This window comes from Aegilops tauschii, chromosome 4, assembly GCF_002575655.3.
Source record: "Aegilops tauschii subsp. strangulata cultivar AL8/78 chromosome 4, Aet v6.0, whole genome shotgun sequence".
In the NCBI taxonomy this organism is placed as follows: Eukaryota; Viridiplantae; Streptophyta; class Magnoliopsida; order Poales; family Poaceae; genus Aegilops; species Aegilops tauschii.
In genome coordinates, this window is record NC_053038.3 from 69,745,108 (window position 1) to 69,817,196 (window position 72,089).

Consider the following 72,089-nt stretch of genomic DNA (forward strand, 5'->3'; position numbering starts at 1 on the left):
ATTCTAAGATATTTAGCTCACACCGCAACTTGCTAAATCTCTTCTCATCCAAGGGCTTTGTGAATATATCGGCTAGCTGTTCTTCAGTCTTCACATGCTCAATAGAAATGTCGCCCTTCAACACATGATCACGAAGAAAATGATGACGAATCTGAATGTGCTTTGTCTTCGAGTGCTGAACTGGGTTGTGAGCAATCTTGATGGCACTCTCATTGTCACAGTAGAGAGGCACATTCTTCATGTTGACGTCGTAGTCCTTGAGAGTTTGCTTCATCCACAGCAATTGAGCACAGCAAGAATCAGCAGCAATGTACTCAGCTTCAGCAGTAGACAGTGATACGCAGTTCTGTTTCTTCGAGGACCAACAGACCAAAGATCGTCCGAGGAAATGACATGTACCAGATGTTGACTTGCGGTCCACACGATCACCAGCATAGTCAGAGTCAGAATATCCAATGAGATCAAAAGCCGAGCCTTTGGGGTACCATAATCCAAGTGTTGGTGTGTGAGCTAGATATCGAAGAATATGCTTCACATCCTTATGGTGTGATTCCTTCGGTGTAGCTTGAAATTGGGCACACATGCAAACACTAAGCATTATATCTGGCCTAGATGCACATAAGTACAATAAAGAACCAATCATGGAGCGGTATACCTTATGATCGAAGTTAATACCATTTTCATCAATGCATAGATGGCCATTTGTGGGCATAGGAATTTTGACGCCTTTGCAATCTTGCATGCCGAATTTCCTCAGTACATCCTTGAGGTATTTCTCCTGAGATATGAATATGCCATTGTGTTGTTGACGAATTTGAAGACCTAAGAAGAATTTCAATTCTCCCATCATAGACATTTGATATTCTTCACTCATCATATAGGCAAATTCATCACTATAACGTTGGTCAGTACAACCGAAGATAATATCATCAACATATATTTGGCACACACAAAATTCATCATCATAAGATTTAGTGAAAAGAGTAGGGTCGAGTGAACCGGGTTTGAAGCCTTTCTTCGTGAGGAATTCCTTCAAAGTATCATACCACGCCCGAGGGGCCTGCTTGAGGCCATAGAGGGCCTTATTGAGTCTGAAGACTTTGTCAGGATGCTTTGGATCTTCAAAACATGTGTGTAGCCTTGAGCTACAAGCCGTGCCTTATTCCTCACAACAAGGCCATTTTCATCTTGCTTGTTGTGGTAGATCCACTTTGTGCCAATGATATTGTGCTTGCGGGGATCTGGACGTTTAACCAGTTCCCAGACGTTGTTGAGATCGAATTGATGTAATTCTTCTTGCATGGCCTGAATCCACTCAGGCTCCAGAAATGCTTCATCTTCCTTAGTGGGCTTTGTGATAGAGACAAAAGCATAGTGCCCACAAAAGTTAGATAAATGTGAAGCTTTTGAGCATGTGAGAGGACCTGGTGCTTCAATGTCATCGATGATCTTTTCAACTTGCACTTCTTTTGCAACGCGAGGATGAACTGGTTGTCGTCGAGGAATTTGATCAGCATTTTCTTCAGCACCATTTTCTTCAACATTTTCTTCAGGTGCATTAGCTCGACGTTCTTCACGTTCTGGAATGAATTCTTCAGCAGATTCTTCGGTAGGAATGACATCCTCAGTAGCCTTGAACTTGATAGTTTCCTCAGGTGCTGGTTCATCTATCACAGAGGGTAGGTGCTCTCTTTGCGAGCCATTAGTTTCATCGAACCGCACATCTACAGTTTCAACAACCTTGTGAAGAACGTTGTTGAAGACTCTGTAGGTGTGCGAGTCCTTTCCGTAACCAGGCATAAAACCTTCATGTGCTTTTGGTGCAAATTTAGCATTGTGATGAGGATCTCTAATCCAACATTTAGCACCGAAGACTTTGAAATAACTCACATTGGGTTTATTGTCAGTGAGGAGTTCATAGGCAGTCTTCTTGAAGAATTTGTGAAGATATACCCTGTTGATGATGTGGCATGCAGTATAAATTGCCTCAATCCAGAAGTGACGAGGCGTCTTGTACTCATCAAGCATAGTGCGAGCCATCTCAACAAGAGTCCTGTTCTTGCGCTCCACGACGCCATTCTGCTGAGGAGTGTAAGGAGCAGATAACTCATGAGTAATACCAAGTTCATCAAGATAGTCATCAAGACCAGAATTCTTGAACTCAGTTCCATTGTCACTTCTGATGTGCTTGATTTTCACACCGAAGTTGGTTCAAGCCCTCGAGGAAAATCGTTTGAAAACTTCCTGCACTTCATGTTTGTAAGTGACAATATGTACCCAAGTGTAACGAGAGTAATCATCAACAATAACAAATCCATAGAGAGATGCATCATTTGTGACTGCTAAGTAATGGTTAGGACCGAAGAGATCCATATGGAGCAATTCAAATGGTCGAGTAGTGGTCATGATAGTCTTTGCTGGATGCTTAGCCTTGGTCATCTTTCCAGCTTCATAGGCTCCGCATAAGTGATCCTTGAGGAATTTGACATTCTCAATGCCAATGACGTGCTTCTTCTTCGCAAGCGTGTGCAAATTCCTCATGCCTGCATGACCAAGTCGTCGATGCCATAGCCAGGCTTCTGAAGCTTTTGCAAGTAGGCACACGGCTGGTTGCGGTCCTGTAGGGAAATCAACAATATACAAGTCTCCTCTCCTAAAGCCTTCGAAGACTTTGGAATTGTCAGCTTCCATAACCACAACACAACGATACTTGCCAAAGACAACAACCATATGAAGATCACAAAGCATTGAGACAGACATAAGGTTGTATCCTAAGGACTCGACAAGCATGACTTTGTCCATGTGTCAATCCTTTGTGATCGCAACCTTACCTAGACCCAATAACTGACTTTTGCCTTTGTCAGCGAAGATGGTATGCTTCAGATGCGATGGTGATAAGGGAGCATCCATCAATAGATTCTTGTCACCAGTCGTGTGATTTGTACATCCACTATCGAGGACCCACTTAGTGGCTTTGGGTTGATCATCCTACAGATGAATTAGTGCAGCTTACGAACTTCATATACTTCATCAGTGAAGAATATGACATCACAATTCATCAGACCAATTTCATCAAGCAATGCAACAGTTAAAACAGTATGAGGACGTGAGAAATGAAAGTTCATTTCTTCATGATTAGCCTGCGTCCTTTCAGGCACTTTCAGGTCTCCAGCAAATTCTTCAGACGTTTGAGCACGTCTGGAGACCTGACCCTGCATAAGAGATTAGTCATTTTTCTTCACCACCCACATCTGAAGGGGTGGCAAAGAGTTCATCACTCTGCAAGCTCCATACGAGAAAGGTGGCATAGAAGCCAATCCATTTCGTTTCACATAAGAGGAGTTAGGGTAAGCATATGAATAAGCAGAGAAATTCTTCGAGGACTTATGAACATAATGATTAGAAGAATAATGCTCATATTCATAGCCCTTAGCTCTTCCCTGTGAAACAGAGTTGTTAGCACGATGATGTTCATATGAGGACTTTGATCCTTTTGAGGAATATGATCCACGTGAGGAATTCGATCCGTATGAGGACTTGGATCCATAAGAAGAATTTGGTCCATATGAAGACTTTGATCTGGGGTTCCTATTCTTCACAGGTGGTGTCATGAGGACATTCACCTAAAGACTTTCAAGGCACCTTTTGGGAACCCAGATTTTCTTCATAGGAGAACCGTTCCTGCAGTTAGTGCCAACATATCTAGCAAATACTTCACCATTCTGATTTTTGAACAGTTTATAGTTGGAGTCAAATGACTCATCAGAAGAATGAGAAGATTCACATGTAAAGCCAGATAAATTAGATGGATCAACTGGAGGTCCCTTTGCAGCAACCCATGAGGTTTTGGGGTACTGCTCAGGCTTCCAATATGTACCATCAGCATTGAGTTTTCTCTCAAAGGCAATACCCTCTTTCTTAGGGTTCCTGTTGAGGATCTGCTTTTTAAGCACATCACAAAGAGTCTGATGCCCTTTGAGGCTTTTGTACATGCATGTCATGTACAATTCCTTCAGCCCTGCATCGCCAGTGATACTAGCAATGTCCTCAGATGAGGAATTAGTGATAGCAGAGACAGTTGAAGAATTTGTAGCATTAGAAGCATTTGAACATTCAGGTGAAGAATTAGCAGATTCATGTTCACTGCATTTCAAAGATGGAGGAACAAATTCTTCCTGAGCAGAGCTGATTTGTTGAGCAAGTAATGAATCGAGCTCCTTCTGAAGATCTTCATAACTCACTCTTAGCTTCTCAAGATCTTGCTTTCTTTGAAGAAATTCATAAGAAAGCTTCTCATGATCAGATAAGAGAGTGTTATGACAACCTTGAAGGTTGTCAAATCTATACTGAAGTCTTTGAAGATTTTCAGTCAAGGTTTTAGTGCGAGCCATTTCTTCACCCAACATATCATCACTTTTATCTAGCATGTTTTGAACCTTTTCAAAAGCCCTTTGTTGTTTCACATCAATCTTAGCAAGTTTAGAGTAGCTGGGCTTGAGGTTTTCATCAGATTCATTCTCACTAGATTCAGAGGAGGTATATTTGAGTACCTTGGCAACCTTTGCCATGAAGCAATAGGTGGGAGCGTAGTCATCATTGCCTTCATCAGCCTTGTTGGTGAAGCCATTTTCTTCACAGTTGAAGATAGACTTGCTGACGAATGCAGTAGCGAGAGCTAGACTCGCTACTCCAGACTCGGACTCCTCAGATGCCATGCCTCCTCTTCCTCATGTTCCTCAGGTTCAGCTTCAGAGTCCATTTCCTTGCCAATGAATGCCCGAGCCTTCTTGGAGCTGCTCTTCTTGTGAGATGAAGACTTTGAGGATTTTGATGATGAAGATTTTGAGGATTTCTTCTTTTTCTACGCATCATCCGAACTGCAATCCTTTTATTTCTTCTTCTTTGATTCCTTTTCCCACTGAGGACAATCTTGAATGTAGTGTCCAGGTTTCTTGCATTTGTGACAAAGCCTCTTCTTGTAGTCACTGGATGAGGAATCATTGCTCCTTGAGGATCTTCCAAAGCAACCACGTCTTGAGAACTTTTGAAATTTCTTCACGAGCAATGCTAGTTCCTGGCTCAGTTCTTCAGGATCACCAAGGCTGCTGCCAGAGTCTTCATCTTCAGACTCAGAAACTACCTTGGCCTTCAGTGCACGTGATCTGCCATAGCTCAAACCATAGAGGTCTCTCTTTTCAGCAAGCTGGAACTCATGAGTATTTAGCCTTTCGAGGATATCAGCGGGATCAAGTGACTTTTAATCAGCACGTTCTTGTATCATCAATGCCAGAGTATCAAATGAGGAATCAAGCGATCTCAACAATTTCTTCACCAACTCATGGTTGGTGATGTCAGTGGCACCAAGCGCTTGAAGCTCATTTGAGATGTCAGTGAGGCGATCGAAGGTTTGTTGAACATTTTCATTGTCGAGTCTTTTGAAGCAGTGGAAGAGATTGCGAAGAACATCAACTCGAGAGTCACGCTGAGTTGAGACTCCTTCATTCACTTTGACAGCCTATCCCAGAAAAGCTTAGCAGTTTCCAAAGCACTCACTCTTCCATACTGTCCTTTGCTCAGATGGCCACATATGATATTCTTTGCTTGAGAATCGAGTTGCTTGAATCTCTTCACATCGGTAGCGTTCAGTGAGGGTGAGACAGTGGGAACACCATTTTCCACAACATACTAGAGATCGTTATCAATTGCCTCAAGATGCATTCGCATCTTATTCTTCCAGTAGGGGTAGTCCGTCCCATCGAAGGTAGGACACCCAGCAGAGACCTTGATCATACCTGCGGTCGACATAACTAAAACTCCAGGCGGTTAAACCAAAATCACACAGAACAAGGGAGTACCTTGCTCTGATACCAATTGAAAGTGCGTTATATCGACTAGAGGGGATTTTTATGAATTCTTCACTGAGGAATTTGCGGGTGAGGAAATTCCTTAGCGAAGAACTACTTGCAGTGGAATAAGTACTCAAGAGTAAGCATAGCAGAACATAGGCATGGTCATCATGATGAAATGAAAACAAGCACAGAGTACAGAAAGCATAAACACAGGATAACACAGGATGAAGACAAACATACTGAAGAAATTGAACTGAGGAAATTGAGAAAGTCTTCTGTCAAAGTCTTCAAACACAGGTATGACAAGCACACAACACAGTAATGAGGAAATGAAAGAGTTGAGGAAATAGAACCAGTAAGCTTGGTGAAGACAATGATTTGGTAGACCAGTTCCAACTGCTATCTCAGTTGTACATCTGGTTGGAGCGGCTAGGTATTTAAACCTGAGGACACACAGTCCCGGACACACAGTCCTCACCGTATTCTCCTTGAACTAAGGTCACACAGACCTCATCCAATCACTCGTGGTAAGTCTTCAGGTGACTTCCGAACCTTCACAAACTCGGTCACTCGGCGATCCACAATTCCTCTTGGATGCTCTAGATCATGACGCCTAACCGTCTGGAAGAAGCACAGTCTTCAAAGGTAACAAGCGTCGGATCCATGCAGGATCAATCTCTTCAGTGATGCTCAACCACTTTGGGTTTGTAGGTGTTTGGGTTTTCCTCACTCGATGATTTTCGCGCAGAGTCCTCGGAGGATGGGATGCTCTCGAATGACAAGTGTCAGTTTCTCTCGGAGCAGCCAACCAGCTAGTGGTTGTAGGGGGGGCTATTTATAGCCTAGGGAGCAGCCCGACATGATAAGACATAAATGCCCTTCAATGATATGACCGTTAGGTGGGTAGATATTTTGGGACAGCTGGCACGTAGCACAGCAATGGTCGGAAATTTGAGTATCAAATTCCTCAGGGCTATCATGTTCCTCACTGTGTAGGCAATCCGCACTGGCAAATTCCTAACTCCTCAGCCAGAACAAATTCCTCAGAGACCAGACGAACTTCGTCTCTGTCACTGAAGAATATGACTGAACTGTATGAGATTTCCAATGGCTTCACTCGAAGGGATTGGTAGGTGTAGGATTTTGAGTTGAGCATCACTTGGAAATTTTTCCTTAGTATTTCCTCGACCCCCTTTAACAGTACGGTGTTTCCTATGACTCAAGAAAGAGAAAATGAAACTACAAAAACAAAAGTCTTCACGCTTCATGTTCCTCAAATGAATACCAAGTCTTCAAGGTCACACCAATTTCTTCACTTTCAAAGTCTTCAGAAATCCAAAGTCTTCAGTCGAAGAACTTCATTTTTAGGGGTCGACTTTCTCTGTAAATATCAAACTCCTCATAGACTTATAGACCTGTGTACACTCATAAACGCATTAGTCCCTTAACCTATAAGTCTTCAATACACCAAAATCACTAAGGGGCACTAGATGCACTTACACTCATTTTTTTATTTTATTTTATTTTTTTATTTGGGCCTTTCTCTTTTTTTTATGGCCTCTTTTTTCTTTTTCTTTTTTTTTGTCCGGAGCCTCATCCCGACTTGTGGGGGAATCATAGTCTCCATCATCCTTTCCTCACTGGGACAATGCTCTAATAATGGTGATCATCACACTTTTATTTTTTTACAACTCAAGAATTACAACTCGATACTTAGAACAAAATATGACTCTATATGAATGCCTCCGGCGGTGTACCGGGATGTGCAATGACTCATGAGTGACATGTATGAAAGAATTATGAACGGTGGATTTGCCACAAATACGATGTCAACTACATGATCATGCAAAGCAATATGACAATGATGGAGCGTGTCATAGTAACCGGAACGGTGGTAAGTTGCATGGCAATATATCTCGGAATGGCTATGGAAATGCCATGATAGGTAGGTATGGTGGCTGTTTTGAGGAAGGTAAATGGTGGGTGTATGATACCGGTGAAAAGTGCGCGGTATTAGAGAGGCTAGCAATGGTGGAAGGAAGAAGAGTGCGTATAATCCATGGACTCAACATTAGTCATAAAGAACTCATATACTTATTGCAAAAATCTACAAGTTATCAAAGCAAAGTATTACGCGCATGCTCCTAGGGGGATAGATTGGTAGGAAAAGACCATCGCTCGTCCCCGACCGCCACTCATAAGGAAGACAATCAATAAATAAATCATGCTCCGACTTCATCACATAACGGTTCACCATACGTGCATGCTACCGGAATCACAAACTTTAGAACAAGTATTTCTCAAATTCACAACTACTCAACTAGCATGACTCTAATATCACCATCTTTATATCTCTAAACAATCATAAAGAATCAAACTTATCATAGTATTAAATGCACTTTATATGATAGTTTTTACTACTCTTGAATACCTAGCATATTAGGATTAAGCAAATTACCATGCTGTTTAAGACTCTCAAAATAATATAAGTGAAGCACTAGAGCAAACAACAAACTACTCCAAAAGATATGACTGAAGATCAATGAGTAGTCGAATAATTATGCAACTATGTGAAGACTCTCTAACATTTAAGGATTTCAGATCTGAGTATTTTATTCAAACAGCAAACAAAGCTAAAGAAAATAAAATGACGCTCCAAGCAAAACACATATCATGTGGTGAATAAAAATATAGCTCCAAGTAAAGTTACCGATGAACGAAGACGAAAGAGGGGATGCCATCCGGGGCATCCCCAAGCTTAGGCTTTTGGTTGTACTTGAATATTACCTTGGGGTGCCTTGGGCATCCCCAAGCTTAGGCTCTTGCCACTCCTTATTCCATAGTCCATCGAATCTTTACCCAAAACTTGAAAACTTCACAACACAAAACTTAACAGAAAGCTCGTAAGCTCCGTTAGTGAAAGAAAACAAAACACCACTTCAAGGTACTGTATTGAACTCATTCTTTATTTATATTTGTGTTAAATCTACTGTATTCCAACTTCTCTATGGTTTATAAACTACTTTACTAGCCATAGATTCATCAAAATAAACAAACAACACACGAAAAACAGAATCTGTCAAAAACAGAACCGTCTGTAGTAATCTGTAACTAACGCAAACTTCTGGAACTTCAAAAATTCTACCAAAATAGGAAGTCCTAGATAATTTTATTATTGATCTTCTGCAATTGGAATCAGTATTTTATCACGTTCTGGTGATTTTTAACAATTGTTTTTGTGAACAGAAAGTTTCTGGAATTTTCAGCAAGATCAAATAACTATCATCCAAGAAGATCCTATAGGTCTTACTTGGCACAAACACTAACTAAAACATAAAAACACATCTATCCAGAGGCTAGATGATTTATTTATTACTAAACAGAACCAAAAATCAAGAAACTAAAATAAAATTGAGTTGCCTCCCAACAAGCGCTATCGTTTAATGCCCCTAGCTAGGCATGATGATTTCAATGATGCTCACATAAAAGATAAGAATTGAAACATAAAGAGAGCATCATGAAGAATATGACTAGCACATTTAAGTCTAACCCACTTCCTATGCATAGGGATTTTGTGAGAAAACAACTTATGGGAACAATAATCAACTAGCATAGGAAGGGAAAACAAGCATAACTTCAAAACTTTAAGCACATAGAGAGGAAACTTGATATTATTGCAATTCTTACAAGCATATATTCCTCCCTCATAATAATTTTCAGTAGCATCATGAATTAATTCAAACATATAACCAGCACCTAAAGCATTCTTTTCATGATCTACTTGCATAGAAATTTTACTACTCTCCACATAAGCAAAATTCTTCTCATTCGGAATAGTGGGAGTATCATAAGAGACTTGAATACTATAAATTGTTTCCACATTAAAAAAGTAACGTTCAGAGAAAGGGTACTCATAATCATGACAAGTTTTATAAATATAATCATCCCTACTCTTTATAGCATAAGTTTCATCACAATAATCATCATAAGTAGCAACTTTGTTCTCATCATAATCAATTGAAACCTCTTCTGAAATAGTGGATACATCACTAAATAAAGTCATGACCTCTCCAAATCCACTTTCATAAATATTATAAGATTCAACATCCTCCAAAATAGTGGGATCATTACTTCCTAAAGTTGACACTCTTCCAAACCCACTTTCATCAATATAATCATCATAAGTAGGAGGCATGCTATCATCATTATAAACTTGCATATCGAAACTTGAGAGGCAAAAAATATCATCTTCATTAGACATAGCATCCCCAAGCTTGGGACAAACATTAATTGCAGCAAATATATTCTCAAAAACATCATCTTCTCCAAACATAGCATCCCCAAGCTTGGGCCTTCTCATATCATAAGCATAATCACTCTCATCATTAATAGTATGGATAGCACCAATAGTATAGCAATTGTCATATTCCAAGCAAGTGCCAAAAAGATTTTAAAGATCATAAGAAGTATCATTATCTTCCCAATCATAATCATCACAACAAGCAATAGGCATAACGAGATCATCATCAAGTGCATCATCTTCCACAATTCTTTTTGATTCATTTTCATGAGGCACAACAATAATAGGAGCAACATTATTTGGGAGAGATAACTTTTTACCTCTCTTCCTTTTTCTTTTCTTCTTCACCACCTCATGTGTGGGTTCAATCCTCTTTTTGGAGCTCCTTATTAATGAGATAGGTTGAATAGAAGGCTCCTCCTCGTTACCTGATTCATCATAAGAAATAATAGGAGGATATTGGGAAGTCTCTTCCCTTTCATTAGTATTCTCTTCATCTTCTATTTGTTTTATTTTCTTTATGTAATTGGCAATATAAGGATTTTCAATGCAATTCACCGCACAATACATGTAAATTTCCTCTAGATCAAAGCCAAGAAGTTTGTAACGGGCAACTTCTGGAAGATGATTAGTTAAACGTTTCATTTCTTCATAACCCATAAGCAAACTAAGTTCATTATAATTTGCAAGGGAAATCAACTCATCACAATTTTTGGACACTATTAGATCATGAAACAATTTGCATCGGATAGCTAAATGACCACTTTCATTGCAAAGTCCACAAGTACGGCCAAGAAAATTTAAATTTTCAGCACAAACATCTAGCCTTTCTTGCAACAATTTAGTTTATAAGTGCTTATGCTCTTGCAATATCTATCTTCCCTATTTGGTGTGTACTTGCAAACCCAATGCACTCCACAAAAATTGACATGTTTATAGGAGACATTTTCATCATAACTAGTGCAATCATCATTAGTACCATGGATATTCAAGGAGTTCATACTAACAATATTGCAATCATGCTCATCATTCAAAGATTTAGTGCCAAACATTTTAATGCATTCTTCTTCTAACACTTTGGCACAATTTTCCTTTCCATCATACTCACGAAAGATATTAAAAAGGTGAAGTATGAGACAAACTCAATTCCATTTTTTTGGTAGTTTTCTTTTATAAACTAAACTAGTGCTAAAACAAGAAACAAAAAGATTCGATTGCAAGATCTAAAGATATACCTTCAAGCACTCACCTCCCCGGCAACGGCGCTAGAAAAGAGCTTGTTGTCTACTACGCAACCTTCTCCTTGTAGACGTTGTTGGGCCTCCAAGTGCAGAGGTTTGTAGGACAGTAGCAAATTTCTCTCAAGTGGATGACCTAAGGTTTATCAATCTGTGGGAGGCGTAGGATGAAGATGGTCTCTCTCAAACAACCCTGCAACCAAATAACAAAGAGTCTCTTGTGTCCCCAACACACCCAATACAATGGTAAAAACAGCAAGGTAACTAATGATAAAAGTGAGCGTAAACGGTATTGCAATGCTAGGAAACAAGGCCTAGGGTTCATACTTTCACTAGTGCAAGTTCTCTCAACAATAATAACATAATTGGATCATATAACTATCCCTCAACATGCAACAAAGAGTCACTCCAAAGTCACTAATAGTGGAGAACAAACGAAGAGATTATGGTAGGGTACGAAACCACCTCAAAGTTATTCTTTCCAATCAATCCGTTGGGCTATTCCTATAAGTGTCACAAACAGCCCTAGAGTTCGTACTAGAATAACACCTTAAGACACAAATCAACCAAAACCCTAATGTCACCTAGATACTCCAATGTCACCTCAAGTATCCGTGGGTATGATTATACGATATGCATCACACAATCTCTGATTCATCTATTCAACCAACACATAGAACCTCAAAGAGTGCCCCAAAGTTTCTACCAGAGAATCAAGACGAAAACGTGTGCCAACCCCTATGCATAGGTTCATGGGCAGAACCCGCAAGTTGATCACCAAAACATACATCAAGTGAATCACGTGATATCCCATTGTCACCACAGATACGCACGGCAAGACATACATCAAGTGTTCTCAAATCATTAAAGACTCAATCCGATAAGATTACTTCAAAGGGAAAACGCAATCCATTACAAGAGAGTAGAGGGGAAGAAGAAACATAAGATCCAACTATAATAGGAAAGCTCGCGATACATCAAGATCGTGCCAAATCAAGAACACGAGAGAGAGAGATCAAACACATAGCTACTGGTACATACCCTCAGCCCCGAGGGTGAACTACTCCCTCCTCGTCATGGAGAGCGCCGGGATGATGAAGATGGCCACCGGTGAGGGTTCCCCCCCTCCGGCAGGGTGCCGGAACAGGGTCCCGATTGGGTTTTGGTGGCTACAGAGGCTTGCGGCGGTGGAACTCCAGATCTATTCTGTTCCCCGAAGTTTTTAGGGTATATTGGTATATATAGGTGAAAGAAGTACGTCAGGGGAGCCACGAGGGGCCCACGAGGGTGGAGGGCGCGCCCCCTGCCTCGTGCCTCCTCGTTTGTTTCCTGACGTGCACTCCAAGTCTATCGGGTTGCTTTCCTTCCAAAAATAACTTCTCCAGAAGGTTTCATTCCGTTTCGACTCCGTTTGATATTCCTTTTCTTCGAAACACTGAAACAAGGGAAAAAACATAAACTGGCACTGGGCTCTGGGTCAATAGGTTAGTCCCAAAAGTAATATAAAAGTGTTTAATAAAGCCCATAAACATCCAAAACAGATAATATAATAGCATGGAACAATAAAAAAATTATAGATACGTTGGAGACGTATCAGTGGACTACTCCCTCCTCCTCGTGGTGGCCGCCGGGATGATGAAGATGGCCACTGGTGATGATTCCCCCCTCCGGCGGAGTGCCAGAATGGGGTCTAGATTGGTTTCTCATGGGTACAGAGCCTTGCAGCGGTGGAACTTCTGATCTAGGGTCTCCCCGAGGTTTTTTTTTTGAATATTTGGGAATTTATAGGGCGAAGAGGGGGTGCGGGAGGCCACTGAGGTGGGCACAACCCACCTGGGCGCGCCTGGGCCCAGGCGCGCCCTGGTGGGTTGTGCCCCCCTCGGGGCACCCCAGGTGCTTCTCTGCCCACTGGATGTCTTCTGGTCCATAAAAAATCCACAAAAAGTTTTGCGGTGTTTGGACTCCATTTGATATTGATTTCCTGCGATGTAAAAAACATGCAAAAAACAGCAACTGGCACTTGGCACTATGTCAATAGGTTAGTACCAAAAAATGATATAAAATGATTATAAAACATCCAAAAATGATAATATAATAGCATGGAACAATCAAAAATTATAGATGCGTTGGAGACGTATCGGCATCCCCAAGTTTAATTCCTGCTCGTCCTCGAGTACGTAAATGATAAAAACAAATTTTTTTATGTGGAATGCTGCCTAACATGTTATCTCATATTCTTTTCTTTGTAGCATGGATATTTGGACTTTTATATGGTTCAAAGCAATAGTCTAGTTTTGACATGAGGACTTAAATACTCAAGCATATCAACAAGCAACCATGTCTTCCAAAATATCAACGCTAAAATAAGTTATTCCTAGCCCATCACGCTCAATCATTGATCCATTCATGAAACACACTCGCATATTAGCTACACCAATGCTCAAGTACGATCATAGTGCCCCCTAGTTGGTGCTTTTATAAGAGAAGATGGAGACTCAAATTAAAAATAAAAATTGCATAAAGTAAAAGAAAACCCTTCGTGGAGGAAAGTAGGGATTTGTAGAGGTGCCAGAGATCAAAGCAAAAATTGAGAGATAAAAACATTTTGAGAGGCACACTTTTCCTACCCACGAAAACGATTTAGTTCTCCCAACACTTTCCATGCTAGATATATCATAGGCGGTCCCCAAACAGAAAATAAAGTTTATTCCTTTTTCCACCATACTTTCACTTTCCATGGCTAACCGTATCCACGGGTGCCTTCCATACCAACACTTTCCAAGGAATTTATTATTTGACAACATAAAGTAAATTCAGTTTTCATTTCGGGACTAGCCATCCCTAATACCTTTTCCTTACTCTCGTGCAATGACAAGTGAATAAACACTCATCATGAGAATAACACATCTAGCATGGAAAATATCGACCACCCCTCACCGCCTCATGAGCGGTATGAGCACACGAAAGAGAAATTTATTTTGAAACTTAGAGATAGCACATACAAATTTGCTTAGAACGGCAAAAGAATACTGGATATAGGTAGGTATGGTGGACTCATGTGGCAAAATTGGTTTAAAGGATTTTGGATGCACAAGTAGTGATCATACTTAGTGCAAAATGAAGGCTGAGAAGCGACCAACCAAGAAACGAATAATCTCATAAGCGAGCATTGAGCATAATTAACACCGAATAATGCACCACAAGCAGGATGTAATTTCATTGCACAACTATTGACTTTCGTGCTTGCATAGGGAATCACAAACCTTAACACCAATATTCTTACCAAAGCATAATTACTCATCAACATGACTCACATATCACATCATCATATCTCAAAACTATTATAAGGAATCAAGTTTATTTTGTCTAATGATCTTCATGAAGGTTTTTATTATATCCTTCTTGGATATCTATCACTTTGGAACTAATTTTCATATGTTGCTTTTGATAAGCCCAAACAAATATAAGTGAAGATCATGAGCATAATATTTCTTTCTCTCAAATTAATTTAAGTGAAGCAAGAGAGAATTTATTCAAAAATACTAAAGCACACCGTGCTCAAAAAGATATAAGTGAAGCACTAGAGCAATTCCACAGCTCATAAAAAATTAAGTGAAGCTCAAGCGAGTAGTTATGTAAATAGGTAGCTAATTGTGGACTCTCTCTTATTTAAAACTTTTAGATCTAAGTATTTTATTAAAACAGCAAGCAAAACAAAATAAAATGACATTCCAACAATAGCACACATCATGTGAAGAAGCAAAAACTTAGGATCAACGGATACTAACCGATAATTGTTGATGAAGAAAGGTGGGATGCCTACCGGGACATCCCCAAGCTTAGATGCTTGAGACTTCTTGAAATATTATCTTGGGATGCCTTGGGCATCCCCAAGTTTGATCTTTCGTGTCTCGTTAATTCCTTTTATATCACGGTTTCCCTAAATATTAAAAACTTCTTCCACACAAAACTCAACAAGAACTCATGAGATAAGTTAGTATAAACCAATGCAAAAACCTCATCATTCTCTACTGTAGCAAATCACCAAAATTGCTATTCAACATTGCATACTAAATGCCTCTGCATATTTAATACTCCTATCCTCAAATAGAATCATTAAACAAGCAAACATATGCAAACAATGCAAACATAACAGCAATCTGCCAAAACAATACAGTATGTAAAGAATGCAAGAGTATCAATACTTATTTAACTCAAAAAATTATGAAAATTCAGTACACCGTAAAAAAATTATCAGAGCTTAATGAGCAAAAAGTTTCAACATTTTATCACATTCTGACTTTTCTGGGGAATTTTTGCAACAGCGATAAACTTTCTGTTTTGAAACAACAACATGTAGACTTGCAAAATAAGCATGGCAAGGGCTATACTTGACATTTTTATTGAAATAAAAGATGCAAAACATTATTATAAATAACAGAAATCAAATTCTAACAAAATAAAATGATGCTCCAAGCAAAACACATATGATGTGACGAATGAAAATATAGCTCCAAGTGAGGTTATCGATAATGTTGGAGACGAAAGAGGGGATGCCTTCTGGGGCATCCCCAAGCTTAGAAGCTTGGATATTTCTTGAATATTACCTTGGGGTGCCTTGGGCATCCCCAAGCTTAAGGTCTCTTCACTCCTTATTCTCCTCATATCGATATCTCACCCAAAACTTGAAAAACTTCAATCACACAAAACTTTGTGAGATAGGTTAGTATGATAAAGAGCAAACCATTCACTTTTGGTGCTGTAAAAGACAAGATTCATAATTGTTCTCACACAATGCCTACTGTAGCATATCATTTCCATAATTTATACTGAGCATTATAAGCCATAGAAACTAGAAAACAAGCAAACTATGGATTGAAAACAGAATCTATCAAAAACAGAACAGTCTGTAGTAATATGTACTCCAACCGTACTTCTGCTACTCAAAAAATTCTGAAAATTAGGATAATGTAGGAAATTTGTATATCTACCACCTGTAAAAAATTCAGATCAAAAGCACGCTCCAGTGAATTTTCAAAATTCCTGGACTGAGTGCAAAAGTTTCTGTTTTTGGACAGAATCAAGTCAACTATCATCCACACTATCCCAAAGGCTTTATTGAAACAAAAGCAATAACACATGCTTACTACAGTAGCATAATCATGTGAACACACAAAACAGTAGGTAAAAGTGTTGGGTTGTCTCCCAACAAGTGCTTTTCTTTAATGCCTTTTTAGCTAGGCAAGATGATTTCAATGATGCTCACATAAAAGATAAGAACTGAAACACAAAGAGAGCATCATGAAGCATATTACTAGAACATTTAAGTCTAACCCACTCCCTATGCATAGGGATTTTGTGAGCAAACAACTTATGGGAACAAGAATCAACTAGCATAGGCAGGCAAAACAAGCATAACTTCAAAATTTTCAACACATAGAGAGGAAACTTGATATTATTGCAATTCCTACAAGCATAAGTTCCTCCCTCATAATAATTTTCAGTAGCATCATGAAGAATTCAACAATATAACCATCACATAAGGCATTATTTTCATGACACAAAAGCATAGAAAATTTATTACTCCCCACATAAGAAAATTTCTTCTCATCAATAGTAGTGGGAGCAAACTCAACAAAATCTATCATGAGAGTGAAAATTAAAATCATGATGACAAGTTTCATGGTTATCATTATTCTCTATAGCACACATGTCATCACCATAATCATCATAGATAGCAACTTTATTCTCATAGTCAATTGAAGCCTCATCCAAAATGGTGGATTCATCATTAAATAAAGTCATGACCTCTCCGAATCCACTTTCATCATTATAATCATCATAAATAGGAGGCACGCAATCATTATAACAAATTTGCACATCAAATCTTGGGGGACTAAAAAAATCATCTTCATCAAATATAGCATCCCCAAGCTTATGGCTTTGCATATCGTTAGCATCATGGATATTCAAAGAGTTCATACCAACAACATTGCAATCATTCAAAGATTTTTTGTCAAACATTTTATAGAATTCTTCTTCTACCAATTGAGCACAATTTTCTTTTCCATCATTTTCACGAAAGACATTATAAAGATGAACAATATGATTCAACCTCAATTCCATTTTTTTAGTTTTCTTTTATAAACCAAACTAGTGATAAAACAAGAAACTACAAGATTCAATTGCAAGATCTAAGGATATACCTTCAAGCACTCACCTCCCTAGCAACGGCGCCAGAAAAGAGCTTCGTTGACTGGGTGTGAGTGCCGCTTGCCTAACCTCCCCGGCATCGGTGCCAGAAAAGAGCTTGATGTCTACTACACAACTTTATTCTTGAAGACACGTGTTGGGCCTCCAGGCGCAGAGTTTTGTAGGACAGTAGCAATTTTCCCTCAAGTGGATGACCTAAGGTTTATCAATCCGTAGGAGGCGTAGGATGAAGATGGTCTCTCTCAAAGAACCCCGCAACCAAATAATAAAAAGTCTCTTGTGTCCCCAACACACCAAATACAATGGTAGTTTGTATAGGTGCACTAGTTCGGCGAAGAGATGGTGATACAAGTGCAATATGGATAGTAGATATTGATTTTTGTAATAAGAACAATAAAAAACAGCAAGGTAGCAATTGATAAAAGTGAGCACAAATGGTATTGCAATGCTTGAAAATGAGGCCTAGGGTTCGTACTTTCGCTAGTGCAATCTCTCAACAATGCTAATATAATTGGATCATATAACCATCCCTCAACGTGCAACGAAGAATCACTCCAAAGTTCCTATCTAGCGGAGAACATAAGAAGAAATCATTTGTAGGGTACTAAACCACCTCGAAGCTATTCTTTCCGATCGATCTATCCAAGAGTTCGTACTAAAATAACACAAAATAATTTCAGATTCATAATACTCAATCGAAACACAAAGAACTTCAAAGAGTGCCCCAAGATTTCCACCGGAGAAACAAAGACAAGAACGTGCATCAACCCATATGCGTAGATTACCCCAATGTCACCTCGGGAATCCGTGAGTTGAGTGCCAAAATAATACCCCATTGTCACCAAGAGTATTCATTTGCAAGACATATATCAAGTGCTCTCAAATCCATAAAAGTATTCAATCCGATATAACGAAATCTCAAATGGGAAAACTCAATTCATCACAACAAGATAGAGAGGGGAAAACACCATATGATCCGACTATATTAACAAAGCCCACGATGCATCAAGATCGTGACATCTCAAGAACACGAGAGAGAGAGAGAGAGATCAAACACATAGCTACTGGTACAAACCCTCAACCCAGAGGGTGGACTACTCCCTCCTCATCGTGGTGGCCGCCGAGATGATGAAGATGGCCACCGGTGATGATTCCCCCCTCCGGCAGAGTGCCGGAACAGGGTCTAGATTGGTTTCTCGTGGGTACAGAGCCTTGCGGCGGCGGAACTTCTGATCTAGGTTCTTCCCGAGGGTTTTTGAAATATTTGAGAATTTATAGGGCGAAGAGGGGGTGCGGGAGGCCATCGAGGTGGGCACAGTCTACCTGGGTGCGCCTGGGCCCCCAGCCGCGCCCTGGTGGGTTGTGCCCCCTCGGGGCACCCCCAGGTGCTTCTCTGGCCCACTGGATGTCTTCTGGTCCATAAAAAATCCACAAAAAGTTTCGCGGTGTTTGGACTCCATTTGATATTGATTTCCTGCGATGTAGAAAACATGCAAAAAATAGCAACTGGCATTTGGCACTATGTCAATAGGTTAGTACAAAAAATGATATAAAATGATTATAAAACATCCAAGAATGATAATATAATAGCATGGAACAATCAAAAATTATAGATACGTTGGAGACATATCAAGGTGCGCTCGGTTGGTGGAGCACGGCGGCTCGACTTCTCTCGTTTGTGGCTGGCCATGGTGGCAGGGGCGCTCCGGGGAGTTGGCAGGGGTGCCTCCGGGTCTTGCTATTGCCGGGGGTGGCGACGGAGACCTGGCCCCGGTTTATGAAATGGCGTGTTGGCTGCGGCGCGGCCGGCAACCGCCGATGGCTTCCCCCTGCCCTGCTTTGAATGGCTGGGCGCCGTACTTGCCAAAAGGGTGTGCTTTTTCAACTGTGGTGTTGGTCGCTCAGGTTGAAGGGGTTGGGGTGGTCTTGGATCCCTAAGCGGCAGCTCTGGAGGTGGGAGCATTGTGCTCGTAGGCGGAGCCCGTTGCTCAGGTGCTGCCCGGTGGCCATGGCCGTGTGGGCGGCGTGGTGGCCGGGGTGCGTCGATCGGTGGCGGTGGTACGGCGTCGTACCCTGCCAGGGGTGGTGAGTGTTAGCCGGCGTGAAAGCCTGTTCTGTCTTCGGGCAGGCTGGCGGCGGCGATTTTCGTTCCCTTCTTGAAGGCGTCACCGCGGTCCTCATTGCCCATCGTCTTGCTCTAGGGGAAACCCTGATCCGCGGATCGGGCGGTGGCGGCGCTCTGGTGCCGTGCCCTTCCTGAAGGCGCCGCCTTGGAGCTCACGGTTCGTCGTATGCGGCTTCGTCTCTTCGTGGTGATGTTCACGGTTGAGGACCCTGGTAGCTCTTGTAGCGATAGGGGTGGTGTAGCTGCGCTCAGCGCCTATGCATCTAGCCTTGAGTGTGTGGGTGTGTTGGGGTGGCATGTGTTTGTATCGGCTTGTTGATGGTTTTTGCTTTATATATAAAGTGGGGCAAAAGCCTTTTCGGTAAATATTTGCTACTGTACGAATGATGTTGTTAGATTGATGAATGTTATTATTAAATGCTAATATGAGAACCGTAAATGGTAACGGTAGATGAAGAAAGTCAAGGAACCCAAAGCAAATTTAGTTCACCCACTTTTGTAACGAACAAAACTTTAAAACCATTCTAAATGTAATATTTAGCACTTTACGATATTCGTAAATCACTTCTGTGCTCATGTTCGACAAGACACAGTTCGAAACAACAAAGTGTTAACAATTCATCAAACAATTTATCTCGAAGGGTAGTACAGACATGTCAGCACACAACTCTTTCCAGAATTTCAAACTACAATCTCAGAAAAGAACTCAACATCAGATTCTGGGGGAAGCAGATTCCACGAGAATTTTTCCAAAATCATGATTCTACAGAATCCTGCGCGAAAAGAACTGGGCCTCATCTCCTGCCCATGGTGATGACATGTCATTCTTCATGGTCAAATCTCCATAGTAGCTAATCCATAGCTGTGCCCGATCACAACCCTATAGCCTCGCACAAAAAGGAAAAAAAATACCACGATTGTTCATGAAGATTGCATTGACCACAAATTTCTACCAGATGAGAACAATACATAGTGTCACAAACATGTTGGTGAAGAGAAAATTATTTCTTTCATATTAAGAAGTGCAACAAGCAAGGGTACTCAAGCACAATGTTGAAAAGTGAAATATTCAATTAAACGACTCAAACATAAACACGGAGAGAGTTATTGTGTTGTTTATTTTCTTCTTATTCAATCACCTATTACTTGCTAGCGAGTTAATAAAGTTCTTGGTAAGTGACAACCAAAACCAAAGAAAAACAAATGTTCAATGTAGTCACCTTCTTGAGCCTTTCATACATCCGAGTGCATGAACTTTTCTGAGGCCAAAGTTAAGTATGCGCTCAAGCCTGAAAGAGTAAGATATGCACATTGTTATGGCCTACTAAAATTGTTGTATGTGCGTTATGTAATAAGAGGGATGTAAGAAAATATTTAGCCAGAAGGACCCAAGTGAGGCCTCATTCCATATCTGACGGATGGATCAACATCCAGTAATCTGGACTGGAAACGCCTCAACCATAATAATTGTTTCTGAAATAATGTGCCTAGTGTGTGTTTTGCTAGGTCACACACCAATGCTCACCTGAAAGTACTTGTGTTCCAAAGACGAACAGTCCCGTCACGTGAACCTGTCATCAGTATTGGAAGCTGGGGATGGGCATAGACGGTACTGACTCTATTTGCATGCCCTACGAGTGTTTTAACACATATCTTTTTCTGCACGTCCCAAATCTGTTTCAAGAGGAAGAAATGTTACAACAAATGGCTACAAATATGTTCTCAAGAGTGTTCTTTAGTGAAGATGTCACACCTTGGCAGTCCCATCATCGGATCCTGTAAACAAGTATTGCTTACCACCATGGGTAAAATAATCCAAACATCTTACATTGGATGAGTGGCCATCCAATGTGAGGTTAGAATGGGGAGAATCAACACTCCAAATCTGAAAATTTCAAGTATAGGAGCAGGAGGATTTTACAGTCATTCAACAAAATTCCAGTGACAAACCTATCTTAATGGATCATGTCAAACAGTTAGCTATGAAAATGGGAGAGTTAAAATCAAACCTTAATTGTCTTGTCCATGGAAACACTAGCAAAAGCATTAGGGTCCATGGGGTTAAATACTAATTGCATCACAGAACTGGAGTGCTCTTCATTAAATATCCTAGTGCACTTCCAGCCATTTTCCCAGTCCCACAGCTTAATTACGAAGTCATAGGATGCTGAAAGTACATAAGGCTTGGTTGGATGAATAGCCAAAGAAGTGATCTGCTCGCTGAGAGCTTTGAAAACCTTGACTTTCTTCATTGTATTATAACTGTAAACATAAATGCGACCATCGCCACCACCAGCCACAATCCATTCCTTCTGGGCAATAAATTTAGCCGTCAAAACTGCAGTTGGGGGAGAATGGAAATTACAAGGTGTTGGGAATGAAAAAAAATGTTCGTTAAAGAAACTAGTAAGGTTAATCGTGAACGAAAAGTGTTTTGGTGAACTAAGTTAACATGCCTTCTTGTTCCTTCGTGACTTCAAATGAGTTAACCATTTCCTGTAGATAAATGTAGCATAACATAATTAGTCCAACATACAATAGCATTTATTCCAAAGACAGGTTTTTAGTATGTATTACTACAACCGGAAGTTCCAACACCTACTCTCTACTTTCCTGAATAAATCTCACGTTATTACCGTCTAATAAGCTTTTCTATCTAAAACAGAATCATCCATAGGGGATATTATGGAAAAACAATTTAAGCAAATACTTTGAAGTATTAATGTGGGACTATGGAGCAAAATACTCTCTCCGTCTCAAAACAAGTGTCTCAACTTTGTATTAACTTTAGTACAAAATTGTACTAAGGTTGAGACACTTATTTTGGGACGGAGGGAGTATGAGAGAATTGTATGAGTATAGGCAAGGAAGTGACAGTCACATAACCAGAACAATAATAACATATCAGTTTAGTACAATATCACTGCATACTACTCCCTCCATCCCATAATGTAAGACATTTTTTGACGCTACACGAGTATCAAAAAACATCTTATATTATGGGACGGAGGAAGTACTTTGTTGGTCTTTCACTGTTAGTCTGTTACAACATAATCTTTGCTCCTAGAATTTCTGCAGAATTTTTAGTGCTGTTACTTCGTAACCACCATCAATGTATTTTAGATGATTGCACTGACCTCTGACTCCACAGCTGCCCATATCTACTTCTCCAGAAAAACGTAAACTAGCTAGCATTAGTAAAATGCCAAGGGTGGTCGTCCCAAGTACCAACCGGGGGTCGCTCCCACCAACGTCGCCTCAACTGCTACGGCTGCTCATGGTGCGCAGGGAGTGCCATCTCTCGTCCCGGTGGCTGTTGCGACTACAGTTCAATCTCATATGGCACCGGTTCAGCAGCATGTTCAGATGCAACCCGCTACAGTTTCAGGCGTGGGTACTGCAACCAAAAAGATGTGGTGCACCAAGTGTCAGTCGGCGGGACACCTGGCTGAGGATTGTGAGACCCAGCAATACTGTTTCATTTGTAACAAATCGAACCACCCGATGACACTGCGGCGGTGCCCGGCTCTGAAGTTGCCGAAGCCGGCGGCAATGCTTTGTGGATATGGTACTGAGAATATGGCCTTCTTTCAGATGCCAGATAATGTGTGCAGAGCAGATTTAGCGCCACAGAGTTCTACAACAGCTCTTGTCACGATCTCGGGAGGTTCTATCACTTCCAGCATTGTGGAGTCAGAGGTAGCCAAGATTGCGCAGTATCAGCAACAATGGACGTGGGAGGCTATTCCTCACGGCCAGAATGCTTTTCTCATGTCGTTTCCTAGTGAAGAGGTGCTTCTGAGAGTAACCGGGTTTACGGTCTTCATCAAATCACATAACGTAACACTGGAGTTCAAGGCATGGCAGTCCGAGGATATCCCATATCGTTTTGAGCTGATTCCGATTTGGGTGCATGTTCATGGAGTACCTCACGCACTTCGGCATTTCTTAGGCCTTTGGGTTGTTGGTTCTGTTATTGGCGCCACCTTGGATGTCGATCTCCTTTGTTTGCGCCGCCGGGGAATTGTTCGGATACAGGTGGGTGTGCTTAATCTGGACGCTTTTAAGATGAGCACTCTCAACTCCCTCTTGTCGGACGTGGTTGTTCAGAGAAAGGGATATGAGTTCCGGTATACTTTGGAGGATCATGACTTCCGAGTGGATGCTGATTTTGTGCCACGAGTTTGGGAGCAAGACGACGATTCTGAGGGTGACAAGGGACATGACAGAGAGGATACGTCAAGGCCTAATGACATGAGCAAGAGGCTGAAAGGATCCTCTTCTACCACTCACACGGCGGCCACTACAACCATGGGAGGTGCTGTTCCGATGCAGATAACTTCAGCCACGATCGTTCCTTCTGGTGCACCCTCACGGCCGGTGGCGGCGGGAAAATTAATTGCCGTCACGCCACCAAATCCTCTCCGGAGATCGTCACCTAATCTTGTACTGCAGCCTATGCGGAGTACGACACCGCCAGGTGATCGGTCGGATGTGGACCACTTGGCGCCAGGGTGTGCTTCCTCGCCATCTCGCATACCTGCGCTGCCTTCTCTGTCGGCATCATCACCAGCTGCTCCCGGTGTTCGACTTCGGGGCGACGAGTCGTCGGCGTCTCTGGAGACAGGGACTCCGAGGGTGGATGCTACGGATGAGGTGGTGACTCCGACCTCGGCTTCGTCGCGGCTGTCTAGCCGTCGGGCAGTGATTTTTTCCCCGGCGGTGAGGGCGGATCACGACCTTGCGATGGCGGAGCTTCGAGCGCTGTCGTCCGCGCATCCTTCGCCGGGCAGCGTGGAGGCCTCTTCGGCGACCGAGGAGGAGGGTACGCTGCCGCCTACTCAGTCTGCTTCGGCTACGCCGGAGCCATCTACACCACCTTGCAGGGCCTCTGAGACGCTAGCTGCCACTGTGTCTACGACTACATCTCTCAGACGCAGTGGCCGCCATTTAGTTAACGCTGACGGGGCTTCAGCTTCTGACGAGGATTCCATGCGGAAGGCCATGCGTAGAACGGCATCGCAGAACCTCGACTTTGATGGTACGTCTACTAGTAAATATTTTCTCTCTTTTGATAATGCCAAAGTTTCTTCAAATATTACTAGTCTTGGTATCTCATTAGGAAGGAATAAAACAGCAGTAGACTTTTCCGTTAAGGCTCTTAAGCATATGGAGTTCGACCGGCTTACGGTTGATCCTAAATCGCGTATTTTGGATCCCTTAGTATCAGATGAGGACGATGAGGAGTCGGATGCCAATCATGAAGGCAGACTCCTCTCTCATTTGGTCAAAGATGCAACTGAGGTAGACTTGAATGACACCACGCGCGGCATTGTGCTTTGTGAGCTCGTTGCGTCGGTACGCAAGAACAAGTCTAATTCAGGTAGTAAAAAGGGTCGGCCAAAAAAGAAGGCAAAAGTTTACAAACACAAGAAAGGTTCATCATGAAAGGAATGTTTTGGAATAGCAGAGGTCTTGGTGACTTGGCTAAACATAAACATATTTCCGGTTGTGTTAGGGATTATGCTCTCGATTTTGTGGCAATCTCTGAGTGTGGCAAGCGTGACTTTCCAACTCGTGATCTCGACCATTTTTCATGTGGTAAAGATTACAAGTGGCATATGTTACCGCCTTCTGGGAGGTCTGGGGGTATTCTGTTAGGCATACACTCCACTTACTTGGAACTTCTTTCGACTTCGAAGGGGGAGTATCATATTAAATTCAACCTTCGAAATAAATCTGATAACTTCATTTGGAGTTTGGTTGCTGTTTATGGCGCCGCTCAAGATGAGTTTAAATCGGCCTTCCTCAAGGAACTTGTCAATACCTGCCGAGAAAACCCACACCCAATGATACTAGGGGGGGATTTCAATATTCCCCGATATCAGCAGGAGAAAAACAACGATAGGTCTGACACTAGATGGCCATTCCTTTTTAATGCTGTTATTGATAGTCTCGATTTGCGGGAACTTGCCTTATCTGGGCGCCAATATACATGGGCCAATAACAGATCTATCCCAACTTTCGAAAAATTAGACCGGGTGCTCGTTACCACCGACTGGGACTTTAAGTACCCCCTAGCTTCGGTGAGAGCACTGGAGAGAATTGAGGCTTTATCTGATCATGCTCCGTTGCTAACTGATTTCGGTCAACCTGTTCCTAGTAATAGCCGCCATCAGTTCAAATTCGAATTGGGATGGCTCACTAGAGAGGGTTTTCATGAGTTGGTAAAAAAGTGTGGCAACGCCAACCTCGTGGTGACACACCAATTCAACGATGGAACAATCGTATCCGTGCGCTGCGCCAATTCCTTCGTGGTTGGGCCAAACACACCGCAGGGATTTATAAGAAGGAGAAGTTGCGACTCTCTACCTTAATTGACTCCTTAGATAAGATCGCGGAGGTCAGGCTCCTTTCTGCCTTGGAGATTGAGCAAAAAAGTCATCTCAATGAGCAGCTAGCCCGCCTTTTACGCGAGGAGGAAATAAAATGGTACCAAAGGTGTAAGACTGACTCACTGGTTCTTGGGGATGATAATACGAAATACTTCCAAATGTTAGCCAATGGCAAACATAGGAAGAAACGAATCTTCGCTCTAGATCAGGAGGAGGGTCGAATTGAGGGGGAGGCCTCATTAAAGAACTTCATTACTAAGTATTATAAAGATTTATTCGGGCCATCTGTGAACACTACTATCGAGATGGATGAGACCATTTGTCACGACATTCAGCAAGTATCCGCTGCGGAAAATGAATTCCTAACCTCTCCATTCTCTGAGGAGGAAATTCGAACGGCGGTTTTTCAGATGGAACATAACAAATCTCCGGGTCCGGATGGTTTTCCGGCGGAGTTCTACCAAAATTTCTGGGACATGTTAAAATCAGACTTGGTTCAGTTGTTCAATGAACTACATGCTCATAAACTTGACATTTCCCGCCTAAATTTTGGGAAAATTATTCTTCTACCCAAGACGAAAGATGCTAGTCGGATTCAACAATATAGACCGATTTGCTTACTCAATGTAAGTTTCAAAATCTTCACCAAGGTGGCGACTAACCGTCTGAATGGGGTGGCTGATCATGTAGTCAAACCAACCCAAACAGCATTCATGCAAGGTTGAAACATTTTGGATGGTGTTGTTGTCCTTCATGAAACGGTCCATGAGCTTCATCATAAAAAATTGAATGGAGTCATTTTTAAAATCGACTTCGAGAAAGCTTATGATAAAGTAAAGTGGCCCTTTTTGTTACAAACATTACGTATGAAAGGGTTTTCCGATACTTGGTGTCGATGGGTTGAGAGCTTTGTGTCCGGAGGTAGCGTAGCTATTTAGGCAACTATTTCCAGACAAGGAAGGGGCTCCGTCAAGGGGACCCCGCATCACCCATTCTGTTTAATATTGTGGCTGATATGTTAGCTACTCTTATTGAGAGGGCCAAGTTAGCAGGTCAAGTCACCGGGGTCATTCCTCATTTAGTAGAAGGAGGCCTATCAATTTTACAATATGCGGATGACACCATTTTGTTTCTGGACCATGACTTAGAAAAGGCCAGAAACCTTAAATTGTTGTTATGTGCCTTTGAGGATCTTTCTGGACTAAAGATTAATTTTCATAAGAGTGAACTCTTCTGTTTCGGCGAGGCCGCAGAAGTTTCACAAGATTATGCTGAAATCTTTGGTTGTCAACTCGGACAATTTTCAATTCGCTATCTGGGTATCCCTATTCACTATAGGCGACTGACAATAGCTGAATGGAAGCATGTTGAAGAGAGACTGGAGAAACGTCTGGCCAGTTGGAAGGCCAAACTCTTGTCCTATGGAGGTCGACTAATCTTGATCAATTCGGTCCTTATCAATATGGTTCTTTATATGTTATCTTTTTTTCATCTCCCAAAAGGAGTGCTCCAGCGTCTTGACTATTATAGATCAAGATTTTTTTGGCAGAACGATAATGAAACCAAGAAGTATCGTTTGGCAAGGTGGAACGTATTATGCCGCCCTAAAAGCCAAGGGGGGCTTGGAATCCAGGATCTTGAGATAAAAAATATATCACTGCTCAGCAAATGGGTATATAAATTACTCACTGAGAACGATGTTTGGCAGGAAATCATTCGTAATAAATACGTGGGTTCCAAAGCAATATCCCAAGTCTACTAGAGACCCGGAGATTCACATTTTTGGAGTGGGGTGATGAAAGCTAAAGAATTCTTTTTCCAGTTTGGAACGTTTTCGGTTAGGGACGGCTCCCAGACACGTTTCTGGGAAGACACCTGGTTGGGGAACAACCCCTTAAATGTGCAATACCCAAGTTTATATCCGATAGTTAGACATAAGTTTGTCACGATTAAACAAGTGCTGGGACATGAAAACCCTGATATTTCTTTTCGTCGAACCCTCATTGGTCCTCGATTGGCAGCATGGGATGATCTGCTAACCCGACTGGGAGCCATCCAGTTGCCAGTGGAACTGGATATCTTTAAATGGAAATTGCATCAGAGTGGTAAGTTTTCGGTTAAATCCATGTATGATGCACTGGTTCATAACGAGGTGCCAATAGATAATAGGAAATTGTGGAAGCTTAAGATTCCCCTAAAAGTGAAAATTTTCCTATGGTTTTTCACTAAAGGAGTTATCTTAACTAGGGACAATTTGGCACGACGAAACTGGCTAGGTTGCAAAAAATGTGTTTTCTGCCACCATGATGAGTCGATTAAGCACTTATTTTTTGAATGCAAGTTTGCTCGATCGGTATGGGCCATTGTCCAAATAGCTTCGAATCTATACCCTCCACGTAGTGCACGTAATATGTTCGGCAACTGGTTGAGGGGAATAGATAAACAATTTTCTAAACACATTCTTGTGGGGGCGGCTGCCTTATGTTGGGCACTCTGGCTCACTAGGAATGATATTGTTTTTAACCGTAAATGTGTTTCTTCTCCTATGCAGGTTATTCATATATGCTCGCGATGGCTCCGTATGTGGTCTATCCTGCAACAGTCGGAGGATAGAGACCTTTTTATGATGGCGTCTACACGGCTGGAGTGTTCGGCCAGGGAGATTTTCTACCCCCATGAATGGCGGTGTGATCTTCGAATTGGATTGGCCCCGCTATAGGCTTGTTTTATTTTTTACTTGTGGCTGTTTAGCCATATTTTTTTGATCTAGACTTCTTCAAACTTTTGGCTGTGTGCATCTATCTATGTAGAGGCCGGGTGATCTTTGATGCGTCTGTATCAACTCGATATTTCAATTCAATGAAAAGCCCTTTATCGAAAAATTAGTAAAATGCTGCCATTATTTAGCTCAAACTGACTCCACAGTGAGTCTTCCTATTCAAGTTGGAGTTAGTAGACATAATCCGTCTTCCACTCCAACTCTCCCGTACATGAAGACTGAGTGAGAAGTACCGACAGCAAAGCTATCATATTCCTAACAGAAAGCTATCATATTCCTAACAGAAAGCTATCATATTCCTAACAGAAAGCTATCATATTCCTAACAGAAAGCTATCATATGCCACCAAAAACTGCATCTCCTCTCCGCGTTGGTCGCCGCCGTGCGACAGCAAGGATTGAATGTGGATGGGAAAAAGAAGAAGAACGAGTGGTGGAGAAGGAGGCGACACAAGCGAAAGGATAAGCTGCGCCCAAAGCGGTGCGTGGACCCAGCAGCACGTGAACGTGGGTGCGGTTGAGGAGGAAACGTGGGCGTTCGATCTAGCGCATCAGACGACGCGCATGAGACCGGCGCAACGGTTCGGCCGGCGCCCCGGCCACAAACATTACCCATTTAAGATAGAGGTTGATTGTTCTTACGGTTCTTTAACAGCACACAGGCTTCTAGCTAGTCTTTATCTCTACCTACTAATAAAGATGATCGTCCGTCACGCTGTTTTGCAGAAAACCCCTATAGTTACTGGTAATTAAGCCGCCGTACAGTTTTAAGGCATAAACAGACAAAATGTTTGGTTTCGCAAAAACCCCCATATAGTTTTCGACAATAAACCCGCGGTACTGTTTTAAGTGACATAGACAAAACGTTTCGGGTTATGCAAAAAGCTCCATACAGTTTTTAAAATTCAACCCGCAGTCCATATCATATGTTTCAAAAAAATAGTCATATCTTTTAAACTGTTAACATGTTATATATGAAATTTGATTAAAAAAATGTTTGGAATCTGAATATTATGTTATTTTACTTGTTAAATATTTTTTCAGTGCAACTTTGATAAACAGTGCACGATCGGTCTTTAGTTCGTATCGTCCAGATAGAAAATGAACAACACACCAAAATCAGATTGGAGACAAAAAAATCATCTATAACCATACATGCACGTGACGGCAAAACCTCAAACGGGGCAAAGAAAGCAAATTTTTGATCTTATGCCGAGAGAGAGATGCATTAGGATTGACACATTCAAACGCGTTGTGATTGTCTTGGCACTAATGTCATGTTGAATTAAAAAACGTGGACCTATTGAGATCTTAAGTCGTGATATTGGGTTAGCGAAGTGTGTTATTTTTTCTCTCGTTGCAACGCACGAGCTTGTTTTGCTAGTACAATATTAATGTACTACTTATCAAACTACATTTTTTTAAACAGGAAACGATAGGTGAGGGCCCTACAGCCAATTTCTATTAAAACTATATACATAACTGGACAAGCTATACATACAAATGAACTACACTGATAAATTAGAGTAGTCACTAACCTTTGTCTGGTAGTTCCAAATGCATATGTGACCATTGAAATGGCTTGTTATAATCCTGCATTGCACATATGGAGATATATATAAGATTTTTTTGCTCATGCCTCTCACTGAAATGAATAACGGAATATGCATTTCAACGCTGCCCAGTGCTTTCTAGACAATTCATACTATCCACTTACCATGGCTTCGTGGGATGTACATCCATGGAAACCATTTTATCAAAATCCACTGTCGATATGATCTGATTCAATCAAACATACACTAATTATTCCACCGCGGATATGATCTGATTCAATCAAACATACACAAATTATTGCTTTCCTTCTGTAATTCAGTAATTGACCTGACTCACCTCAGCGGTTATATTTCCTTCTGGGTCACATACAGCTGTCAACGTTTGCTCAAGAACTGGATCAACGCCCTTCTCTTTAACTTCTGTAAAGAAATTGTCATACTCGGTTTCGGCTTTTCCTTGGCTGATATCCTTAAGCTCGGTCTCCCCCCTTAGCCTGCTCTGCTCGATCAGAAACTCATCCGTGGCTGGCAGTGACTGCTGCCGGTCTCTCATCGTCACGATGAGGGTGTAAGTAGACCTCGGGGGAGCGACACCACATAGCCACTCGGTGAAGTACCTCTCCAGTCTCTCCGGCTGGAGCCGGAAGGCAACTCGGTGATCTGTATTATTGGTTAGGTGCAATGGGCAGGTGATCGAGTGATTTGGCTTAAAAGGGAACCGAAGCTCCAGGGGGTGGATGCAAAGCAGCTGAGTGGATGTTGGTGTTTCATCTTCTTCGTAACCAGTTTCAATTTCATTTAGTATCTTGACAATTTCCCCTATACTGGGTCGTTTTTCACTGTCAGTTTCCATACAGTTGAGTGCTACTTGGACACATCTCTTTACCTGTTTGTAGGATGCTTCAACTGATGAATAGCTTAATGTTTCCTGCAGCCTGTTCTTCCAGTTTTTGTGCACCTATCAAATTGAATTATCTAGGATTAGTTCGTGCAGTGTAAGATTGACACAGTATCCATGGTGCTAGTTTAACAGTTAATTTATCTCATAGCAGGTTATTACAACATCACAATACGCTCGTTATAGTAACATGAACATCTTCAGAAAAAAAAATCTGAATTTAAAATTTTTATTCACTATTTGTTTTGGATTTCCTGTTCATCCGGGAGCATATGCTCCCCAGAGTTAAAATGCCATCCCAAACTTACTCCTTGTCGCGTTGAGAAATATGCAACTTTTATATATTTTCCCTCATTTATAATATTACTTTTCAGAAAAAATAATGCCACAAAAGGCATGATAATGAGCGGGTGGTAAAATATAACACAGTGTACCTATATAATTGATCTAGCAACTAGTCAGATGGGTGGGTTCTTACATTTTCAATATTGGGTGGCATCCTTGTTCCTGTTATAAGTTCTAGAAGTATTACGCCCAGACTGTATATGTCTGACTTGAACTTGATGGTTCCATGGTGGGAGTACTCTGGTGCCATGTAACCCCTGCATAACAACATGGCATGCAATTTTGCGCATTAAGAAAACCAATAAAAGTGCAACGATGCAAATAGCTCTTGAGAGTTAGCTTACAGTGTTCCAAAATTGTTCATGGTGATAATACGACTTTGTTGTATGCCAATAAGTCTTGACAATCCAAAGTCTGTAATTTTTGGTACCATATTAGGATCCATCAATATATTCTGAGGCTTGAGATCCATATGGATAATTTTCTGTTCCTCGTGAAGATGGCGCAAGCCATGACAAATTCCCTTAATTATTATGTAGCGTTGATGCCATTCAAGCCCGCAAAATTCATCTGCATGTGTAAGTGAGAATGAGGACAACTAAGATGCAAATGTTAAGACCATTCGAGAATTAGCGACAAAGAATAATTGGAACGGTAGGAAATTGTACTGAAGTCTTTTATTTTAGCTAGAGCAAGGAAATTACACGGTGCATCATTGTCATACCTTCAAGGTGCATGTCCAGGCTACCTCCAGATACATACTCAAAGCATAGCAGCCTTGCTCGTACTTTCGCCATTATGAGCTCCCCTTTGTATTCTGTAATTTTTCCTTGTGTGTCTGCACAATAGCCAAGTAACCGAACTATATTTCTGTGCTTGGCCCTTATGAGACAAGCAACCTCGTCCTGAAACAACTTGTCTTCAACTAAAGCGTCGGAAAGTTTCTTCACAGCAACAAATATTCCACTGGGAAGCACTCCCTGATTAGCATATGTTTTGTTAGTAGTATATTTTAAGGAGTAGCATATATGTGAATATGGACACTCCAATTTTGTAGGACAATCCTACGTTTTTCTTCCTTCGTGTAACTCGATAAAACCCCAACTGGTGGATATGATTGACACCAGAGTGAAATGTATGATAATCATGATTATTTTAGCATAAATGCGTACCTTGTAAACCACTCCAAATCCTCCGCTACCGATTACTTCTTTATCGGAAAAATTATTGGTGATTGATTTGAAGAGTGACAAGGGTAGATCAGTCGGGTCAGCGCTTGGATCGCGTAACCTGCTCTCCAGGAGATAGTAGGCGCTATCCTCGTCGCCCATGTCTCAAAACCACCTTCAAACAGGAGCAGAATAAGAAGCTTGGCTCAAATAATTAAAGCTCATTTCAAGCCATGCACACCCGGGAAGGAGAAGAGAAGAAAGTACCTAGTGTTGTTCTAACCCAGAGGAAAGAAAGGCAGAGGATGCGGAGCGTTATCCGGAACGATGGCTCTGCCTTTATCAGCACAGCAGCCTCAAAGAGAAGACGGTTATGGGATCGACGATGTATGAGAGTGGAGGATGGATCCAAGCTGCGATGATGTACTCTATATGGCTCTATTTGCATGGCAAGCAAGACGAGGAACGGGAATGGACGCTTTGCTTTACACGCAAGTGTGGTGAAGGAATCAGTCAAAGCACTGGATTAAAGAGGAAGCTTCCTCCTCCCATCGTATAATACTACAGTCCTCACTCATGTCCCTATCTTTGAGCGCCAAGTCCTCGCTGCGACCTCCTCCGGATGCGGAAGCGTGTTGGACGCCGATAGGGACGGCTCTGCTCGCAGAGATCGTCTGAGACGTAACTCCGTATTCAATACTATGTCGATGGTCCGCTGTCTGTTTCGATCGACGGCGGCCGCGTGCGCGGTGCGGTGGCCAAGAGGATGCACACGTGATTCCCTACTCGAAACGTGTTGACCAAGCACAATGTGTCATGCTAATAGTACACCCTCTATTTCGAAGATTTGTCTATTATGTATCTAGACAAATCTAAGCAAACTTATTTAGGATGGAGGCAATATATTTTTGTCGGCAATTACGACAGTGGCGAAGATACATGTCTTCTGTGACGTCAAACAACATCACAAAAATATGTTTAGGGCATCGCTAGTCGTTCCCCTAAAACCGGTTAGAAAAGTAAAAAAATCTGCTTTATTCCTTTAAACCAGACCTAGCCGATCCCCTTAAAATCGTTAAGTGACTAAATAATTTACTCCGAGCGGCCGTCGAGCACTAAAAATACGCCACCTCTCGACCATCGAGTAAATCTTTTCCCCTTCCACGCGTCGAGCAAACCCACTGCCCCCACCACCCAATCCACCCACGCGCCACACCATGCCCGCTCCACCGCCTGCACGTCGGTGACAATGGTTGGATCCTCTGCCACCTTCCCCAAGCCCGCCCCACCCATCCGCAATGCTTGGCTAGTGGATCCACGCCATGGCGGCGCCTCCTCCTCATGCGCATCTGCCTTCCCCGACCTCCCGCCGTGGCCACCGCCGGAGCCGAGGTACCACAGTGTGCGGCAGCGCAAGTGGGGGACTTGGATCGCCGAGATCTACGAGCGCGACACCGGCAAGACCCACTAGTTGGGCTTCTTCCACTCGGCGGATGCATACGACATCATGTCAGTGCACTTGTACGACGTTGTCGGTCGCCGTAACTACCCAGATGGCTACGTGCTGCCATTGGAGCCGGTGGACCACTGCGTCGCCACCCCACACAACAGGCGGAAGGACCGAGAGGCCCGCGAGCGACTCGCGGCGGAGCAAGCCGTCAAGCTGTACATGGAGGAGTTCCACCGCCGCTACCCGGAGCGCATGGAGGCGGACCGTCGCCTGTATGCGGAGTGCGCGGTGGGGAGGACCGACGTCATAGACCTATCCAGCAATGAAGATGGCGACGGTGCTGGCTCCAGCGATGGCCCCGACCCAACGATTGGTGGTTTGAGAAGAAAGAAGTGAAAGGCGCTCATGGAAGAATCGGACTAGGTTTAAATTTCTAGCTAAAATTTTGAATTTCGTTTTAAGTTCGATGTAAATATTCAGAATTTGCACCGAATGTCGTTTAATTATGTTTTATGTACTAGTTTGAACCTAATTAGTACCGAATTTGTGTTCATGTGCCTTTCAGTTTTTTCACTCTGTTAAGTTTTGGGATTGGGCTAGAAATAATATTTCTTTAGAGGAGAAAATGTGCTCCTCTAAAGTTTACTCAATCGTTTACTCCTATAAAATTTAGGGCATCAGATAGAGATGTCCTTAGCAGGCTAATCCTAACTATATATATATATATATTTATATTTATATTTATATTTATTTACATACATTTGTTGTGGGCATCATTGGCTTGGATTGCTAGCCCCGCCATTGGTTATGAGACCAAAAAATATTTGGAAGTTTATAATTGAGCACACCAATCCTGTATTTTTTGTAAGAAACTTCTGATTTATTCATCTTTAATCATGACAATACAATGAACATCAGAAATAATAAAGATTATATCCAGATTTGTAGACCACCTAGCGACGATTTTAAGCACTAAAGCGAGCCAAAGGTGTGTTGCTGTCATCACCCCTCCCTTGTAGGAGCCAGACAAAGCTTGTTGTAGTAGATAGTCGAGAAGTCGCCGTGCTAAGGCCCCATAGGACCAGCTGATGCGGAGTATCCTACGGGCATCACCATGTCAAGGGTCCGTTTGGCAAATGACACGTGTGACATCCACTTCACATACATAATGGTGAATCATCGCCTTTACACATGCTCACTTGACCCCTTCGAGGATGGTATATTACTTGACACTTCACTCGTGTGCATGCCTAAGTATTATCGGAGCACCACACAACACTCAACAAAAGGAAAACTCTTCCTATTATAACATGGACTAAAAAAAAGCATCAGTTAAATACAGCCCAACTTCAGCTAAATACAGCCCAACTTCACCTGGCAGGAATCACAAAGTGCCTGAAATCAACGGTCACAAAATCGACTATATGAAAAAACATTCAGTCCCATGATAAATATAGCAAAAGCAGCAAAACAAACATACTCTCAACTGCTAGTACTTTGCTAGCAGATTACCAAGCGATATGTTTCAGAGTTCATTGACATGATTGTTACAACTCAGGACAGTTACACATCTGTACATTGAACTTCCCACTGAAGCAACACGAACAATGACCATTCAGTCAGTATCCATCAGGACGAGCGTGGCTATTCCTCCAGCAGTCCAGCTTCAAAACTGGTTTGTTCGGATGCTGGGCAAGTTGGCTCTCCAGCTCTTGCTTCAGTGTGTCGTCACATCAACCCTTCAGCGGGAGTACCTCGAGTTCAGTCAGATTATTCAGGCGGGTGAACTGCACTGAGGACCCATTGCAGCACTGAATCCTCCAGATCGAGCAGCCGGAGCAGCTTCATGCTTTATAGCCGGCCGAGGATCGAGCTTTATAGCCTCCAGATCGAGGCGGCGATTCAGGCCCGATTGGGGAGAAATGGGTGGCGGCAAACCAGCAGGATTTTATTGCCGGGGGCCGGCCACTGGCCGCTGCGCCATGAATGCGGGGTAGAGAGGACATCTCCTTTTTATGTTTTGGGGAAGGAAAACTAATTTTTTTTAGTCATTAAGTATCTCTTTTTTATGTTTTGGGGGGAAAGAAAACTAATTTTTAAGTCATTAAGTTATATATGGGTGGTTTATTAGGTTGGCTATAAGTGATATGGCAACTTCATATAGCCGTCTTTTGGCTATACTATTAAGGGAAACGATTTCCACCCGGCGGACCGGCTGAAACTTCGGCCGGTCGCGCGCGGGCCGTGCGTTTCGTTTCGATCGTGCGTCTGGCACCGCACCCCCTGCGTTGACACAGGCCTACACATCGCAGTTTTTTTTCCTGGTCGTCTTCTTCCACAAACACTTCGCAACCTTATCTGCTCCCCCATGATCCCCTGAGCCGTTTCTCGCTCTGCCAGTCCGCCACGGCTTCCCGGCGAGCTCCACTACCGGAGTGACCTCTCCTATATCCCTCTTTTCTTCTTCCTTCCCAGTGAACTCTTCCTCCCACCTCTCACAGATTCCATGTGTTGTCTTCACATCCTTCCTGCTCCCGACAACCCCTAACTCCCTGGAGTTAGACACGAAACGGCGGCGAGCCTAGGTGCTGCGAACCACCGACCGCCGAAGTTTTATGATGAGATGGCCGAGATGGCCATCGCCGGCAATGGCAAACAACCGAGCAGCCGGTGCTGCAACCATTCTCGGTTTTTGCTACAACCGGCCAAAAAATTTGCTACAACCAACCGACCACTTTGCCTCTCGTGACAGTGACGACAATGTTTTTTGCTACAACCATAATCTAATTTTGCTACGACCGCTAATTTTTTTTGCTACAACCAATGGTCATACCGTGCCTCGCGACGGGGAGACGACCGTTTTTGTTGCAACCGCCGTTTACTTTTGCTACTACCGGCGAGACAATTTGCTACTACCGGCGAGGATGAATTTTTGCTGCCACCTTCTACTTTTTGCTACTACCGGCGAGGGCGAATTTTTGCTGCAACCGCGGTCTACCACCGTCTACTTTTTGCTACTACCGCTAAGGTCAATTTTTTTGCTACAACCAGCAATGAAAATGCTGCGATCGGCACACACAACGAGCTACAATCAATGCGGCGACCATTTTTTGTTGCAACCGTCGTCGCCGTTTGCTACAACCAACAACAAAAAAAGCTACCTCTGACGACGTGATTTGCTGCAATGGCAACACCGAAGTTTTGTGGTGCCGACCGAGGTGTTGCGATTTTTGCTGCAACCAGAAGCATGAAAAGCTACCAGCGGCGATCATTTTTGCTACAACCGGCAACGAAAAAGCTACAATCGGATATGTGATTTGCTGCAACGGCCACGACGAAGTTTGTGGTGGCGACCGTTTTGCTACAACCGGCAGTGGGAAAAGCTACAACCGGTGTCATGTCTTGCTACTCCCGGCAAAACCCGACGAAGGTTGAAGCAAATCATGGTCGCCGCTGTGACTGTTGACATGAATGGTTGTAGCGATTCCTGTCACCGGTCGTAGCAAAAATGAACAATGGTTGAAGCAACATATATCTGCACGTGGATGATGAAGAAGAAAAGAATGGTTGGGCGTGGCCATGGCGACATGGCTGCGGCGAGGGGCGGCAGCGGAGCTGCAACCTGAGCTTCACCCGTCGCTACTGAGAGCTACAACCGCAGGTGCAGCTGTTTCATGGGTCAAGGCGGCGACGAGGACGGACGGCGCAAGTGGGGACCGGCGACGAGGACGGCCGGCGAGGATGGGGACCGGCGAAGAGGACGGGCGGCGGGGGTGGGGACCGGCAACGAGGTCAGTCACCGGAGGGGAGAGGATGCGCGCACCGAGTGGGGGATGTGATTCCAGCGAGAGGAAGAAGAAGCTGCGGGGCAAACCCTTTTTTCCGCCAGATCCAATGGCCCACGCGGCTCAAATCCAACGGCCCTGACGCGACCGGCCGAACGGTTGGGCCGGTGCGCCGGCGCAGATTAGTGCCCTTAAAGAATTACAGGGGAAGGGCTAGAGATGGCATCCATGGTGACCATAGGCCAAAATATTTGAGGGCAGACCAAGCTTGTGGGTAGTCCATGGTCATAAGATATAAAAAGTATTGTTCATTACAACAATAATATATTAAGCCTTAAAAATAAATTCTAGTTACAACCCTATGGCCACAATTACCAGGTGGGGCCCATCTTATGGACAGATTTAACCTTTATGCATTTAGCACACGTTATGCCCTGTTTGGAGGTCCAGTTAGGATACACACACGGAGATGCCCTTACAGCAAGGCTTCCTTGAGTCCAGTGAGATTCTCTAGGCCAATGAACTGCACTGACAAACCACTGCAACAAGCCTTCAGCAGCTCAAGATTTTTCATTGTTTCTGAACCAAAGGCAACGCGTAAACTGAAGCTGCAAGCAATTTCGAGGGTCTTGATCTTTTGATAAGTGGCCAACTCAAGTCCATTCTCCATTGCACAAAAATGGAGGTTACTATCTTGGAGTAGCTTGACACGAAGAGTACATAGTTTTGGTAGACTCCCGATGAGCTTTATGTCACCCTCTGTCAACATGGTCATCTCCAAATCCAACTTTGTCAGCTTGCTAAGCTCGTCGATCTTCAAAACTGGCAACTTCTCGACGGGCCCATGCAGTTTAAGGCTCTGCAGGCTCTTCAAAGGCAGGGAGATGCCAGCCAAACAACCTGGACTGTCCTTGTCCAGTTGGACCGACAAGGATTCCAAATGGACGTGACCTGAGATTGCAGAGGAGAACTTCTTGCAGTTTCTCTTGTTGATGCCGGACACTCCGAGCTTGTACAATTGGGTGAGGTCCTTCAGCTCTTTGAGGATGGCCTTCCCCCCTGATGCGCCAATGTTGACAATACCGAGTGTATGCAACGCTGTCAGTTTGTCAATTCCTCCAGGCACCGTAACACCAACTAGGAGGTGACGTCCGCAGAGTTGGGGTACTGAAAGACATGGTGTTGATGATTCTTCTGCCTGAACAGAGGTGCCAGAACGAATGTACTGCAGCTTCTGTAGTTTGGTGATGTTTGCTGGCAGGTTCAGTATGGAGGTGCATCTGATATCAAGAGTCTGGAGCTGCCTCAAATCACCTAATGAGCTTGGCAAATTGTGGATCCCACTGCATCCTCGCAGCGAGAGGAACTTGAGACGACGGAGCTGCTTCAGCATTTTCTCAAGATCAGCATCCTCTACACCCAATGCATCCTCTAGATCAAGAACCCGGAGCAGCTTCATGCTTTCGGAGACGAAGAATTGTTTCCACTTCCCAAACACAGTTAGTGACCGTAGCCTCGAGAAATCCATACTCTGGAACACGATCTTGTCCCTGTCCCAGCTCTCCCTTATGATGAGGTGACGCCCCGTGCGTTGCGTGGTCATGTCGCAGCAGCCCTCCAGCTCAAAGACAAGGTTCTCCTCCATCCGCCGTGAGACGATGTATTCACGGATGAAACCATTAACACGGCATGAGATCATCCTTGTGTCACCCAATGCAGTGGTGACTAGCTGTGGCGCTTGCTGGATTATGCTCAGATCGAGGAGCTTGGAGAAGAACACCTCCCCATTTTGCTCTGCTGATTTGTCTTCACTGTCCCGAGAGTAGCCCTCCGCAACCCACCGCCTCACCACACGTCTCCTTCGAGTGCTGTGATCTCGGGGGAAAAGTGACATGTAGAAGATGCATGGCTTGAGGGAATCTGGGCAGCTACGGAAGTAGGAATACATCCAACCAAACAGGCCCCGTAGACTGTCATACTCTGGGTTGGTTTCCAGTGTGTGCATGAATCTGTCATTGGTAGAATCTACGGTATCCATTAGTGTGACTGTCTTCTTGGCCAATACACCAGCTATTGCAACTATTACTTGTGGAAGCCCACCACACTTGAGAATAAGTTCTTTTAGCTTCGGTTCTTCTTTGAGATTCTTCAAAGCGGACAATGGGTTTTTCCTAACCACCTATTGTTCAATCAATTCAAGAAATAACCATCGTTAGTATGGTAAAGACCAATTGCATTTGATTATGATATATATATATATATATATATATATATATATATATATATATATATATATATATATTATATACATGCATCAATTCAAGAGAATAATGTGAAAGCAAATGGAACAATACATTACAAGTGCCGAAATCTATCTATCTATTATATCATATATTAAAAGTACATGACAGGCTAATTATGAAAAAGATACATGTGCTAGAAATCTCACAAAAAATCAAAACATCGCACCGGTGTTTGCCTGGACCCTTATTGTCACTGTTAGATCATAACCATTAGATCTCATTAACCCAAAAAATCTATAATATCCAAATTATTTTATACTGTTATGATGAAGTGGTCAAGGATGGACAGCCAAGACATGTCCAGCCCAAACTTCACTATCCTAACATTGATTTCTGGGCCTCCTCCTCTGCCTCATCTCTCCATTCTTGAAGTGCCTAACTTCGCGGCGGTGGTGGTGGCACAGGCAAACAACGGCACACGGGTTCATGCGTCCACCTCGCTTAGGTCTTTCTTGCGCAGCCTCAAGGTACCCTACCTGCACCGGCAGCGGCGGGGGCTGTCTCGCAAAGTTTTATATACTTTTTGGTGTTTTTCCAGTTCACCTATTAATAGCAGAGATCGGATCAACTAGGCCTTCCTGATGTCATCTCAAGGTTGACGGCAGCCGCTGTCACACTATCCATATTTTTGGTGGTTCCATTTACTACTATGTTGTGATTATTTTCAGAAATTGATATCTCATCCGTTATTTTGATTTTTCTATCATTATTTCGAAAATATTTATCTGTGTAGTAGATTGAAACAATTTTAAAGTAACAAATAAGGGCCACTTTATATATAAATGACAAAATGTTAGGGAAATGGAAATGTGCAGTAGGAAATGCACATTAGTTTTGCTACAACAGGCATTGTAGCTTTACGAAAGGGACAACGTTTGGATAATGACAATGTCTTCAAAATACTCCACAACCAACTTCAATTTTTTCCCTATTCAGTAAATCTAAGATAGTGGTCAGTCTTATGTTATCTCTCGATTCCTAAGTGATGACGAGTTATGCTTGTAAGATCATGCATGCTAGAAACTAAATACAAGATACTAAAACAGAGAGAAAACACACCTCCTGATGGAAGAGATCAAAGGCTGCATTGGCTTGAAGACCTTTGACATTAAATACAAGGTCTTCCTTATCCGCGCAACATGTGGCAATGTTTGCTTCGGTTGTAATGGCAATGATAACACTTTTAGATGATCTAGACAATAATGCAGCTTTTATCATGTCCCATTCTTCCTTGGACTGCAGATCATCAATAACGACGAGGCAACGATGTTGATCCAGAAGATCACCACACTCCTGAATGGGGTTTTTGATTCTTATCATGTTGTTGGAAGCAACCTCCGTAGCTTCAAGTGATTCAGAATGAAAATCCAATAATAAGCTCCGACAGAAGTCCCTTAAATTGAACGGATGTGATACATCCACCCAACCATACTTTTCAAACAGGGTTGTGTGAAGAATTTTGTCACAGAACAAGTTTCTGATGAGAGTTGATTTCCCAACGCCAGCTATCCCCCATACGGATATAACATGGAAAGAGTTAAAACGTGCTTTAGTTGTGTATTGACGAAGCTCATTCATGTCTGACTCACGTCCAGTGATGGGGTACTTCTCCATCCAATCAAGGGCTGCATCATTTTTAGAGGTGAGAATTGTGTCAGGTCTCGCTTCATGCTCTGTGGATATCTCCTCGGCTTTAATTCCATCACCTTGAGATCCCTGAAAATATGAGCAAGTTCAAACCTAATATCGAACAGAATCCACATGTATCAGTTCGTTTTGCGTCGCGGAGAAATTAGTGGTCAGTTTAAATGACATATGATCGTACATGTTTACATGACAAACTCTAAAGCACGTTACACATGCTATTTAAGTAATCAACTACTGATTCATTGTCTTTTAGTACTGTACTTGTTATCCTAGAGCTGCAGCAGTCAAACTTGGAAAGGACCAATTATGCTCACAATTATTTTTGTCACCTAAAGATGATAACTGCAGATTCGTATCTCAAAAAAGAAATATCAATAGATTTTAGATATTCTTCTCCCATGGTAAGATAGTGATAGAATGTGTGCATTTGTGACTGATAATTAATATCAAAGATGGTAAGTAAAGAAGAATTTAAGGAAAATATTTTGCTGAATGTAATTAACGATGTTGTAGGCTTTACCTCTGTGAAGGCATAAACCGAGTGCTCGGTGGAGAACTGCTTCAGCTCCAATACTTGGTATGAATGCCCCACACAGACGCTTGCTATTTCGGATTGCTGAGTCGACACAATGATACAGCTGCCATTCTTACTGCTGGGAATAAACATTCTGACAGCATCCCAGTCTACAATGGTGGACACATCTTCTAAGACGATGATGTACTTCTTGCTGTTGAGTTCCTTCATGAATCTCTCCAGATCGTCTTGAGTAGCCTCCATCATCCTAAGGACCCCTGCACCGATGATTGACTCTGGTTCTTTGCAAGAGTTTGCATAGAACTGAACCCTCAAGCTCCGGATGAACTCGTGGGGGTTGAAAGGGTGGACGAGTTTGATCCAGGCACGGCAGGTGAAGTTTTGGCAAATTTCTGGATCATCGAACGCCTTCCTGATGATGGATAGCGTCCCAAGATCGCCGCCAGTCCCCCACACCGAGATCACCTGAAAACCGTTGTCTTTCTTGGTGATGAGCTGGGTGAGATCCCCATATTGCCGCTTCGCGATGTCCGTCGCCTCGACGAGCATGTGGAACGCCGTGGCGCCCATCGCGGCGCGGGCCGCCGCCGGCGGCTGCTGGTGCACGACGACGGGCTTGGAGCCGGAGTCGCTGATGAGGCTGTAGCGCGCGTTCCTGGAGCTCACGTCCTCGACCCGGATCTTGAGCTGCCGTATCTCGGCGATGGCCTCGTCGAGCGGCTGCCTGGCGGCCGACACGAAGGGCGGGAGCAGGCGGCGCCACCACTGGGACTTCTTGTCGAGGTGGAGGACGAACTCGATGCAGTCCTCCACGTCGTAGGCCAGCTCCCGGATCTGCCGCACCCAGGTCCTCACCACGATGTTCCTGGTGCGCTCGTCGTCCGCGAGCTTCAGGAAGGACTGCATCATCTGGAACTCGCCAGTGATGAACACCAGGTCGCGCTGCGCGCTCTGCCGCAGCTTGGAGTCCTCCTCGATGGCCGACTGGGCCTTGGTCAACGCCCCCTCCACCACCGATTTGGCCAAGCCGACCGCGAGGTCCGCCATTGCTGCCGACTCGGTCGTGGCTCTCCTTGGGCTGGCTGCTTGTTGTGTGTGTGTATTGTATTCTACGAGTAGCAGATGTGCATCGACGGAGCAGGTTGAGATGGCATTCTTATTGGGGAAGAGCAGCTACCCAACAACAAATTGCTACGGACATGAGTTTTTTTTTTTTTGAACTGGAATACACATTCCATTAACTTAACCGTGCACAGCAGAATCGCCGGCAACCAAGTCGCATACTAATTCTGGTGCTTGTCCTTCCACCAGGAGCACACCACACCTGCCCGATAGCCAAAAGCAGCAAGGCTATGGGCTACAGAATTACAAGAACGCTTACAGAAGGTAAATTCAAAAGCATCAAAAGATGCGTAACAAAGGCTACGAGCTTCACGGATTAGGACGCCAATTGAAGACAGATCCCTCTCGCCAGAGTTTATGGCATTCACCAGACTCACCGAGTCTGATTCAAAAATAGCCTGATTGATTCCCATTTCGCTCGCCGCTTCGATGGCCCTGTTACAAGCAGTAGCTTCAGCTTATAAAGCCGACGTGAGATGATCCATCCTCCCTGCACATGCAGCAATGACGTCCTCTTGATCTGATCTCATAACACAGCCCCAGGCTCCCCCTCCTTGCTCCACATGGAAGGCTGCGTCAAAGTTAATTTTGACAAAACCTTCCTTTGGTTTACTCCACCCTGCTATTTTATGCATTGTGTCATGCTTTTCAGTCTGCAAAGATCCATTCTGAAAATCATCAAGTATTCTGCGGATGTTATAGACCACTCCTTCGGTGGGCTTCATCTTGCCGCCATGGTTTGCTTTATTGCGTATATTCCACCACTCCCATAGAAGAATCAGGACCAGATCACGGCGAACCCGCATTAGCGACCACAGGAAATCAAACATGGCTACTGGATCAGCACACTTCAGCAACTCTAGTCTAACATCCTCCAGCTGCAATTCTCTCCAGAGATGCTTCACTAGCTTGCACTTGAGAAATAAATGGCCAGCAGCCTCATACATATCGGGCATCTAGTATCTAGCTCCACCTGCTTTCGCTTGACATTCATCCGTAGCGGCAAAGAGTTATGTGCCAGACGCCACAGAAACATTCTCACTTTGGGGGGCAAATCAAGAGTCCAGAACATATTCCATTTCTTCGAGTAGCTTGGCGTGGCCGTCGACGAGCTAGCATCTCTATTCTTGCTCGCGTCCCTAATGCTGGTTCCCAAATGGTAGGCGGATTTCACTGAGAACACTCCCCTTGGATCCAGATGCCAAGCCGGCTGATCATCCATGCCACTCCTGAGTGGTATCGCTAGTATCTCCTTCACATCCTCTTCGCAGAACAGATTTTTCACCAGTTCTCCGTATACGGATCAAACAGGTCACTGACTTTGTCGATGAGCACGCTGCCTCTAGCAGTGCGCGGCCGTCTCGTCGTTCCATTTGGTATCCACGGGTCTTCCCAGATACGCACATGTTCTCCTGTCCCAATCCTCCAAACAATTCCTTCTTTCAGCAGCTCCACCCCTTTCAAGATACTCCTCCAGGTGTACGACATATCACCAATCGCTTCTGCTTCTAGGACCGAGCAGTTTGGAAAATACCTTGCTTTTAACACCCTCGCACACAAAGTATCCGGTTCCTGCAGTATTCGCCACCCCTGTCTAGCAAGCATGGCCAGATTGAAAATGTGCAGGTCCCAAAAGCCCAACCCCCCATCTTTCTTTGACTTAGTGAGTTTCTCCCACCCTATCCAATGGCATCGATCCCACTTGTCCTGTTGGCTCCACCAATACCGATTAATCAGAGTGCCAATCTCTTCACACAATTTCTTAGTTAGATCGAAGCAGGACATGGCATATGCCGGGATTGCTTGTGCCACTGCTTTCACCAACGTCTCCTTGCCCGGCAAAGCCAACAGTTTTTCCACCCATCCCCGCATCCTTTGCCAAATGCTTTGTTTAATGTATTCAAACTCCTTGCTTCTTGCTGCTCCGACGTGCACTGGCAGACCGAGATACCGCTTTCCTACAGACTCATGCGCGATTCCAAGAATCTGCAACACTTCTGCTCTTCTAGCATTGCTGGTACCCTTACTGAAAGTGACGACTGACTTGTTCTTATTAATCATTTGGCCAGACTGGGCCTCATAAAGTGCAAGAATATCCTGCAACCTGTGAGCCCCTTGAGCATTTGCCTTCATCACAATCAGCGAGTCGTCTGCGAAGAACAGATGGTTGATCTTAGGGGCACCTTGGCAAATCTGTACTCCTTGAATCGATCCCTCAATCTCAGCTCGGTGCAAGAGCGCCGAGAATCCCTCTGCACACAATAGGAATAGGTACGGCGAGAGGGGATCCCCCTGGCGCAGTCCTCTTTCGGGCACAATAGTTTCAGTGAGGTTTCTGTTTACTTTCACCCTATACCTTACACTTGAGACGCATTTCATTATGGTTCCAATCCATTGTTCAGCGAAACCCATCTTGCGCATAATGCATTCGAGGAATTTCCACTCAACTCGATCGTAGGCCTTACTCATATCCAGTTTGATAGCAACCAATCCATCACGACCACCCTTCTTCTTGTGCATTAAATGATTTATCTCATAGGCCAACAACACGTTATCCGTGATCATCCTCCCTGGGACAAACGCTGATTGTGTTGGTGATATGATCTCTGGAAGTATTTCCTTCAATCTGTTTGCCACTGCCTTCGAAATCAACTTGTACAGCACGTTGCAGAGGCTTATGGGTCTGAACTCTGTCACTCTTTCAGGGTTTTTATTCTTTGGAATCAACACAATGATGGTATCATTCCATGTCTCAGGCATAGCGCCCCCATTTAGGACAACAAGCACTTCATCTTGTACCTTCTGTCCCACCAACTCCCAGAACCTTTTAAGAACACAGCCGACATTCCGTCCGGTCCCGGAGCTTTAAGGTCACCAATGGCCTCAAGAGCTTTCCTCACTTCCTCCGCCTCGTATGGCCGTGTCAGCCTGTCATTCCAAAATGCAAAAGGGGATAGCTGTCATGAAACCATGAAAATGCCTGGCTGAACCAGAGATGGCCAAATGGACCGGCCCGGCCTGTGCTAATCGTGCCTGGCACGGCATGACCCATCGAGGCCCGATTAACAAACGTGTCGTGTCGTGCCGGCACGCGTGTTGCGCTCTCAAGCCCGAGCATGGCTCATTTGCTAATCGGGCTGACCCGTTGGGACACCCGGCATGTAGGCCCATGTGTTGTTTGGTTGTGGCATAATGAGCAGTTTTTAGGCCACTTATATAAAAAACAGGTTGTGTCGTGTCGCCCCGCATACCTAGCCTCATGGCCCAGGCACAGCCCCTAGTGTGCCGTGTCAAGCCCATGTCGTCCCGTGCTAGCGGGTCAGCCTGGCTGGCACGGACCAAATGGCCAGCTCAAGGCTGAACCGACCAACATTTACACCGGCGCACGAGTTGTGTTATCATTGACCCAGGTCAGATGGGCTCCATAGCAGCTGTTGAGTTCCTTTTTATACAACAACGATATACAGAGAAATACACATGATGTGGCCCATCATTGTTCTTGGGCTAGCCATGTCAGGCTATGAACATATAATTTTGCAGGGTTTCGTTGACGACAAATGGACTAAGTGGATATATTTGATTTGCAGGTTGATGTTAATCAATCTCTGCTCCTAATGGAGCAGTTGGTAGGATTGGTCTAGGTTTTTTTTTGTCCCATCACTTTCGTCCGGTTTTATTTGGACTGGGTTTTTTTCGTCCCCCCTCCCACCACCCCCTCTTGCTGGTTTATTTTTGCCTCATTTCCCACACAACGGAAAAATCTGAACGAATCAGAACTTCCCACGTGGGGGCAAGTTATTTAGTAATGTCTTTATGTGAAAGAATCAATCAAGGTCAAACTCTAAAAGTCAAATCAAAATTAATTAACCTCACCATAAATCCCTCGATCACATAAATTAATCTTTTTGTATGTCACCAAAATTACAGTTAACATTACCATATGTCGCCTAATCACATTAATGTTGGATGACACATCTCGCAAATCTGCTTCTAACAAAGTCGTACCCCTGGCCTCCACCGATCGATAGCCTACGAGGGACACATCACGCATCTCTCCTTCCCCCTTCATCTCCCCACCAGATCTCGTTCCCATCAGCCGCGTCCCTCCCCCTAGCGGCGGCACCGGCAACCGGTGACAACCAGAGACCAACAGGGCGGCATCGCTCCCATGGTACTTCCCTTCCCAGTCCCCTAACCCTCTACCCTCCCTCTACCGAGGCCCTTGGGCCTGTCCGCCTGACCTCCAGGCGATGCCACGAAGACAAAGGATGGTTGTCACCGTCGGCGGCGGCGGCGGGGCCCTTCCCCTCCCCGCGAGGCGCCAGGACGGCGCGGGACGGCCAGCTTCGCGGCGGGGCGCGGCCCGACGGCGGATCTCCTCGGGTCGGAGGCGCTCTACGGTTGGCTGCAGGGGGAGGCTTCGTCGGGCGATGGGCGGCTGTTCCGCGGCTTGCGGCGTCGAGCGGCGCGTCCATGCGAGTGGATCTGGTGCGGCGCCCGGGAGATGGGGAGGTGGAGGAAGAGGGCGCCGAGAGGGGTCGCGGTAAAGGAGGAGGAGGGCGCGGGGATGAGGGCCGGTGCGGATCTGGCCGGCGTAGGGCTGGGCAGCGGTCCGGCGGTGGCAGTGGCGCGGATCTGGCGCGCTGCCGCCACGAGGGCCCGAGTTCCGCCCCGTGCTGCTCCTGGCCTGGCGCGGAGGTGGGCACCGTGGAGGGCGGCGTCGGCACTGCACCGGGCGGCGAGTGGAGGGCGTCGAGGGCACTGATGGGCCGCGCTGGATCTGGGAGGGCTGCGCTTGCTGGAGCAGGGAGGCTCCAGCCGTGGTAGATGCGGGATGCGGGGCCCGATCTGGCCTCTGCATGCTCGCCGTGGGGAGGTGGACCATGCCTTCACGGCTTCAACAACAAGGTGCTGCTGCGACGGCGGTGTGAGAAGACATGGACGAGCTCCGTAGGGCTTGAGCGGAGGTGTGCGACGATACGGACGAAAGTCCCGCACAACAAGAGCCGGTGCCGGTGGCGCCTGAGGGTGTCATTTTCCTCCTTGGAGGCGCCACCGAGGTGTGTCGGCATCTTCCTCGGGCTTGGTTGGTAGTGTCTCCGGGCGAAAGCCTAGGTCCGGTTGGATCGGCGTGATGACGACGTCTCCGACGTCATTCCTCTGTTGGGAGCATCACGTTTTTGAGACACTGCTTGGAGGTTCTATGTGGCGCTCCTCCGGTGCTCGCCGCTGTTTTTGGTGAAGCTCCAGGCGCAATGTATGCCATCGCTGATAAGTCCAAGACGAAGCTTTGTCTGGGACCGACCGAGTTCCGCCATCTGCCTGCACTCTGCTTCAAGGGTGGATGGTGCGTTGACAAAGAAAGTCTTAGTTGGAGCTGCTGCTATCTTCGGAGGATACCGGCGTTGATCAAGTGACGCGGCGGTGACGCTTAGCCAAGGACAGGCCCTTTTTGCTTTGTAGTCGTGTTGGCTGTGATGGTAGCTCGGCAGCTAATAGGGCTGTGGTTTTCTTTTTCTTTGATCTTCGGATTTTCATCATGTTGTTCTTCCGCTGCTTCCTGCTAAATCGAATCAAGCCAGCATTTTGCATTTTGCTGGATCTTTCAAAAAAAACAAAGGATGGTTGTGCATCCTAGCGCCTCTCTTCTCCATCGATCCACCAACTCCTCAAGGTGAATCTTCTCCAAAAGTATCCCTCTTCTCTCCTATCCATCAATCCACCATCTCCTCTGCTCTTTTTTTCTATCACTCATTCGTTATCCCTGGAACTTGGCGACTCTAGAATGAGATGTAGACTTCCCGGTAGAACTGCGGTAATCATTTACTCCCATTGGCAGCGGCACATCTCTTGCCCCACCAGGTACATTCATTTTAACCTTCATTAGTTGAGCAAACCATCTCAACATCACTATCAAATGTTGTGCATCCATTAGCGATATCCCAATCACAAATATATTTTTTTACATTTTTTTGTGGGCGATTTGTTTAAGTTGCTTGGTGTCTGTGCGTGTGGATGTGGCATTAGAAGGGTCTTGGGGATGCCACATCCGACTGCCACAATGTTATACTACCTCCGTTCTTAAATATTTGTCTTTCTACAGATTTTAACAAGTAACTACATACGGAGCAAAATGAGTGAATCTACGCTCTAAAATATGACTACATGCATTCGTTTGTGGTAGTCCATTTAAAATCTTTAAAAAGACAAATATTTAGAAACGGAGAGAGTAGTTAGTTGTTCGTTAAGAGGACTGTCACAATGATTTGCAAAGTACTGCTCTTGAAAATAATTACGAATGTTGGTGAAAACTGCAGATGTTATAGTGTCAGGAGGGGGCTCAAATAGAACAGCGACCGCATGCGCCTACTCTAAGGCGGCCTCCTCTTTTGGTGTCATCAGGGGTGGAGCTCAATGGACCTACCCCGATGCACACGTATCATGGTCCAAAATCATTTTTGGTAGTCCCTATCGTCACTTTGAACCCAGTGCATCACCCAAGCCTACGTCTTGCGCATCAGGGCAGCCAGCTATTTATTACTCCCTCCGTTTTTAAATATTTGTCATTTTAGAGATTTCAAATGGACTACCATATTCGGATATATATAGACATGTTTTAAAGTGTAGATTCACTCATTTTGTTCTGTATGTAGTCACTTGTTGAAATCTCTAGAAAGAAAATATTTAGAAATGGAGGGAGTAGATATTTTGGCGTACAGCTAGCCCATTTGGTGTAGATGGTAGGTACCAGGAATAGGTTTAAATTGACTGATCAAATTGAGAAGCTGTTGATTTTGGGTTACCCTGAATGCTAGATAAGATGAATCTAGTATTCTTGTGCTGCTCTGCCGGAACTGCTCAAGTCAGATATTTAAGCTTGTGGTCATTTGCTTTATATAATACATCATATTTTATTAAAATCGATTTGCTTCATATAGTGGAATACTCCATCACAATTGCTTTACATTTTTATAATATATGCATAAATTTATTTAACATGTACAAATCCAAATTAATTATATTATTGTTTATCTTTTCTTCATAACGCTTAGCAAACTTCTATAGTGCTTATTAGACTGGAGTTAATTTGGATTCATAATTATCTACTTGACACCAAGTATCTTCTAATGTATGTATTCATGTGTCTTTTATCAAATGTACATACATTATAGACAAGTATCTTCTGGAAAAAAAGTGCAGTGGCAAGAACAAAATGATACAACTATAGAAAATAAATTGGAAGAAAAAATCCTATATGATTATAAAAAAAAAGTTTTTGGTGACGGCAAAGTGATACAACATTAATATGTAGTCTCAAAGTTCAGGAGTAAGTTTTACATGCGCGTCCTTGAATCATTTTTCCCCTCCAATCTGTTTTCTGCAAAATAAATGATATGCAAGAATGAGAAGAGAGTCGAACTGATACTACACGTGCTTGAGAAAAATGAGAACCTCTACTATACCATATGTGCTCATACCATTTTATTACATTTACACCTTCTTATTTATGTGTAACTATCATAAAACTAGCTGGACCAATTTTGTCTTGTTTTGACATGATGAATGATAGCAGAAGGAGTAGCTTAGGACCAGTCATTTTTATACAACTCTTTTCACTTACAGAAGTGTAGCACCTAGGAACTACAACCTTTTGTATAATAAGCCCGAAGCTTTATTCATTAGAAATAACCAGTACAGTTAAGAATTATAGCCCATTCTTGTGTTGTGGACGAAGTTTCTACAAAAAAATAGCACATAATGAAAGAAAGATTAGCATTAACTCAATCTTAATGCAGCTATTTTCAGGAAAAATAGTATTGCCATTGAACTGAAGGAGCAAGGTGCGGGGGTTCATCGGGATATTTTCAGTAGCCCCACAACCAAAGAGCTAAAGTGGTGGTGCGTGACAGGGTACAGAGGGTGATGCAAGCTAGACAATGGGACCGAATATGTTGCCACTATAGGTTGGTAGTAGAATTAGTGCAAATATGCACTCGAAGGCCATTACCTTCAGGTTTAATGGGGGAGGGACAATTTCGTAGAATGTCTTGTCGTTTGATGTGATTTATGGCAAAGAGTTTAGGAGTCCAATATAAGAATATGTGCCGATTCTTAATCTTAAAGCAAACAAGGCGTGAAGTACAGGAGAAGCTTCACTGTTCGAGCACCAAGGATATGTCATTGACTACATTGTTCATCATGCTGCTTAGAAGAGATATGGCCAAAAAGTATTATCATTTGTAAATACTCTTTTTGAGTGAGATGAGCATCAGTAGCAAGATAGATAACAGAGTTGACGTTTATTTTGATTTTTAATTTCATTGTTTTTATAGAGCTGGCATTTATTTGAATAAGATTTAATTGTTAATAAGATTTTTTTACTTTAAACATTTTGGTATAATTCACTCATTTTATTATGAAGTTAATAACTATGGATCATGCTTTGGCCTGTAATTTCTAATCAGTATTTCTAAATTATGATGAAGGTGTGCCAGAGAGCTAATTTTTTGTGCTTATGAAATGCGCAACGCATGTACAATGAAGGGGCACTTAGTTTGATTTGCTCGGCTATAATGTAGCCCCCACCCCGCCCAAATCCATAATATAAGTTGTATTTGATTTTCTAGATTCATACTTTGTCTATGGATCTCTCTTGAAAAAAATAGTTGATAGTTACAAATCATAATCATATGAAAGCGAGCTTGAGTACAAAAACGAGATAATGCTCAGCTGACTAATCACCAAAAACGAGATCAAAAAATATATTTCAAATCATTAAAAAAATTATAATATGTGGAAGTACATGATTTTGAAAATAGTGATCGGGCATGGTGGCAAGAATGAAGGCGGATGTGGGGAGAGGATAAATATATGGATACCACTTTGTATTCTTGCAATGAAAGGGTGGTTAAGTAGACACAATGATCACCAAGGAGGAAATGAATGGGAGAGATGAGGGTCTCAAGACAATGTCACTGAAAGAGGCCGAAAATTCATCGAGTTTTATACAACAATTAGGAAAAAAATTATAAGGCCCGTGGCAACGCACGGGCGTTCTACAGTGTAATTAAAATGCTAGATAAGTTTCAGTGGAGGCTAACTACTAATGGTGTCTTCATCGTGAAGTTTATGTATGGGGATCTTATGAATTTTGAACCTATTTTCCAGAGAAAAAATATCTAAAATATAAAATGTTCTTGCAAGATCAAAGTTTTCATGTGGTTTTTGCAAAGGGAGGTAGTTCTTACAAAAGATAATCTTGCTAAGTGTAATTGGTATGGTAGAAAAAAAATTGTTATTTTTTAATCAGGAGGAGACGATTCATCATTTATTTCTATCTTGTCCGTTTACTATCTTGATTTGTCTGCATGATTCATGTTGCCTACAATTTACCGCCGTCAACGAGTATTCCAAATATGTTTGGAAATTGGTTGGGTGGTGTTCATCATAAGCCTAAGGGCCAAATCCATGTGGAGTTTGTGTCATTTTATGGGCAATATGAAATTGTTGGAACGTGTGCATTTTTAATATATCATCTATTCTCAATTTCTTGTTGGTTATCTACAGGGCTACGACACCAATCTGTATGTGGTCATCATTATAGCGTGTGAACGTGCGGGCGCTTATGGTCTCTGGGTGCAGCCGACTAGAAAAGGTTGCACATGTTTATACAACTAGTTTGACTGGCGAGCCACTCATAGATTATGTGGGTGAGCTATGTAGTCTTAGTTCTGGCAGGTTGTGTTCATGTTTCTTTTTTACTTTTATTTTTGTTTGGTATTCGATGACTTATACTTGGTTCACGTTTAATATATAATGAATGTGTCCACCATATGATGCAGAGGCCGGGGTACTCTCCTTTTTGAAAAAATGGGACCCATGATTAAAGACACAAAAGAGGAAAAGGTTGGCAACTTGCCCGTTTTAGTGTCTCTCTCCTTGTCGGCGCAATTGGCATTGGTAGCTGATACGTCTCCAAGGTATCTATAATTTTTGATTGTTCCATGCTATTGTAGTATCAATCATGGATGTTTTATATGCAAGTATATGTAATTTTATATCATTTTTTGGAACTAACCTGTTAACTTAGTGCCAAGTGCCAGTTGCTACTTTTTGCCTATTTTTGGTTTTCCAGGAAATCAGTACAAAACGAAATCCAAATGTCACGAAACTTTTTGATGATTTTCTTTCCGGACAAGAGAGACCCTAGAAGTTTCGGGAGGATATCAGACATGCAATGAGGAGATGGCAAGGCACTTGGGCACACCCAAGTACCTTGTGGGCCCCTCGTGGCTTCGTCTGACCTAATTCTACCTCTATAAATTCTCTAAAATCGGGAAACCAACAGAGAGCCACCCAAAATACTTTTTTCGCCACCGCAAGTTTCTGTTCTTCGGAGATCCCATCTGGAGGCCTCTTCGGTACTCTGCGGGAGGGGGGATCGATCACGGAGGGCTTCTACATAGATGACCCACAAGTATAGGGGTCCATCGTAGTCCTTTCGATAAGTAAGAGTGTCGAACCCAACGAGGAGCAGAAGGAAATGACAAGCGGTTTTTAGCAAGGTATTCTCTGCAAGCACTCACTGGTACGCGTTGGTGCTATACAAACGGTTTTTAACCCCTTTCCGCGACGGCATTTGGAACCGTCGCCTAGTGAGTGTGGGCGATAGGGGGGTCCTTCCCACACGACCCAGAAATCATCGGGGATATGCCCTCTTGGCACACGCGCTCGAGAAAATGAGGTCGTGTGCGACTGGCGAGTGCTCAAATACAAAAATACATATAGTAGAGCTAAAAAATACAGTTATACAGGCGAAATTGTTTCCGGTGGCAAGTACATCCCACACAGTCAGTCCCCGCTAAACGTTTCCGTTCGTATGTACATCCCACACAGTCGCTCCAAGGAAAACGTTTCCGTTCACAGATACATCACACACAATTTTTCCCGTCAAATCATTTGCGTTACTGAAAGCATCACACACGGTCCGTAGAAGAAACTGTGTGGCAAAGGCTGTCCATCACACATAGTTTTTATGTGGTAAACGTTTGCGCAAGGTGGCCTAACGCAAACAGTTTTGAAGAGAAAGTCGTGTGTGACTATTCATTGGTCCAACACGGTTTATTCCTAGAAACTGTGTGCGTTGCCTGAGGTCATCGCCACGGTGTTTTTTCAATAACCGTTTGCAATAGCAAAACCCAGTTAGCAGGCTAATTCGCCATTAGCAGGCTAATTTCCCTATTATTAACAATCCATTTATTAATCTAATTAACATTCATATTAAGCACATAATATATTTCATTTTCACATTAAGGAAGCAGAATTTCATAATTGAAATACATCAGAGTACAACATAATATAGCTTCAGCACTCAGCTACCCCATTACACAACTGCACCAGCACCAAGTTTCACATGCAATATGTAGAACCTTTCGAAATTAGCATCATAGAGGGTATATAGACAGATGCATCTCATCTGGAAAACTGCTGAAGCGGAAGGCGAATATTGATCCTTCATTCATGTTGAAGGTCTTTGCAACTTTAGGCCAGTGCCTGTGGATGATTGACCGTCTGTCCTTCATCCTCTTCAGAAACACTTCAATATTGAATCGTAGGTATTTTATGAAAACCTTCCTCGCCTCCTGACCATAGAGGTGGTTTGAGAGGTAATCATCAGTGAACTGCTTTGGAAAGGCCTGAAAACAAGGATGTGCGTAAATATCTTCTCTATATTGGAAATGAGGCAAATGAATAAAAAAAGGCAAGGTATAATAGTTAGTACCATCTTGTAGTGAACTGATGTCTTCTTCATTGTGCAGACAAAGATCTTGTTGTTTTTTGTCGCTAATTTCTTTATCCTAACAATCTTTCTGAGTTTCTTGATTTGATTGATATTCATGGACAACTCATTTCCCCATATGCAAAAAGGGTCGAACAGTGGGTCAAAACCTCTGACAGCGGGACCTACATGTGCAAGACCAAATTGTTAAAAACCTAAATATTAGAATGGTTCCTGCAATTGCACAATAATGTGCTATTAGACAACGGACCATGCACCTGCTAACCTCGATTGTAAACCTCAGTGCTTCCCATTGTTTCCCTGCAACACATATAAGGTAGTTAGTCATCAGGATAAGTAACGGTTCGCATGCTATTAGTAAAATATGTTGATGAAAAATAAGCACATTGCAGATTCATCAGATTAATTGAAGCCACATGAAAAACCCATTTATCCAAACCAAACATGATTAAGAACTAGGAAATATAGCACTTGTATATGTTTCTCATGTATTAAGTGCAGCTAAATTCGATTTATTCCTCACATGCACAACAATACAAAATTCTACCCACGACAATTGGACATCGCATTACAGAATGAACCAAGTAGTTAACGAAACACCCCAACAAATGAACCAAACATTAACTGAGCACCACATTGCACAATATAACATACTCCTAATAGAAGATCAGACAGTTAACCAAACCAAGCATGCTTAACAACTTGGAAATATAGCAATTTTATTTTTCTCATGTATTTACTACAGCCAAATTCAATTTATTCCTCACATGGTGTACAATAACAGAATGCACCCACAACTATTGAACATCGCATTGCAGAATTGAACCAAACAGTTAACTAAACACCACAACACAAATGAACCAAACGTTAACTGAGCACCACATTGCACAATGTATAACCAAACCAAGCATGCTTGACAACTTGGAAATATAGCAATTGTATTCGTTTCTCATGTATTTTGTAAAAATAAATTCGATTTATTTCTCACATGGAACACAATACAAAATTGCAGCCTGAAGAATTGAACATCACATTTGCAGAATTGAACCAAACAGTTAACTGAAGACGACAACTAATTAACAAAACAGTTAATAAGTGAGCACCACACTGCACGACATATAGAACATATACACTAGAGCAACAGATTGCATGGTAAAATTAGATCGCACAATTCACTAGAATTTGTGAAGGAAAGGCAGGAGCAGCACACGCAACGGGTAGACCGAGCATGCTTAACCGGCGTAGCTCGCAAATGGCAAGGTGCTACTCCAAGATCTGGGGTTCGGCACGAATGGCAACCATCGCGACCTCATCCGCGCGTGCGGCCGCGATTTGCTTCTCCGCTGCCAAATGCTCCTTGAGATCCTAGCTAAACTGCGTGCACCATGGCTTAGGGCGGCGCTTATTTGGTGGAGGGGTCAGTGATTTGGGTGGAAGGTATCGCGCTCGCGCCGGCGGTCGGGGCATGTGGGATGTGGAAGGAGGAGGAGGATGGGGGTCGGTGTGGATTATCTGCCTGGATAGACGAGGCCAAGCAGCGTGAAGGAGGGTCGCCGATGAGGAGGTGGCGCTGCAAGCAAGGAGTGAAGGTTTCAACTTGGAAAGGAAGGCGGAAACAGGGGAAATGTGGCTTTTGGTAAGGGGGAGGGGGCGGGGAGGTAGATATTTCTGTGGAAGCCAAAAATTTGGAATCGCTTCACCAAAAAAACTGGCGCGCAAAGTGTCATCAGACACGGTCCTTTATTCAGAACTGTGTACGATATGTGAACATCACAAACGATTCAGATAGCTTAACCCGTGTGTGATGAGTTTGAACGTAAACAATTTTGGTTCGAATTTCCATGGTTATAGTGGTCATCCACGTCATTGCATAAGTTGAGTACACAAAGGAGACTACAGCACACCCACACTTCTTAATCGAGCAACTTCAGCATTAAACAGAGCTAGCTGACCTAAACATTACTCTAACAAATTAAAGACCGACGTTCTTAATTAAACAAAACAAAGAGTACTAGTACTACGGCTGGTGCTCGTCGATCTCCACTGCCGCCTCCATGTCCAGCTCGCGCCCGACGGTCTCCTGGGGAAGGGGCTCCATGGCATCCATCGCACCATACTCGGCAAGAATCTCGCCATCCGCGTCTGCCATCTCTTTGGAAAAGGCCGCCACGAGCTGGGCATGGGCGGCCGCGATCTAGGCTTGGAGGGGCTCCGTCGTCGCAAGTTATGCGGCAGAGGAACGGACGGCTGCTCGAACGCTCTCGACGATTGCCAACTCTTCGGCCGTGGGTTGCCGGCCGTTGTCGAAGAAGCTTCGTTCGATTTGTGCGGTGACCTCCACGAGCTGGGCGTGGGCGGCCTCCATCAGGGCTAAGGCCGCCGCAGCGGAACGGACAGCTGCTGTGCCGCTCTTGCCAGTTGCTATCCCCGAGGCAGATGTTGCTGCTGCCACCTAAGAAGCAACAACGGCCGTTTGGGCTGCCTTGGCCGCCCGGTCGCAGATTGCGGCCACACTCATGCACCTTGTTAGCACACGCATGGCGGCTGCGGCCGCGCTCTCGCCGGAGTGGGCCACCGAAGTTGCCCTCACGATGTGGGTCCACGTGCCCATCTTTCACCCGCGACGATTGAACAGTGAAATGATATTTGGGGAGCGAGCTAGTGTGCTTGAGACGCCGGCTATGGACTGTAGCCGACGCACCTTCTCGCGTAAGCTAGAGGCGTACTGTATATACACCGACGGTGCTCCAGGATATTTTGTGCTGCATCTCACATGGTTGGTGATAATAAACTGTGTGCGATCTACTTGATTTTTCATATTGATTTGAATTACATAATGGGGTCACGGTGGCAATGGATGGTATTTGAATTGCTAGACCTTTTATGTGCAGTGAACATGCAACTATATGTGTGTCGTAAAAGAATTGGAATTATTCAGGGTTTATTTGAACATTTTATACATTAAATTGGTTTTCTAGCCATTTCAGGTGCACAATTCAAAATTAAACTACATGCACATGCTCCGGTGCACCAACATGGGCTGTAAAATCATATATGTGTCCATGGGTTTATGCTTATGTTCCATGCAAGAAGTGGGGATGAAATTCGAACACCACGGCACCGTGTCTCTCCGGCAAACGTCGACGTACTTGCTTTTGTAATTCTAGTAAATCCAAAATTTGTCCGAAATTCATGAAACTTGGCATGCCATCATGGAGCGGCATCAACATGCCGTGGTAAATTTTTTGTCCCATTTGGGACAGGTTTGGGTATAAGAATCTCACAAACCAGAGCTTCTCACAACAAGTGTGATGGTTTCGGTAGGGAACGTTTCACCTTAGAACAACAGGAGTGTTGTGTCAATTTTTGTGATTTTTCGGGGTTCGTTTGGACATTTTTATGCATTAACGGAGTTTTCAATGCATTTATGTGCATAATTCAAATTTGAACTACATGCACATGCTCCAGTGCATATAAATTGGTTGAAAAATCAAATATGTGTCCTTGGGTGCATGCTTAGGTCCCATGCAAGAAATGGTAATGAATTTCAAACACCAAGGCACCGTTGATTGCCAGCAAAACGTTGAGATACCTGGTTTTTAAATTCTAGTAAATCCAAAACTCGTCTGAAATTCATGAAACTTGGCATGCTATCATGGAGCGGCATCAACATACCGTGATAATTTTTTTGTCCCATTTGGGGCAGGTTTGGGTATATGCTTCTTTCAAACCAGAGCTTCTCGCAACAAGCATGATGGCTTCGGTAGGGAACGTCCCACATTTGGGGACGAAATGATATCCATTGCCTCTTATTGCTTTCAAAAAATTACTCGTGTCAACATAGAACAAACAGGAGTGTTGTGTCAAATTTTGTGATTTTTCGGGGTTCGTTTGGACATTTTATGCATTAAACTGAGTTTTCAATGCATTTATGTGCATAATTCAAATTTGAACTACCTGCACATGCTCCAGTGCATATAAATTGGTTGAAAAATCAAATATGTGTCCTTGGGTGCATGCTTAAGTCCCATGCAAGAAATGGTAATGAATTTCAAACACCAGGGCACCGTTGATTGCCGGCAAAACATTGAGATACCTGGTTTTTAAATTCTAGTAAATCCAAAACTCGTCTGAAATTCATGAAACTTGGCATGCTATCATGGAGCGTCATCAACATGCCGTGGTAAAAATTTTGTCCCATTTGGGGCAGGTTTGGGTATATGCTTCTCACAAACCAGAGCTTCTCACAACAAGCATGATGGTTTCGGTAGGGAACGTCCCACCTTTGGGGACGAAACGATATCCATTGCCTCTTATTGCTTTCAAAAATTTTCTCGTGTCAACATAGAACAACAGGAGTGTTGTGTCAATTTTTATGATTTTTCGGGGTTCGTTTGGACATTTTTATGCATTAACTGAGTTTTCAATGCATTTATGTGCATAATTCAAATTTGAACTACATGCACATGCTCCAGTGCATATAAATTGGTTGAAAAATCAAATATGTGTCCTTGGGTGCATGCTTAGGTCCCATGCAAGAAATGGTAATGAATTTCAAACACCAAGGCACCGTTGATTGCCAGCAAAACGTTGAGATACCTGGTTTTTAAATTCTAGTAAATCCAAAACTCGTCTGAAATTCATGAAACTTGGCATGCTATCATGGAGCGGCATCAACATGCCGTGGTAAAAAATTTTGTCCCGTTTGGGGCAGGTTTGGGTATATGCTTCTCACAAACCAGAGCTTCTCACAGGAAGCATGATGGTTTCGGTAGGGAACGTCCCACCTTTGGGGACGAAACGATATCCATTGCCTCTTATTGCTTTCAAAAATTTTCTCGTGTCAACATAGAACAACAGGACTGTTGTGTCAATTTTGTGATTTTTCGGGGTTCGTTTGGACATTTTTATGCATTAACTGAGTTTTCAATGCATTTATGTGCATAATTCAAATTTGAACTACATGCACATGCTCTAGTGCATATAAATTGGTTGAAAACCGGCAAAACGTTGAGATACCTGGTTTTTAAATTCTAGTAAATCCAAAACTCGTTTGAAATTCATGGAACTTGGCATGCTATCATGGAGCGACATCAACATGTTGTGGTAAATTTTTTGTCCCATTTGGGGCAGGTTTGGGTATATGCTTCTCACAAACCAGAGCTTCTCACAACAAGCATGATGGTTTCGGTAGGGAACGTCACACCTTTGGGGGCGAAATGATATCCATTACCTCTTATTGCTTTCAAAAATTTTCTCGTGTCAACATAGAACAACAGGAGTGTTGTGTCAATTTTTGTGATTTTTCGGGGTTCATTTGGACATTTTTATGCATTAACTGAGTTTTCAATGCATTTATGTGCACAATTCAAATTTGAACTACATGCACATGCTCCAGTGCATATAAATTGGTTGAAAAATCAAATCTGTGTCCTTGGGTGCATGCTTAGGTCCCATGCGAGAAATGGGAATGAATTTCAAACACCAGAGCACCGTTGATTGCTGGCAAAACGTTGAGATACTTTATTTTTAAATTCTAGTAAATCCAAAACTCGTCTGAAATTCATGAAACTTGGCATGCTATTATGGAATGGCACCCGACATGTTGTGGTATTTTTCGTGTCCATTTTGAGAGAAGGCGCACTCGAATAATGACAGCCAACAAAGGCATTTTGAAAAAATAGCTGCCAATTTAATATCTCAAAAGTTTGTATAATTCAAACCGTGTGCGTTCTGTTAACCATTCACGTGATTCCACGTGTCTTGGTTTTAATGGCTGTAGGAGGTGTCGTGCGGACAGCTGCTTGACCTTGACTGAACGGAATGCGTGCGAGCGCAGTCCAGTGCGCAGGCTGACCGAGAGGTGTGCAAGCTGTCCTCCAATGCGCAGGCTCACCGGGAAGCGTGCGAGCTGTACGCTGCGCAGGCTTACTAGGAAGCGAGCCCTTTGCCTTCCTCTCCATGCGCGCCCCCTCAGCAGCATGGGACACCGCCGTCCAACGCTACCTCTCAGCGCTGCCAGCTGCTGTCCTCCCGCGCCTCGCCCGTCGATCCCGGGACGACATGATGCAAAGTGAGAGCAGGATTTGTGCATCTCTTCAACGCAAACGGTTCTTTTGGATGACCCGTGTGCAACCACTTACAAACAATTTGGTAAGATTTGCATCTGTCATATTGGGTATGTTGCCATTTATCAAACTGGAAAGATTGACATTTGTTGATGTAGTAACATTGCCATTTGTCAACCTTGTAGCACTGCGATTTGTCAAAATATGAAGCTAAAAATCACTAGCAGTATCTAATTTTTGCAACTAAAATTCAGTAATTAAGCATAGATTTCATTCATAGATTAAGCAATCGTTCTTAATTATACAAACAGTTCAACTCGACAGCTGAACCGACCAAACTTTTCCCCAATTGCTGCCAACCACGTACTGAAATAGCTAGTTCAACTATATATACTAGCTAATTTTAAGTACGTTGTACAGTTCCACCACATCTATAGTCAGATGAACTGAACAAAATAGCCCCTAAATACTACTACTACTACTGCATGCGGAGGGGCTTTGTACTACTTCCGCCTGCCTCTCCTCTGCCGAGCACGCTCAGTAAGAGGCGGAGGAGGAGGAGCCTACCGACAAGCTGGGCAACCGCAATACGGTGCCTGCCGCTGTTGCAGCTTCAGCGACGCTCACCTCGAACGCCCTCTGCTGCTCAAGACGACCCCTCTCGAGGCGGTGGTTCTCCTCGTAGATCTCCCGATTCCTCGCCTCTGAGGCGGCGTGTGCCGCGGCCACGGCAGCGGTAAGGCTCTTTGCATGCTCGACGAGGCGCTCCTCCTCCTCCCGCAGGAACTCGATGTAGCGCATGGACTGGATGAACAACATGTCAAGTACGCGGCCATGGACAGTGTGTGGCATGAGAGACTGGATGAACAACATGTCAAGTACGGGGCCATGGACGCGTACACAAGCTACGAGATGTATAGGCGGATCGTTGACATGAGGAAGTGTCTTCTTCCTGCCCCAAAAGAGGGATCGAGCCATAGAGCGGTGGTGGGAGCATCAGAAGAAGTAGATGACTAGACGATCGTTTCTCCTACTTTAGAATGCATGCAATTGTTTATTGAGGTGTGTGTGAATGATCTGTATAGTCACTTATGTAATTGGATGTTTATTTCAGTTACTCTACTGTAGACAGAGCAAATCACACGACTTCTTAGCAGCAATCGTCTCTGTTATTATTGGTTTTCGCACACATTTCTGATTACGGACCTGTTTGCCATGTATCACACACATCTTGTTCAGTTGAACCATTTCCATTGTGTTGCCTAATCACACACAGTTCATCCCAGTGAACCGTATGCTGTATATCGCACATGCCTTCATCTGGCTGCCCGTTTCTTTTGTTCCTCCTCATCCCAAACAGTTAATTGAACTAAACCGTATGCCCAGCATCGCACACGCAACTATAATCTGAACCGTGTTTGATGCATCCTCCATCGCAAAGGTTTTGCACCTTTTTTGACGGGTTTTTTACACCACTGTTTGCGATTATGGCATCACACACAGTTTCGTCGAAGGGTCTCTGATTGTAGTGTCGCGTTTGGACCATCCTGCAGTAGTGACTGAAATTATCTGTAACAGATAGTTTTGTGATAAGATAATTTCTAACAGGTAACAAGTAACAAGTGTAACAAAGGTGCAGCAAGGTGGCCCAATACCTTTTGTAGCAAAGGACAAGTCTGGATGAACTCTTATATAAAGCAAAGCGCTACCGAGGACACATGGGAATTATTGTCAAGCTAGTTTTTCATCATGCTCATATGATTCGCGTTTGTTACTTTGATAATTTGATATGTGGGTGGACCGGTGCTTGGGTGCTGCCATTAATTGGACAAGCCTCCCACTTATGATTAACCCCTCTCGCAAGCATCCGCAACTATGAAAGAAGAATTAGGATAAATCTAACCATAGCATGAAACATGTGGATCCAAATCAGCCCCTTATGAAGCAACACATAAACTAGGATTTAAGCTTCTATCACTCTAGCAACCCATCATCTAATTACTACTTCCCAATGCCTTCCCCTAGGCCCAAACAATGGTGAAGTGTCATGTAGTCGACGTTCACATAACACCACTAGAGGAAAGACAACATACATCTCATCAAAATATCAACGAATACCAAATTCACATGATTACTTATAACAAGACTTCTCCCATGTCCTCAGGCACAAACGTAACTACTCACAAAGCATATTCATGTTCATAATCAGAGGACTAATAAATATCATTAAGGATGTGAACATATGATCTTCCACCGAATAAACCAACTAGCATCAACTACAAGGGGTAATCAACACTACTAGCAACCCACAGGTACCAATCTGAGGTATTAAGACAAAGATCAGATACAAGAGATGAACTAGGGTTTGAGAGGAGATGGTGTTGGTGAAGATCTTGATGGAGATTGACCCCCTCTTGATAAGAGGATCGTTGGTGATGACGATGGCTTTGATTTCCCCCTCCGGGAGGGAAGTTTCCCCGGCAGAACAGCTCCACCGAAGCCCTAGATTGCTTCTGCCTAGGTTCCGCCTCGAGATGGTGGTGCTTCGTCCCGAAAGCTCTCTCTTGATTTTTTTCCAGGTCAAAACCCTCCATATAGCAGAAGATGAGCACCGGAGGCCTGCCAGGTGGCCCACAAGCCATAGGGGCGCACCCAGGGGGTAGGGCGTGGCCTCCTGGAGGGTCCCCTCTGGTATTTCCTTCGCCCAATATTTTTTATATATTCCAAAATAATTCTCCATAAATTTTCAGGACTTTTGGAGTTGTGCAGAATAGGCTTCTCAGATTTGCTTCTTTTCCAGTCCAGAATTCTAGCTGCCGGCATTCTCCCTCTTCATGTAAACCTTGTAAAATAAGAGATAAAAGACATAAGTATTGTGCCAAAATAGGTAATAACAGCCCATAATGCAATAAATATTAATATAAAAGCATGATGCAAAATGGACGTATCAACTCCCCCAAGCTTAGACCTCGCTTGTCCCCAAGCGAAAGCCGAAATCGATAATCATGTCCACATGTTTAGAGATAGAGGTGTCGATAAAATAAAATACAAACATGAGGGCATCACGATCATCTTTAGAACAACAACATATATTGTCATATAACTTCTTATGCTAAAGTAACAATTCGTTCATAAGGTAAAGTATGAATCAAAAACTTTATTGAAAACTAACAAACTATGATCTCAGTCATTAAAGCAATTGAAATTTATCATAATATCGGAAAGATTCAATCTAAGAGCTTTTGTATAGCAAATCCACATACTCAACCATCTTTTAGTCTTTCACAATTGCTAACACTCACGCGATACTTATGAGTCCAAAGCCTCAGTCAGACACAGAGAAAGCTAGGGGCTTATAGTTTTGCCTCCCAACCTTTTACCTCAAGGGTAATGTCAACAATAATACTTTATGGTGACCTACATCCAAGTGGATATATATATCTGGATCTTTCCCAACATATAGTGCTTGCCAAAAAGAAAAAGTTTAAAAAGGAAAGGTGAATATCACCATGACTCTTGTATAAAGGTAGAAGGTAAAACTAAAAGGTAGGGGCTTCGCAGAGGGAAGCAGAGGTTGTCATGCGCTCTCATGGTTGGATGCACAAAATCTTAATGCAAAAGGACGTCACTTTATATTGCCGCTTGTGATAAAGAACTTTATTATGCAGTCCGTCGCTTTTATTTCTTCCATATCACAAGTTCGTATCAAGCTTATTTCCTCACACTAATAGATCATACATATTTAGAGAGCAATTTTTATTGCTTGCACCGATGACAACTTACTTGAAGGATCTTACTCAATCCATAGGTAGGTATGGTGGACTCTCATGGCAAAACTGGTTTAAGGGATGTTTGGATGCACAAGTAGTATCTCTACTTGGTGCAAAGGATTTGGCTAGCATAAGAGGGAAAAGCAAGCTCAACATGTTGGAGGATCCATGACAATATAACTTCTATTCGGATATAAGAAAACATAACCCATTATGTTGTCTTCCTTGTCCAACATCAACCTTTAATGAGTGTTCACAATAACAAAAGATTTCCAAGATAGTATATTTATATGTGAGACCTCTCTTTCTTTATTACTTCCTATTAATTGCAACAATGACCAGAACTATGTTTGTCAACTCTCAACAAATTTTATTCATCATACTTCTTATATGTGAAGTCACTCTCCATAAGATCATTATATAATCTTTTTATTTCTTTATTCTTTTTCTTTTTCTCATGATCATAGCAAGAAAGCAAAGCCCTCAACTCAAAACTAATCTTTGTTATATAACTCACGAACTCGATTACATAGAGGGAACATAAAGCAAAAAATCGACGCTAGATCATACTAAAAACTTCATTCTACCAAACCGGGATATAACCAAAAGGATCGAACTAAGAAAAACGATAAAGGTAAAGATGTGATGGTGATACGATACCGGGACACCTCCCCCAAGCTTGGCATAAGCCAAGGGGAGTGCCCATACCCATGTATTTAGGTCTCTTTCCAGGGGCGGGCCCAGGATTTGAGAAGTGTGTATTCAAATTTTTTAAGGCTAACATTTGGTTTACAGGTTCAAATTGAGAGAACCAAATTTTATACATAATGCTCAAATTCATAATTCACAAATATTCTCTGCAAATTAAAATAGCCAATTGCAAACAATAGTAATGTGTATTAGACTACTTAATAACTTTAAATAATTCTTAGTTTCTCTTGTCTAAATAATTCATGAATTCAAGGAAAAGTGCAAACAAATACAAAATTTCAATATGTATAAATAAGAAGCCAACTTGCCAAATTAACTTACTTGCTTTATACATGTATGGGATGTGGAGGCCGACTAGCGTCTGGAATGCGATCGATGTCGACAGAAATCCAGAACTGATTGTTGCCGCAACCCTGATCCGGAGCACCGAGGTAGGCACTTTGGGAGGGATGCATGATGCAAGGTCTGGGTCGTGGCGCCACCCACCAGCCCGTCGCCCGTGTGGTCTTGCGCCCGTGCCCTGGATGGATGCACCGAGGACGATGTGCCATCAAATTCATAATTGGGGACTTATGGAGGCGGCGTGCCGATTGGTTTGATCGATTAGTCTCGTGCGAGAGGTAGGCTACATCAATTTTTTATTTGGGTCGGGAGCCTGGGAGGACGAGGTATTACCTTATTGGGCTATTGGGCTAGTCGTATGGGGAGGGAGAGTGTTCCAGGACACTTGGACGTGGGCTCAATGCTTGGCAGGCTCGTAATTGTCTCAGTTTGCCTATTTTTCCATACATATACGTAATATGCACTATATATATGAATTATTTTCACAAAATTAATGGGTATTCATCTGAATACCCATGAATTTAAGTGGGCCCGCCCCTGTGTCTTTCTTCGGAGGTGGTGATGATGGAGTTGTTGATGATGAAAGAATAGTATCCTTTTTCCTCAGCTTACGCTTGAGGATGGAATTTTCCTCCCTCAAATCATCAATCTCCTGCTCCAGTATTAATATCTTTTTGCACAATTCTTGCTTGTTCTCCTGCAAAAGACGAAAAGGGATAAACTCGATCTTTGGTTTCTTTGCTTTGTTAGGAAACTTGACTTTTTGAACTCCACGTGCATGTCCCCAGGTTGGGTAGTGGGACTTCATCCTCATCTGAGCTTGTCTCCTCCTTTCCCTTTAGATCATAGTCTTCTTCTTCCTCCGTGGTCCAACCATAATGCTCCACATCCCCGTAGGCCTTTGGGTTTGTGATATAATCAGCTATATAGCTCTCTCCCTCCGAATCTTGGGACGACATAGTTTCAAATCTGCCAGGCAAAACAACACGAAACAAGAACAAAGGATTTTGCCGTGGTACGGTGGTCAAAACCTATGGGATATTATATAATGAATTTTTACCGACCAAAAGAAGTGTTCCACAAGAAAATGGAGTCCGAAGGGCACACGAGGTGGCCACAAGCCACATGAGCGCGCCCAGGGGGGTAGGACGCGCCCCCCAGGCTTGTCACCTCCTCGTGCACTCTTGGACTACTTTTGGTTTTCCTAATTTTTTAAATATTCCTAAACGGAGTAAAATTTCCATTGGAAATAGTTTACTTACCGTACCACATACCTATTCCTTTTCGGGGTCTGTAACATTCTGGTAGGTCTCCCTTATGTACTCCTCCGATGCTATGGTATTAATAATATTGGTTTCAACATTTATGGGAGTACCTGAGATATAATGTTTGATTCTCTGCCCGTTTACCACCTTCGGGTTATTGCCTTCGGCGTTGTTAATCTTGATGGCACCGGAACGATTAACTTCCTCGACAATGTAAGGCCCTTCCCATTTAGAGAGAAGCTTTCCTGCAAAAAATCTTAAACGATAATTGTATAGCAAGACATGATCACCTACATTAAATTCACGCTTTTGTATCCTTTTGTCATGCCATCTTTTAACTTTTTCTTTAAACAACTTGGCATTCTCATAGGCTTGGGTTCTCCATTCATCAAGTGAGCTAATGTCAAATAACCTCTTTTCACCGGCAAGTTTGAAATCATAGTTGAGCTCTTTAATTTCCCAATAAGCTTTGTGTTCTAGTTCAAGAGGTAAGTGACATGCTTTTCCATAAACCATTTTATATGGAGACATACCCATAGGGTTTTTATAAGCAGATCTATAAGCCCATAGAGCATCATCAAGTTTCTTAGACCAATTACTTCTAGATCGATTAACAGTCTTTTGCAGGATCAATTTAATTTCTCTATTGCTTAATTCTACTTGACCACTAGACTGAGGATGGTAAGGAGATGCAATTCTATGGTTGACATCATATTTAGCCAGCAATTTACAGAAAGCACCATGAATAAAGTGTGAGCCACCATCAGTCATTAAATATCTAGGGACTCCAAATCTCGGAAAAATAACTTCTTTAAGCATTTTAATGGAAGTGCTATGATCAGCACTACTAGTTGGAATAGCTTCTACCCACTTAGTAACATAATCAACAACAACCAAAATATGTGTATACCCATTGGAGGAAGGAAAAGGTCCCATATAATCAAAGCCCAAAACATCAAAATGGTTCAATAACAAGTGAATAATTCATAGGCATTTCCTGACGTCTACTAATAGTACCAATCCTCTGGCATTCATCACAAGACAAACTCACGAGCATCTTTGAAGAGAGTAGGCCAATAAAAACCAGACTGTAATACCTTGTGTGCAGTTCTATCTCCAACATGGTGTCCTCCATAAGCTTCGGAGTGACACTTACGTAGGATATCACTATAAAAAAAGACACATCTGTGACATTTTGGGCCGAACGAATTTTTTCCTGTCATGCTTATGACACTTCTATGACGATAATTGTGACAAAACCTGGTATCATCATAGATGTGGTGGGCTCCTACTTCTATGACAAAAAATCATGACAAAAATGGGCTTTTCGTCCTGGGCGGGCCGAAGACGCAGCTGCATGACATTCTTTGGGCCGTCCATGACGGAGAAGACCGTGGTAGAAGCGAGGGCGAGGAAAATATCGGGGGAGTTCCCGGTTACGGTGGGTGGTCGGGGGTCGAGTGATGCGTGTTTCTCTCGTACGTACGCGTGTGTGTGTGAGGCGTTGCGCTCTAACTGAACCCGAGCGAGGCATTGGGCTCTAACTGAACCCGAGCGATTGCACTGCAGGCTAGCGTTACTGAACCCGAGCGATCGATCGATGGCTGTTAACTAAACCCAATCGAGCGATTCCTTCGCTACTGCTGCTAACTGAAGCCGATCGATGCTGCCTATGGATGAACAGTGAGCGTTGTTGGGGGGTTTGAATGAACAGTTCCCGGTGGGGTTGGATGAACAGGACCCCGTGGTAGTAGAGGTCGTTGCCGCTGGATGAACAGTACCCCGATCGATCGACCCGGTGGATGAACAGGACCCCGTGGAGGGCTGGATGAACAGGACCCCGTGGAGGGCTGGTTGAACAGTAGCCGGTGGAGGGCTGGTTGAACAGTAGTCGGTGGAGGGCTGGATGAACAGTAGCCCGTGGAGGGGTGGTTGAACAGGACCCTGTTGAGAGGGCTGGTTGAACAGTAGCCGGTGGAGGCTGGATGAACAGGAGCCCGTGGATGAACAGTCGCAGGTGGGGGCTGGAGGAGGTCGACGGTGGATGAACAGTAGCCCGTGGAGGCTGGAGGAGGTCGACGGTGGAGATGAATGGTATCCCGTGGAGTCCCGTTTTGCGGTACGCCACACCGTTCCCGATGAACAGGACCCCCGTTTCGACCGTAGCACTCCAACACAAGTCCGTTTCCTCCGTTTTGCAGTACGCCACACCCCTCCCGATCAACAGGACCCCATTTCGACCGTAGGAGGTCCGTTTCCTCCGTTTTGCGGTACGCTAGACCCCTCCCGATGAACAGGATCCCGTTTCCACCGTGGTCGGTCGAACACAAGGCCGTTTCCTCCGTTCTGCGGTACGCCAGGCCTTGTTTCCATCGGCTGTTCCGTCCAAGCCGGTTGGCTCCCGATGAACAGCACGCGTTTCGTTGCCTCCCGATGAACACGACACATTCCGTTGCCTCCCCATGAACACGAGACGATGCAGTTTCTCCGTTCCGACCCAGCCACAGCCATGTACACGAGCCCTGGCCGTACGTATGCGCGAGTAGGCATTTGTGACCCCGTCCATATGTACGTACGTGGCCGTATTTACTTTCTTGCACCCTGGCCGCTGTACGTACGTGTACATGCTACGTGCGCGCCTCTACTACGACACGTGTGCGCCTCTACTACCACACGTGCCCTTCCTTACACGGCCACGGTTCATCGTTGCAGCCTGCAGACAGAACGATCGACCAGTATGCACGTACACGTTCACGACCAGAATGACAACACTACGTACGCTTCGACCGGGTGGGTCCCGACTGTCAGGCACTTCCTTGCGTGCGAAGATGTAGCTGGTGGGTCCCAGTAGTCAGGGGGCGAATCACTTTTTTTCCGTAGTATGGACGCACTTCCTTGCGTGCGAAGATGTAGCTGGTGGGTCCCAGCAGTCAGGGGGAAACATTTTTTCATGAAATACGGTGGCCCGTCCGGTGCGTCCCTGCTGTTAGGTGGAGGAATCATTATTTTCCGCGTATTAAGGAGGCACTTCCTTGCTGCGGCCGTGGACCCAACTGTCAGCCTCTCAGCGTACAGTACTCTTCCGATGGAAGTCGTTCATTGACCACATTGACCACGCCACGCCAAGAGCACCAAGGCGGTGGACGACGGCGAGGCCTAGGAAGGGAACGACGCAGAGCCGGGGAAGACGCGGCAGTGGATGCCCACGCGAAGAGGAGTACGAGGGCTCACTGGTTCGGCTGCGGTGTGAGGCTGCCGTCGCCGCAGGGCCTGGCCAGCAGTGGGAGTAGTAGGGGGCGGTGAGGCCTCCGCGGCAGCACAGCCGGCCACGGGAGGCAAGAGCACGCGGTGGTTTGGACAGGTGGAGCAAGAAAATCAGAGCTTGAAGAAGCATGACGTCCGTTGGATGTTAACAATCCAACGGTCACTGGTGATAGAATTGTTTGTTGACTAAGTTGACAAAGCCCTCCGTCCACGTCAACTTAGTAGGCCCACAAGTCAGCCTCCCACTATGGTGGTTCCCAGCTAGCAGGGGGAGTATTCATTTTTTGTGCGTCATAAGGAGGCACTTCCTTGCATGCGAAGATATAGCTGGTGGGTCCGAGCTGTTAGCGGGAGTATTCATTCTTTTTGGCGTAATAAGGAGGTACTTGCTTGCGTGCGGCCATGGACCATGTGGGTCCCAACTGTCAGCCTTTCCATGTACGTCCCTCTTCCGATGTTGTCGTTTGTTGACAACGTTGACCACGCCGTGCCGAGAACACCAGCGCTATGGACGACAGCGAGACCCAGTAAGGGAATGACCCGGAGGCGGCGAAGCCACAACAGTGGAGGGATGTGGGTGAGTAGAGGGATGGCCTGGCCAGCGATGGGAGTAGTAGGGGGCAGTGAGGCCTGCGCGACAGCACAGCCGGCCACGGGAGGCGGGAGCAGGCGGTCCAACCGGCGCTGGATTTGGTGGCTGGAGCAAGAAGATCAGAGATTGAAGAAACACGACGGCCGTTGGATTGACATCCAACGGTTACATCTGCTAGAATCGTTTGTTGTCGTATATAAGAAGTAAAAAAAATCTTGCACACGTGTCAACTTAATAGGCCCACAAGTCAGACCATTCCCTTTTTTTAACAATTTATATATAGCTCATTGCAACTTCTTATGCAATTTATTGCAGTCCGTTTTTTTGTTGGCCAGGGCCAGGGTTAAAAATTTAAACGAAATTTTGCATATTTCTGTGGGTTCCAAACTATTTTTAATACCGAAATGTCGAGCCAGATTTAAAGTACTTTGAAGATATATTTAAATTAGGTTAAAGCCCAGTGAAATTGGAATCCGAAAATGTGAAAAAATTCAGAAATTATAAAGTAATTGCCAATTTGTCATCTGTTTTTATATTTACAGCCCATTTCATATTACTTCCAAGATTTGCAG

General features: G+C 43.7%; 2 protein-coding genes and 1 long non-coding RNA gene across 4 annotated transcripts; 1 reads left to right on the forward strand and 2 right to left on the reverse strand.

Annotated features, from left to right (window-relative positions):
* Positions 1-20,250: 20,250 nt before the first annotated feature.
* Positions 20,251-33,375, reverse strand: LOC109733452 (uncharacterized). Its single transcript, XM_020292677.2, has 14 exons — positions 33,131-33,375; positions 32,867-33,038; positions 32,419-32,674; positions 32,039-32,264; positions 31,828-31,951; positions 30,789-31,409; positions 30,616-30,677; positions 30,437-30,491; positions 22,182-22,221; positions 21,735-22,063; positions 21,479-21,610; positions 21,251-21,399; positions 20,946-21,014; positions 20,251-20,605 (listed from the first exon to the last, which is right to left on the reverse strand). Exons 2-14 carry the CDS (start codon positions 33,023-33,025, stop codon positions 20,560-20,562), a joined length of 2,268 nt encoding a protein of 755 aa, XP_020148266.1. The 5' UTR covers positions 33,026-33,038; positions 33,131-33,375; the 3' UTR covers positions 20,251-20,559.
* On the forward strand, positions 24,659-28,874 carry LOC120962760 (uncharacterized). Its single transcript, XR_012181380.1, has 2 exons — positions 24,659-24,766; positions 28,672-28,874. It is a non-coding gene; the product is annotated as an uncharacterized lncRNA (long non-coding RNA).
* Positions 33,376-38,348: 4,973 nt separating the features above from the next.
* On the reverse strand, positions 38,349-43,709 carry LOC109733451 (disease resistance protein Pik-2). 2 transcript variants are annotated; one of them, XM_040386662.3, is made up of 4 exons: positions 42,569-43,708; positions 41,991-42,117; positions 41,461-41,906; positions 38,349-40,277 (listed from the first exon to the last, which is right to left on the reverse strand). In XM_040386662.3, the coding sequence occupies exons 1-4, from the start codon at positions 43,628-43,630 to the stop codon at positions 38,574-38,576; spliced, it is 3,339 nt and encodes a 1,112-aa protein (XP_040242596.1). In that variant the 5' UTR covers positions 43,631-43,708; the 3' UTR covers positions 38,349-38,573. The 2 variants fall into 2 exon arrangements, with proteins under 2 accessions (XP_040242596.1, XP_020148265.1); XM_020292676.4 differs by having other exon boundaries at positions 41,461-42,117; positions 42,569-43,709.
* Positions 43,710-72,089: the final 28,380 nt, after the last annotated feature.

Bases quoted from the DNA above. Each gene is read 5' to 3' on its own strand.
- LOC109733452 (XM_020292677.2), bottom strand. From the start codon at position 33,025: ATGGGCGACGAGGATAGCGCCTACTATCTCCTGGAGAGCAGGTTACGC. The intron at 22,222-30,436 runs GTTAGTGACTAC...ATTTATCTACAG, and splicing joins TTTGGAACTACCAGACAAAG to GAAATGGTTAACTCATTTGA. The intron at 21,015-21,250 runs GTGAGCATTGGT...TTACTCTTTCAG, and splicing joins TGGAACACAAGTACTTTCAG to GCTTGAGCGCATACTTAACT.
- LOC109733451 (XM_020292676.4), bottom strand. From the start codon at position 43,630: ATGGCGGACCTCGCGGTCGGCTTGGCCAAATCGGTGGTGGAGGGGGCG. The intron at 42,118-42,568 runs GTAAAGCCTACA...TCATATTTTCAG, and splicing joins CGGTTTATGCCTTCACAGAG to GGATCTCAAGGTGATGGAAT. The intron at 40,278-41,460 runs GTGTGTTTTCTC...ATTGAACAATAG, and splicing joins TTGATCTCTTCCATCAGGAG to GTGGTTAGGAAAAACCCATT.